Consider the following 72089-nt stretch of genomic DNA (forward strand, 5'->3'; position numbering starts at 1 on the left):
CGACTTGTCCGAATCTCTAGTTAGGGACCAACTAGTTCGATGCACGAACAGTTCAAGGGTTCAAGAGAAGTTATTGTCCAAAAACCCTACATTGAAAGAAGCTTTGGACATTGTAGAAGGTATGGAGAATACCTCCACATGGGTAAAAGAAATTAGAAAAAATAAAGAGGATGATAGTCACACTGTCAGTGATAGTAAAAAAAAGGTTTCTGACTCTGTACATATGTTGGAAGATGATGATCTACTTTATGAAGATCATAACGAAGTAGCAAAAGTCAATGTGAATTCAAAGAGCAAACCTTTCCAAAAGACGTTTGCTCAGAAAAACACTCTCGATAATCGCCCTTCTTCCTTCAAAGAGTCTACACTTTCTAAAGAACGTGATTCTCGCCAACAACGTCCCATAAGTAATCAAAGGATGCGTTGTTTCAGATGTGGGAGTTTCTCCCACTCCTCTAATTTTCCCCACTGTTTCGCAAGGGATAGCATCTGCAATAATTGTGGTATCAAAGGACATTATGCACGAGTATGTAGGTCTGGAAAGAAGAGAGAGGTTAGTGAGCCAATTTCTGATGTGGTACGCACACTAGTAGTGTCCAATGTTAGTGATGCGATGGTCGACACAGAGCACAATTTTTTGCCAACCTCGGTCTCCAATGTTAATGATGTGATGGTTGACACAGAACGTATCTTTATGCCATATTGTGATGTAAAAATTGACAAATTTGTGTTTAAACTCATGGCAGACTCTGGATCTCCCTTTACATTAATTGGTAACAAAATTTGGGATGAAGTGGTTGGGTTAGAAAATGTTCAATTATTACCTTCTGACATTTCTCCCCTTAGCTACAATAAGTCAAGAATAGAGATCTTAGGATATGTTGTGGCCAACATTTCTTTTAGTGGTATGTGTATATCTGGGAAAGTTTATGTAGCTGTCAGAGGTGATAATCTCCTGGGATGGCGACATCAACATGACTTAGGGATTATTCTTAATCCAGGAGCTGAAGATCCAAAAAATCAAGTCATGTTGATGAAAGATTTTCTTTCCAGTTATCTTCATTCCCAAATAGACCTTGTGTGTGAGTCTAGTAAATACTTTGATGATTATCCCAACGTTTTTTCTGACAAATTAGGATGTTTAAAAGGATTCGAACATAAAATCATTCTTAAGAAATCTGCAAGACCGTGTGTACACAGAGTCAGGAAAGTACCCAACATGATGTTAGAGCCACTAAAACTTGAAATTGAAAAATTGTTAAATTTAGGAGTGATTGAAGAAATTGAATCATCAGAATGGTTGAGTCCAGTGGTTCTAGCACCCAAAGATGGTGGGAAATCAATTAGGATGTGTGTGGATCTTCGCGGGTTGAATGAGTGGATCTGGGTAGACCGTCAGCCTTTGCCAAACATAGCTGAGAGTATCAGCATTTTAAAGGGAGCAAAAATATTTAGCGTTCTTGATCTCTCATCTGCTTACCATCAAGTTGTGCTCCATAAAGACTGCAGGCACTTGACATCATTTGTTACACCTTTAGGTGCTTACCGTTTTTTAAGAATGCCGTTTGGTTTAGCCTCAGCTGCCGCATGTTTCCAAAGAGTGATGAAGATGGTTTTGGGGAGTCTTCCCAATGTAATGTTCTTTCAGGACGATATTTTAGTCCATGGTGTAGACACATGTGAACATGATAAAGTATTGAGATTGGTATTAGGTAAGTTAAACGAGAGTGGGCTCACAGTAAAAAGGGAGAAATGTCGCATTGGCTTAGAATCCGTCACGTATTTGGGACACGTTATCTCGGGGAACGGGATTCAACCCAAATTAGAACTAGCAGAAAGTATAGTTAAAGCACCCACTCCAATAGATAAAGATCAGGTCAAGTCATTTTTAGGGATGGCGGAATTTTATTCCAAATTCGTTAAAGGTTTTGCTAGTCTTGTTGAGCCCATTAGATCCCTTTTGAAGAAAGGTGTACATTTTTCCTGGTCTAATGATTGCGAGAAAGCTTTTGTTATGGTTAAGAAAGAAATAGGTGAGATGCCAACCCTGGGTCATTTTGACGCTAAACTCAAAACCATAGTGACGACCGATGCCAGCCTTAAAGGTTTAGGTGCTGTGCTTTCCCAAGTTGTTAATGGTGAAGAAGTTGTTGTTGCTTTCGCTTCAAGGGCTCTAAAAGAAGCTGAACATAATTATTCTTGTATTGAAAGAGAGGCGTTGGCAGTATATTGGTCTATTTGTCATTTCAAATTTTACTTATGGGGGATACCATTTATAGTTAAATCAGATCACCGTCCTCTAGTTCAAATTTTTTCATGTCATCAGAGTGATCATATGACGCCAAGATTGAAAAGGTGGAGCGAAGGTTTACAAGAATTCAACTTCTCTGTGCAATACATTCCAGGACTAAATAACAAACCAGCTGATTGCTTGTCACGACTTCCCATAGATAGAGATTGTGTCACTGAGGTTACCACGTGTATAAATTGGATTTTGGAGTCTACCATTTCTGAAGAGGAATGGTCACGCAAAGTTGATGAAGATGTTGTTTTTCAATCGCTAAGGAATGTGATTAGGAGTGGCTGGCCAGATCATCATGCTCTAGAGAATGCATTGAAACCATTTTGGTCCGTGAGAGATGATTTAACTTTTTTCCAAGGGAATTTGATGAGAGGTGATAGAGTTGTGCCTCCTAATGAATTGAGAGAGAAGATTGTCAACCTAGCCCATGAGGGACATTTGGGAAGGAATTTAACGAAGGCTCGCATCAGGGAAAGATATTGGTGGCCTGGAATGGATCGCATGGTGGAAACGGTGGTTAAAGATTGCCATCTGTGTGCAGTGAATGACAAATCACGTACTACTACTCACTCACCGTTATCACCTGTGGAAGTTCCAGTAGCTGTTTGGACAAAGTTAGGTCTAGACATAGCCGGCCCTTTTGAACTAATGCCCTCACATGAGAGATATGTTGTTTTACTGGTTGACTACACTTCTAAGTGGGTTGTGTCTAAATGTATGAGTGTAGTTAACTCAAGAACTGTAATTGAATTCCTAAAAGATGTGTTTGGGTCTGAAGGTATTCCCAAAATTTTGCTCACTGACAATGGGGTACAATTTACTTCTGGTGAGATGGACAACTTCTTGAGAAGTCTTGATATTATCCACCAGAAAACAGCTCTTTACTCTCCTCAAGCAAATGGTCTCACGGAGAGGATGAATAGGGTTGTTAAGAGTTGTGCACAAAGGGCTTTAGAATCCAAGATGTCATTCAGCAATGTGTTGAAGGAGACGTGGTGGGCACATCGCACGACTCCCAATGCTGTTATGCAAAGGTCTCCTTTTGAGGCTCTGAGAGGTAGATTAGCTTGTTCAAAGCTAAATCCAACTTGGCTTCCAGAGAAATTAGTTGAGAACAGTGTGGAAAGAGAGGTGAGAAGGAGACTTGTGTTGACAGAATATCAGCAGAAATACAAACAACGCTATGATACTAAGATGGCTGTCAAACACAGGAAATGGAATGTGGGTGACAGTGTTCTTGTGAAAAAACCGAAATTTGGTCACAAAGGTGTTTCTAATTTTATGGGACCTTTCACCATTATTTCCATAAAGAAGAATGTTGTCACTTTAGATAATGGTTGCACATGGAACATGTCTAAACTGGCCAAAAGCAATGATGTCAGGAACCATTACTGTAATGACTCCAAACTTCCTTATGCTCCCAACATTCCCAATGTTCCTCCTTCCACCAGTCACCAGAGGGATACTCCAAAGAGATCTTCTCAACTTCCCAAAAAGTTTAGTGATTATGTGATGCATTAATGTTCACAGTTTCTCTTTGCTCTTTTTCCTCTTATATAAAAGTTTTATGTTTTCATCAATATTCAATTTGTTAATTCATTATGTAAAGGGGATGTGTTATGTTGCTGTGTCTTTAAGGCTGTCATGGACAGTGACATCACACTAAGAATGTTTACATTCCAACTAATGTAAGAGCAGTTTGCTGTGATCTCTACTGTTGATGGTTGTACCATTAAAAGCTCCTTCTACTATATATCTGATTCAGAGCTTTTATCAGTAATCCTCCCCAGTTTCGCGAACACTGTCTCGAAAGAGCATGCGCAGCATTTTGCTGAAGAGTGGGCTCGGGCTCCCGCACCGGCTCTGTACCGTAACCAATGTGGTTGGGATAAATTGTCGCCTTGCCACGAAATTCCGTTGCGGTCTCAGCCGCAGCCTCAACCTCAATATCCCATTTGGCGTGAAGCTAAATCTTCCGTCGCGGAAATCCTTGAACAATTGGAATATCAGGGAGTTATTGAAACGTGTGTGTCACTGATGAATAATCCCCTTTTTACTGTGAACAAACCTGACGGATCATATCGTTTGGTTTTGGATTACCGGCATTTAAACTCGCATTGCCGTAACTGTGCAGTACAGAATACTCACGGCTCTGCCCTTGTGGATAGTCTCGTGCGTAAGCGTTTCAAGACAACGCTTGATATATCCAACGGTTTTTATGCCCACAGATTGGACAGCTTTAGCTCCCAATGGACCAGTTTTACGAGCGCTGGAGTCCAAAAACAATTCCGGCGTCTTCCAATGGGCTATAAGAATAGTCCCGGTATATTTACCGCTCGCATTGTCTCTATTCTGGAGGCACTCGACCCGGATGCTTGTTCGTATGTGGGTGACATATATCTCACAGACGACGATATTTGGGAGCATCTGTGTCGTGTAAATTCTGTTATTTGTAACTTCGCTGACATGGGTTACAAATTTAACTTTGCAAAATCGCACATTGCTGAACACACAGTGTTGTTTTTGGGCTATGAGCTCAACAATGAAGGTAGAGGTTTGGCTCCTCACTTCTTAGAGAAGTGCGCACAGTTGCGCGCTCCTACAACACTGAAAAAAATTACAGTCCTTGCTGGGTTTCTTAAATTTCGGGAGAACATACATTCCGGAATATGCCCAGCGTATCAAGCCATTGTATGCTTTGATACAACCAACTTTTTCAAAATCATGCTGGCTGCCTGAGCATTCTGCCATTTTGCAATCCTTGCAGGCTGATTTGCTCGCTTCTAAATTCTTACTGACTCGTGATAACCATACCAACCTGGTGATAAGAATAATACCAGGGACAGTGGGTTTCACGTACCTCACTTTTAATGAAGGAGACACAGTACCTATTGCTTACAAGTCACACTTGTACACTTCGGCTGAGATGCGGTTTTCCACTGTGGAAAAGGTTTTAACAGCTGTACAGATGGCTATTCTTAAGGAACGGGCTCTGTCACAAGAGAAACGCATGTTGGTTGTAACACCCTGTCCTCACTTGGAGGCAGTCACGAAAGCCAGTGTACCGAATTCAAAAGCTTTGCACCCTCGGTGGATTCAGTGGGCTGCGTCCTTGACGTCCACGGATGTCACGTTTATCTTTGACGCCTCGTTGCGGTCGCAGGAGTACTTGCAGTATGAGTTCGTTCATCCTGCTCCTCTAGCTATGCGACCTTTGGAGGACTTCCATTGCATCATTTACACTGATGGTTCGGCGCAGGTTGCGCATGGCTCTAAACATGCCTACGTTTCCGCATGCGCCATTGTGGTCGGTGCTATGTTGAACGATGAGTTCATATCCAGGGAGGTGCACACATTGCCTCTTGGAGATTGCACCGCACAATTGGCAGAGCTTCGTGCTCTTTTACTAGCGTTGGAGTACGCGGATCCTAGTGTTACTACTCTGATTGTAAGTGATTCTTTTTACTGTGTCCAGTCTTACAATGAAAACTTGTTCTTTTGGATTCAGAATGATTTTCGTGATTCCAAGGGTAGCACAATAAAACATAAATTGATCTGGGTTCGAGTGGCGGAACTTAAGGTTAAGTTACCGCTCGTTTATGTAATTCATACTCTTGGCCATCAGCGTCTTGGGGTTCACGCTGTCGGTAACTCGCTTGCAGATGAAGCGGCGAAATCAGCAGTATCTACATACTTAGTTGCAGCAGTTACTAGGTCCAAAACTAAGATTGATAGCGACATCTTAGCAGCAGTTGCTGCCTGTGAGAAGGGAGGTAAACATCCTTCGGGATTCCCTTCGAAGTACAAATACCACTTAAGTCCCGAAAAGGTTCCTTTTGTGACAATTCCAGAAGTTGGTGAACGTCTGATTCCCAACTCGGATCGCAGGGCTGACTTGATTACAGCGGCGCATGAAGGTGTGGCGTCTGCGCATGCAGGTGTCTCGGCCACTGTAATTCAATTACAACAACGTTTCTGGTGGCGGGGACTGTACAAACAGACGCGTGATTATGTCCTTCTTTGTGACATATGCCAGCAGATTAAACCTTCAACTGCTACGCGTCCGCCACAGACACAGTTGTACATTTCTAATAAACCACTGGGTTGTGTTTATTTAGATCACTGCGGTCCTTTTTCCTCTGATACTGCGTATAAGTACATCTTAGTAGCAGTTGACTCATGCACACGCTTTGTGTGGGTATGGCCCCATCGCAGCGCTGATTCACGGACTGTCATTAGAGATTTGCGTGTCTTTATAGGGATTTTTGCCTGTGGTACCTTCCATTCGGATCAGGGTCCGGCTTTCGCCTCAAAGGCGTATAAGGATGCCATGACTTCGTTGGGGGTCCAAGTCAAGTTTTCGTCTCCCTACAGACCTGAGGGTAACAGTGTAGTGGAGCGAATGAACCGTGATTTAAAGCAATCATGGACAGCTCGAGTTATAGGCACTGGCAGAAACTGGCTGACCCACCTCAATGGCGTGCAGCGTGCGCTTAATAATCTCCCTAGAAGGTCTCTGGGTGGGCGGACCCCATACGAAATGCTCTTTGGCATCAAGATGTACGTCCCTGACCTTGACGTTCTAGACTGTGTGGTTCGCGCCACTTCCTTTGACGCAGATGAACATTGCAATGTTTTACAGAATCTACAAAAGACCAGAGACAGTCTTGCAAAGGAACATTTGCCCTCCACATCGGATGATGCGTTGCAGATCCCGGTAGTCGGCTGACTACCCCAAGTTGGAGAACTGGTTCGAGAGAAGATCGATAACAAGAAAGAATTTGGTCCTTCCTATCGAGCTCCGGTTCCGGTCCTTGGAGTGAAGGGCACCAGAACAGTCATTTTACCACCACTTCCTGGTCGTAAGGAAAACAGGTTTATTTCAATTGACAATGTCAAGATACACAGAGTGGCCGATTCTTCTTAGTATGACACCGGCTGTTTCATGTCCTTCCATTGTGAGAAATTCAGTTATGCCCACTGCTTCTGTTATTGAGCCTGAAGTGGCCATTGAGTTACCTGCTGTTTCCAGTCCTTTGTTAAATACTTTACCCAGAACTAACAATGATGAGATAGAATATACCTACCCCACTGATTTGTCCATGCCAGACCTGGGAGCACGTTTAGCCACGGAATCCAGATTTTCATTTGACTCTGTTTCCCTTGCCTCGAAGAAACCCTCTCGTATTGCAGTTTATGCCAGCCTGTTTAAAAAACATTTTTTGGTTCCCCCTTGGACATACATTTGGCTGGTCCTTTTTTCGGTTTACCTCTTTATGTCAATTGGTTTTGTGTTTTATTTTTTTCGACTGATCAATGGACACTATGTCGAGGAAAGAACGTGCATTACACATCTAAATGGAACTTTGGCCCCACTGTCTTTGTCTCATTCTACTCACAGATTGAAAAGAGACTTGACTTTGGTTAACATCACAGCATGGCCTGTCCTTGATGGAATAGTGTGGGATGCGGTTCGATTTCAAATTCATGGCCCAACGGAAGTCGTTAACGTTCCTAATGTACTTAGAGTAAATATGGGGGATGTAGTGCAACAAAACATTCGTTCTGATGACTGGGATGTTAATACAGTTGAAAGTTTGTTTTCTGATTTGCAATATTATGCTGCCTTTGATGCTGAGGATTTATATTTGGAATCTGCTAATTATGGTGATTTATTTTGCTACCAACATTATGGCAACCACTTCTTACATAAAACATCATCACGAAGGGATACTGTTAATTTTACACAGTGGGAACATTGCCCAGCGCCTGCTCTAGGCAGTTCAGGAACTTTTCTGAAAAAGTATACTTATTTCACTGACTTTAACCAGTCCAATCCCGAGTCCTTTTATTTTAAATTTATTAAAATGCCGAATTCCAAGGTTAGACTTACCGATACTAAATTGTTGTATTCGAAGGCCTTCCTTGATCAATTAGTTATTGGAGGCTACGATGTATGGAAGGAAACAATAGACCTTAAATCAGTCTGGGGTTCAAGAGCCTGGCAGGTACAAGGCATAGAGGCTTTGCACCGTGCATGTCTCATCCCGAATAATATGTTGTTTTTAAATGAAACCATTTCCCAGACCACATGCTTTGGATTGGCTACTTCAAAAAAATTAAACACCCCTTCTGTCCCGGATTTGGAGGAATATGATGGTTGGAGTAATTTTACTCAGTTATCCATTAGAGAATTACAGGCCCTACTCCTCAATTCTTCCTTTAACATTTCCAGTTTGGATCCAAATGGTTGGTTGCTTTGGCACCGTGGTGCTGATTCTTGTCAGCATCGATTCTTAGGTTTATCTGACGGTTTTAAAACTGTTAGGTCTGATCACCGTTTTGACTTAGTCCACACTGTAACAACTTATTCTGTAGGCAAATTGTGTCAAAATTGGCTGAAACATTCTACTTTACCTGCAGTTAAAAGTCACCTTTCTAAACTGAATGAAGACGTGGATTTAAATGATTTCATTAAAGGTCCGGCTAGTGGCAGGTCAAAAAGGTGGATATATGCAGTTTACAATGAAATTTGGAAAACATCACAGATTGAGGCTGCTACACGCCTTAGGGCCATTGATCAGGCTAATTTGGAGAAAGTGCTTGCAGTTGTTGACAATAGTATTAACGTGCTTTCTTCCCGTATTTACACTTTAGATAATATTGTGTCGTCCGTTGTGGATATTGTGCATGATGAAGTGTCAGTATTGTACCATGGTCAGAATCAGTTACGGTCGATCATGCAATTTGCGTGGACCCTTCAGACTCTGAAAAATAATAAGGTTCCCTGGACGTACATGAACGTTTCTTCACTCTTTGCCCCGTTTAATTTGACTGACAAACAACGCTTGCTTTCAATGCGTGATGCTACCTTTAGTATGTTACATATTGAGAGGTTAGAATCTTTGCCTTTTTCCGTGGCAGAGGCCACTGCTGCAACGTGGCTTATCCACGGTTTAATAACGCTGCCTTTTGCTTTATATAAATTTTCAAATTGTATGAAATATGTACCAATTGGTCGTTATGAACCATTGGGTAGTGGTTTTCTTCATGAAGTCTGGTCCCTTCCATACACATACAGGTGTTTCAAAGATGGTCAAGAAGTTTATCTAAATGGGGAGGAGTGTACTGAGACACCAGATCATTCATTGATGTGTAGACACATACAATTACACGGTTCATGCAACCAACACCGACCGAATTTGGCTTGTGTTTTGCAAGGCACACCGGTTCCTGCTATCATCCCCACATTTACCTTATTAGGTAATGGTAGTTATTTACTTTTAAATAATGAAGAGTGTTGCGGGTTAATAAAGGGTGTACCTTATATTGTAACAGTAAGAAAACGTGTTATTTGCTGTAGGAATGTTCTGTATCCTCCCACACATGAACATAGGGAGTCCTCCATCTGGCCTCAGATACCAACCTTGAGAGCAGAATTCAGCGGCATGGCAAGAATAAGGGCTCTTTTGTCCCAGAAGGAGGTGGCCTTGAGTTCGGCTCGTGAAACTTTCGTTCTTCACATAGCGAACACCCGTACAGAGGTTCAGGCCCTTTTAAATACTGATTTGCCTTTACATTTTGGCGCGATGGTTCGTACTATCTTTAACGCTTCCTCCACAAAGGGCCTGGCACATTTTTTTAAAACTGTTAGCAGTGGTCTCGTGACTTCCTTTGAAACAATTTTTGGAGTCATCCCTGCTTTCTTTCATTCTATTTTTTCATCTTTGTTTGGTGGATTCCCAGTTTTACTTGCATTAGCAGCGGGCGCTCTAGTGGTTTTCTGTATCTTTAAATATGGATGTCCTTCCTGTACAAGGCACCGCCCGGCAGCTGCTGACGCTGTTCCGCAATCGCATGCTTGACTATTATGGCACGCTGCCGTTAGCGATATTGAGCACGGCATATGGATTATTTTTTCGATTCTCCTACTTCACCTGTGTCCAGCCTGTATTTCACTGCCTGGCCTGTGATTTCGATTGGGCCATTGATTTGTGTCTCTGCGGACCGGTTTCTTCTGACGTCGACTTTAATCAGCTGATGAGTCCTATCATTACTCACGAGTTGGTTTGTCCTGGCGAGAGGATTATGGCCTTAGCAGTTATGCATGGACTAATTGGTCCCTGGAATATACTGGCGGCAGCACAGGATTTCTTGGAACTGAGCTTTCTTGAAAACCCACCGAGCTGTCCTATGATGGTGATAGAGGATCCGGTGCTGGGAGAACACGTATGTTCTTTTCCACTTTTAAATTGGATGGCTGAACTGTTTTCGGATGAAGACGGTGATTTCCTGTTGGAGGCTGTTGCTGCTTATTTTGCATACACAGTTATGTCCTAGACACTTCCGTATATTGACGTGCTGAAGTGCTAGCATGTCATTGACACTTATTGACTTATCTGTCGCAGTTTTTTATTATTCCCTTGCCTATTGGCTTGAGCCACTATTGTTTTTTTGGCTATTTTTTTAGCATTAGATTTTATTACAAATTTTGCAATTTTTTAATGTTTAGTTTGAGAACCATGCTCATATAATGTTGCACTCTGCTCTCATGTGATGGCACTTCTGTTATCTTATTTAGTCCGTTCCCGGATCATGGGGGGGTGTCATGTAGCTACTGAATATCTTTATATCGTTTTAAGTTAGCATAGGCTCATTAGAGGTTTAAACGGCATTTTTCCTTTTTGCAACCTCTGCACACGACACTTAATTGTTGATTTAGCTTTCACCCTAGTAGTTCGTTGTGGTTTACATGAGAATAATATGTTATTACTCTGATATCAGCTTTGCTTAATAAACTATGTCTGTACAGAGAGTGCTGAAGTTTCAGGAACAACACGATACAGATTTGTTATGAGGTCTGATCTTCACGGCTTCATAGACATAACATAAGTGCAGCTTCTGCCAACTTTGGGCTTGAGGCTGGTTTTATATTGCTTTGCTTGAGGCACAATAACACACTTGATGCGGTTCACATGAAGAGAGAGCTGGTGTATGCTGATGTGATTCCTTCATGCTAGGACACTAAGGTATGGGCCCGCCCTAATACAACCCAAAGAGACCTTCTTAGCTAATAATATAATATGTGTGTTAGGGAGGGTGAGATATAAGTATTGTTAACTCTTATTCATTTACAGCATATTATCATGCTGTCACCGTTCGCTGTTTATGGACTAGTAACTATGCTGGTAACTTTGCTATTGATAATATGTTCACTTGTATTATCTAAGATACTGCGCCTGAGAAGACGGCATTAGTAAATAAACATTTCAAATGCACATGTGTTCTTCTTTACTCCATGTTCTGGTTTGTAATGATAGTATAACGAAAGAGTGTTCATGAGTTCCACGTATCCTGAGGTACTGTAAGTTCATGTTCTGGTTTGTCTAAACATTGGGAGTTTGTTATGACCAATGAGACACTGTAGCTAGCTCGGTAAGGGGTTTGTTGGGTACTTAGGTGAATTTTGGGTCACCCTAATTCTCCGAGGTTCCAATCCTCTGTGCACAGTTCTGTGTGAGAACAGAAACCCTGCGACAACCTGGTCCTAATCTCTGAACAGTCCAACTTGGATTTCTACATGTCCTTAGCTTTCACATTTTTGGGTGCAACATTAGCAATTATTTATATACTGTCTATCGCCGATAATCCCTGTTCTATTTTCTTCTCTAATTCAGTTCCCCTGTGTACAACCCAATATGTGGTCTAATAAAAACGTAGAAAATGTGAAAAAATTAAGAAAAATGGTGAGTAGGTATGGAGTACTTCACGGAAGTAACACCATGGGAGTCCACTGATAGGTTCTTACCAGTGGTCTCAGGTTCTCATCATCAGTACTACCATACCATAACAAAAAACGTGCAAAAGTTGTAAACGAATGATAAAGCCAGTGGTGAAATGTAAGATAGTTGTGACGTGGGCACTATGATGTATCTCCCTAGTGCTCTCTGTGTCTGACCCCTGACTAATAAAGTGGATCCTGGTGCTTCGGAACCACCTCATTAAGTTAAAAAACGAGCTAAAGAGCCACTACCTATCCTTCTTTATTGTATGCCGTGGGTCTGCTCCCAATAAAAGACACTCTGTTGTCTTCTATCTCCATAGAGGGCCAACATGTTTCATTGCCTATTGAATTTTTGGCAATTTCTTCAGGGCGAGGGTCAGTTTTCACCACACTGCAGACACTTCATACATGAATGGTTACCACTTCACTGCCCCATTGGGCATACCGGTGATCCCCTTTCAGTTTAGGTATTTATCTGGTCACACTCCATTGGTATGTCCCCTGGACTGCTTGACGTTAGCTGGGTCTGTGAGAGTGCTCTGCTTTTTCTCATCAGCTCTGTGCCGGCCGCACCTGCTAAAAAAGATTTTTCATCTTCAATGTAGGGGCAGACCGCAAGCAATGCGGCATTAGATAGCAGTCTCATAGTGCACAGAGTTCTAATACCCACAAAAATAGGTTCTAGAAATGGGCATAGAATACAGAAAGACTTTGCAGAAAAGGAAATCTTGCTATAACTGAATAACACCTTGGGGGCATTTTGGCAGAGACTGTTCATAAGGCAGATGTGTATGTAGAGATACCCTCCTGAAGGAGCTTATCCATCTTTCTGGTGATGTCAGTAATAGCAATGCTGTCAAATTTGTCCTTCTTTGTTGGAGACAAACTGCTCCATTTGGTCTGGTGGATCAGTGAACTAATGCATCCACTGTTGGGGCCTGTGTTTGACCTCGTGGTCATAGGTTCTTATCTTGGCACGTCCACTTAGCTTTTCATCCTTCTGAGGTTGACAAAATGAGTACCATGGATTTGGGTAACAATAAACATCCCTTATTCAGCACTTAAATACCCTTCTGGGTTAATGTGCGCCTTACAAATACACATATTATGGTATTAGATCATTCATTCCATAAAAGATCCTCAGGGGGATATTCTCAACAATCGGCAAAAACGAGTGCTATCCTCAGTAAGTGTGCGTTTTCTCATCGCCGTGTACAGTGTGAAATTATTGTCGTGTTAGCGGTGTATTCACAACACGGCGCTAATAAGCGATAGTTTCAGGGAACGGCGATGAAAACTGCTACTGACATCAGTGAGAAAGCGATAGGAAATACGGCATTAGCAGGCAAAAACTACCAATAGGCCCATTAGCGCCAAAAAAACTCAAGTTAGCCAGCCCAACATGAGTTTTTGTTGGTCTCTAATGCAAAAACAGCCTATTAGTCAACATCCAATAGAAAATAGGTATAAAAAACAAAGAAAATGCATAATGGAGCAGCCTGGGCCAAGTGCAGCACACATCAACAACCCCTGCAAGCATCCCAACATCCAGGATGACCAGGATTGGATGCCATGCTGGACCTGCATCTGTAGCCTGGATGCCTTGCTGGACCTGCGTCTGGAGCCTGGATGCCTTGCTGGACCTGGGTCTGGAGCCTGGATACCTTGCTGGACCTGTGTCTGGAGCCTGGAGTGGGATGCGGAGGAACTGTGGAGTCGATTGAGGCGTGGCGGTAGCCATTGAGGCACGACGAACGCCCGTACCTGGTGGTGAAGTCTGGCAGGTTGCATGGAGACACTTTGCTGACCTGTGTGAGAAGACCGCCGCGTGCACCTTGGAGCTGTTAATTGTAGAGGCACTCCTGCTCTCCAACGTATGCATCACATACTATAATCCACCACTACACTGGGGTGCATTGAGGGGATAACCGACCATGGGTACTGCCCCTCTGCATCACAGGATGGATGATGTTGGGCTGGCCGGACGCTGTGCAGGGCGAGGCCCCTGAGCTGCACCAAACTTGTGTGGCGGGAGCACTGCAACTTCACACCTAATGGGGCCCTGCTGCATCACCTGCATCAGGAGGTTCAACATCGGACTTGGCGGCGACTTCTGTACCCAGGCTTGTGAAACCCTCCTGGCTGATGCACCTGCTGGCTGAGTCACAGTTTTGGAGAGAGTGCAGCGGATTGAGCCACGGTGTCAATGTTCAGGTAAGGAGAAGGTGGGACCCGTAGTGCAGGATGCCTGGGGTCAAGTCGCCCAGGCCTAGCACACGTAGATGACGCATCCCAGTTCCAGCTCATCCGCTTTAGCTGAAGAGCGTCGCCCCACAGCTTTCAAGCAGTGCAGAGGAGAAACAATCATCACATGATGATAACTTACTGATGTAACTGTACTATGTTTCCTTTGCAGATGGGAGGGTGGGTAGGACTGCACCAAGCACGGGGCAAGGAATGGGCGAATTGGCATGCCCACTCAAGTGTGCGATGACTGTTTGGCCCACTCAGGCCGCCCAAAGCAGTCATGCGCACTTCCCTGTTCGTAATGCAGGCTACATGGAGAATATGCCCACCCCTCCAGCCCTTGGCTGCATGCCTTGTCCCGTTGCCAATTACCAATCCCACCGCTGCATTGCAGCGTTGTGATTGGTTCAGGGGAGGGATGCTGGCTGCCTACTTCCTGTTCCTGGAAGTAGATGCAACAGAGCAGGAGCAACAAAAACAGGGGCCCATGCTTCAAGGTAAGACTTCCCTTATTTAAATATTTACAATACCCGCTCACACAGACATCCCAGCATCCACGCCACATCCAGTGTTCTTTCCAGGGTTTACCACTTCACATCTGTCCAGCCCCCACCAGCACTTCTCAATGGCTGCCGCTGTGCACCCATGCACAGCATCGCATTCCATTCCAATGCATATTAATACTAGGCACAGTGCAACAGTAGAGTAGGTGTTACGTAGCGGAGACATTAAAATCACTATTCCAACGTCAGTGAGTGCAGCCCAAAACTCACCTTTGCACCCCACACCCAACGTGAATCCTGGAATTCCTTTTTGAGCCCCCATAACACACTGAAAAATAAAATTTGACCCAAATGCACACCCCAATTTTCATATTTAACCCAAAACACACCACAATTTTCATATTTTACCCCAAAAGACACCACAATTTTCATATTTTACAACCGAAACCCATAGCCACCCGAAAAACTTTAAATTGCCCCCTTACTGACCTCACAATGCGTTGTAATCAAAAGGGTTTAAGAGCACCTGCGTTGTTGAAGTTGCATTGTTAACGATGTACTGCCTGCATTGTAATGGTCGTCTCCTGTGCCAAAGGCAACTCTTAGGCTACGCTGTTTGCATCCATATGCCCCTGGACCGCGCTCAGCACCAAGTAGCCTTCCTCTTGGACACTCCACCACTAAGGCACCAGCACCCTTCTCGCCATCAACCCTGGATGCCACCTCGACTGCCAGGACCAACCACGGCTCAGGACCTGACATCGCAGTCGCCATCACTGACGGCTGCCGAATCACCCACAAGGAGCATCCCGACCATCAAGGAGGAGGCATTGCCAACACATACAGAAGCACATTCCGACTGACCAAGCACTCTAATGAACCTGGGGTGACCATAGACCACCTCAACTCCCAGATCTGGACCAAGCCCAAGCATATCCTCTTCTGTACCCTCATTTGCAGGTCCCCCGGGCCAGGGCCCCTCATTCTCCAATACCATTGTAGACCTCATTGAATACCAGGGTCTCCCGTCCACTGACGACATCCTAGTTGGTGAACTCAAGTTTCACATGGACAACCCCAGTGACCAGGACGGTAAACATCGTTTACAACGCGGTGTTTACACCGCAGTGCCTTTACAACGATGCCATTACAACGCAAGTCGTTACTACAACTTGCGCTGGATGGCGCTGGATGGCGCTGGATGGCGCTGTTGGGCAAGGAATGTTCCCCACACTGGTTTTGACTTTTATACGTGATTTGTTATGCGGTGCACCTTCATTTGCCCTTGTTCCATCTTATCCTATTGAAATAAACCTTCTTGCCCTACTTTAGGATACCACTGTGTGACGGTACAGATTATTACGCAGAGCCTCATTCAATTCGACTATTCAGTTCAGCTTCTATTTTTGCAAGTATTCGGTAAGCACTCTCAGTTTATGGTTCTTTTTCTTTATTTTGTTTTATGTTATCAGTCTCATACTTTCTCTTATGTATGCCCCTTTTTGTTTAAAAAGTGTTAGCAACAGTCTCTCCTCATTTGAAATGTTGGACTTATTTAAATACCTTTGCTCCGTGTGAACCACAATCTAGTTTCTTAAAAAAAATATATATATATACAGTCACCATACTTCTTTTGTCAAATACCATACTTTATGGTTCATATTGCATCATTTAGAGTTGTCCTCTCAGTCAATAAGATGCTGTAAATAGTATGTATATTAGTGTGTGTCACAACAGAAATCTGTTTTTTTTTTAAAAACATGTTTTGCACATTGTGTGGCAATGATTGTACCATTGGATATATGATTACAGTCTGTGTCATACTGAATTTTAAATCACTTTGTGTCGTGTTAGTTATTGTTCTTTGGGTTATTCATGTGTAGTCTCTGTTAATATTTATGTTTCTATTTGTCACGTTGAGTGTATATTTTTGTATATATATGTTTGTAATCTTTACAGCCCTGACGAAGTTCCCAAAGGCAAAAAGAGGAACGAAACGCGTTGGCTGTGCCTATGCTGCATGAAAAAGTATTTTCTGAATAAAGAAGAATTTACGTAAAAATTATTACTGATACTGACTTTATTCAAGTGCACCTTCCATTCTGTTTTGGTATTCTAAGGGCTCGGATGTCGTCGGTGGCAGCGATGAGGGTGGTCTCGGTGCTGTGGTTGGCTCTGAAACTGGACTGCGAGGGGTCGAGGGATCCATTCGTCTCGAGGAAGGTGGCAAGCTGTCTGTTGGCGATCTTCTCGATGACTTTGGCAGGAAAAGGGAAGAGCGAGATGGGGCGGAAGTTTTTGAGGTCGGTGGGGTCCGCTGTTGGTTTCTTCAGTAGGGCGATGAGCTCGGCATGCTTCCAGCTCTCCGGGAAGGTGGCGGTGTCGAAGGAGGTGTTGATGACGTCTCGGAGTTGGGGTGCGATGGTGGAGTCGGCCTTGTTGAAGACGTGGTGGGGGCAGGGGTCAGTCGGAGATTTGGAGTGGATGGTGTTCATCGTGCGGGATGTGTCTTCGGTGGTCATTGCGGTCCAGGTGCAGAGGGTCGTGGTGGGGTGCTTTGGTTCGACGGTTGGGTGCGAGGATGGTGTGCCGAAGCAGTTGTGGATGTCGGCAATCTTGCGGTGGAAGGACGAGGCGAGGAAGTCGCAGAGATCTTGTGAGGGGGTGATGTCGTTGTTGCCGGTGCTGGGGTTGGAGAACTCCTTGACGATGTTGAAAAGTTCCTTGCTGTCGTGGGCGTTGTTGTCCAGTCGATCCTTCAGTAATTTCTTCTTGGTGGTGCGGATGAGCTGGTGGTGCTTGCGGGTCGCGTGTTTGAGGGCGGTCATGTTGTCGGTGTCCGGTCGAGGAGCCAGGCTTTCTCGAAGGTGCGGCAGGTCTTTTTGGAGTCCTTGAGTTCGTCGGTGAACCAGGGGGCCTTCTTGCTTCTGGGTTTGCTGGGAGGGTTCTTCAGTGGTGCGAGGTTGTCGGCGCAGGCTGTTAGCCACTGCGTGAAGTTGCGGGCTGCTTCGTTGGGGTCCGGTGTGCTGGCAGGTGGGTTCTGGCTGAGGGAGGTGGTGAGCTGGTTGGCGGTGATCTTGTTCCAGTTTCTGTGAGGAACCTGTTGCGGGTGGTGGTGGGTAGTGGTTTTTCTGAAGCTGAAGTGGACGCAGCTGTGGTCGGTCCAGTGAAGTTCGGTGGAGTGGCTGAAGGCGATGGGCTTGCTGGATGAGAAGACGGGGTCAAGCGTGTGGCCTGCGTAGTGGGTGGGGGTGTTGACCAGTTGCTTGAGTCCGAGGTTTGTGAGGTTGTCCAGCAGGGCGGCGGTGTTGCGGTCCTTGTTGTTCTCCAGGTGGAAGTTGAGGTCCCCTAGGAGGATGTAGTCGGCAGAGGGGAGGGCGTGTGGGCTGATGAAGTCCGTGATGTCTTCGCCGAATTATGCGCGTGGTCTCGAGGTCTGTAGATGAGGGTGCCTCTGAGGGTCGTCTTTGGGTCGGTGTGAATCTGGAAGTGGAGGTGTTCAGCGGCGGTGAAGGTGTCATCGGCGTCGGTCGTGATGCGGATGGTGTTCTTGTGGACGATGGCGATGCCTCCTCCGGTCTGGTTGACGCATTCCCTCCTGATGATCTTGTATCCATCCGGGATGGCGATGGCGATGTCGGGGGCCGAGGAGGCGTTCATCCATGTTTCAGTGAGGAACGCGACGTCTGGTGATGTTGTGTCGAGCAGGTTCCAGAGTTCGACGGCGTGTCTGTGGACGGAGCGGGTGTTGAGCAGGATGCACTTGAGAATGCTGCTGGGGTTTGGCTCTGCGGGCGCGGTGCATGTTCGGAGGCAGGTGAACTTGCAGGTTGTGCAGGTGAAGGGCCCGTGGAAGCGTTTCGGGGCAGCTCCGCAGCAGGCGGGGTTCCGGCCGGTATTGAGTGCGTTGAGGGCGGCGTCGTCGTAGGTCAGTCGGGTCGTCTTGCATCGGTGGGGGCCAGGGGTCCTGGCGCTGGGCGTGGTCCAGGCGCGGACGGGCGCAGACGGGCTTACCTTTGGCGCGCCTTTGGCGCACAATCGGCACGACCGCTGCGCGTGTCCGCTGCGCGTCCGCGCGGTCGCCATTTATGGCGAAGTGGGAGGGAGGAAGGAGCAGCAGGGAGGCGGGAGCGGGGAGGGCACAGAAGGAAAAGGGGGCGTGGCCGCTAGCACGGCGGTGGGAAGCGGGGAGCGGGGCGGGCCAGCACAGGGGAGCAGAGAGACAGCACAGGCAGTAACAAAATTAAGAACAGCAGAGGGAAACAAAATAAAGATAACAAGATGCAAGGAGACAAAAAAGGAAACTAATTATTATCTACAGTGCACGCAAATACGGCGGGGGGCGGGGCCGGCGAGGCAGGCTCAACGAGGCTGCGGCAGCAGCGAGGCGAGGTAGCACACACAACAGCTGGCGGCCGTGCGGCGCGGGGGTGTCCTGAGAAAATGTTCCCTACTGTTGCCCTGACTGGAGTGGGAATAGTACATTTTATACCTCGGCTATCCAACACTTTCCCTACTGTAGCTCTGACTGGAGTGTGAATAGTAAGTTTTACCCCTCCGCTATCCAACACTTTTCATACTGATGCACTCACTGTAGTAGTAAATTTAAGTTTACAGATTTTTAAATAGTTTGAGTTTTAATTTATAATTAGTATGTATGTGTCTTTTTTTAATTATGTTTTGTGTTATATATGTTAAAATCTATATTAGGTCTACTTTATTTTTTAATTAATGTTAATATTTAATATATTTAACATTTTTTCGTATATTTATATATAAATCGATATTTTGTACAACTATATTTTTAACATCGGTATTTTTTTCTCAATATTTTTGTACTTACCGTTTAATTATATGGAGTCGATATTTTTGCATTCTATATTTTTTCATCTATATTTTTTACATGTATATTTTTACATCGATATTCTGTCAGTGAACCCTCGAAATGCGTCTGAATGCTACACCTCCCCAGGGAAGGTAGAGGGAGGTGCAATGGGGGGAAATGTATTCATTTCTCCTCATTGTTTTCCTCTTTCTATGTGTGCTACATTCTACTGCACACATAAAATGAGGAAATCACCTCTTGTCACACATAGTAGTTCGAAAACGCCATTTCAGATTGTTTATGTGCAGGAAGATATACCTTCCTGCACATAAATACTCATCCCCGTGACGCAGTCACCCTTGCTCCATGGTGTAAGGGTGCCTGCGTCGGGGCATGGCAGCCCATTGTGCGCCAGCACAGGGGGGAGGACAGGAATGCAACATATTATTTTAAATATGTTGCATCCCTCTTCTTTGAAAGTGCCGCAGCGTGGCACAGCTAAAGGGCTTGCGGTGCCACACTGCGTAACTCTCTTGTAGATGAGGCTTTTTTTTCTGAATGCTGCACTGGCTGGGCTAGCTTGAAAATGCTCTTCAAGGTTCGAATTCTGAAATTCCTTCTAATAAATATTTGAGTATTAGCATGAATTCCACGAAAGTTAGTATAACATAAAAAACAGAATTACTGCTCCCTGATTTGACGACCACTCATTTCACCATGTAAAGCCTGATGGTAAATGTCCTTAGATACTTGCCAAGAATTCAGAAATTACTTACATAATGCATTAACACTAGTTTCACTGGTAAATCTACCTTACGTTTAGAATAGTTGGAATAACACACTCATTTCGAATTCCAGTTACCTTTCACTGCAGTATAATTGTTTCTGAGAATAAAATTACTGGTGAGGGAACATTGTATCAGGCAGGATGATGGTCTAAATGTTAAAGTAAGATGAAGCAAAGGACAGATGGATGATTTTTTTTCCTAGGTATATCCACTTTTAGAAACTATAGTCCTGTGTAGTGGGGATAAAATTTAAATAAAGTCATGTTATTAACATTCAATAAAATGTTTATTAAGACAAAGGCCTAGAAAATCTACCAACAATGCAGACGTCCTATTTGGGGTCTTCTTACCTGACAAGAAAAGATTAACAGTCAAGGGTGCCTGGGGCCATAGACCCAGCAACAGGCAGCAGAGCAGCAGCTTCTATCTCAGTGATACATATGACCAGCGCGGGCCCATGCAAGTAAGAACCCTCGGGCCCGGTGGAGGGATATTGACAGACGACGAAGAGTGAAAAAAACATTTTTCTTTAACTTTCCCTCGTGGTTCTCTATCGATTGCAGACTGGCGGAAAAGCTGCGGACGCACTTTGCATCCACCGCGATACCTCCTGCCATTATAATATGGGGGGAGTAAATCAGGTCACGATCAACCCCTTACAGTGGAGGCTAAAGTGTTTAACATGTGAATTGAAATGACAAATCATACTTATTTTGCTGTATTAGAACTTTAGTGTTGTCAAATTTATAAGCATAAGATAAAAATAAGTTATCAGGTGCTCTGTATTACACCCCCTGGATTTGGCCTTAGTTTGGAGAGTCTTTGAATCATAACTATCAGAACAGAGGTCAGGATGAGTTGCTGCACACCAACCCCAATAGGTGATTAGACAGGATTCCGTGAGCAGAGCACGGGAGTGACCTTCAACCCAGCATTAATTACCATTCCTGGGCAATGGGTATTAAAAAAGGCAATAGCTAAGCAACTATTTCTTGCTAAGGAAAGTATGTTGTGTGATCTATCTTATGAAACTTGGGGACATGTTTACGAGGGCCGTGTGTCATGCTTGCACCACGCAACGTGGTGCATACATGACACAAGCCCTAAGTTATATTTGAGATGACACGCAAAGCTGCTTTGCATGGCTTCACAAATGTGGAGTAACGCAATGCAGCACAAATCGCTGCATTGCCTTACTCTGCTGAAGGGAATTGTTCCATGGACTTTGTGGTGGGTGTTCCCATGCAACTCCCATGGTTTTTGACAAATTCCCAGATTTACAAGGACTTGTAAACGTGGGAATGCGTTAAACTCTCATGCCTCTCAGGCAAGACATAACGAGGAGAAATATCTCTATTTGTCCTCAGTTTTTTCTTCATTCTGCTTCACACATCGAAAGAGGAAAGCAACTCTATGGATTGTGTTTGTGTATGAAGGTGCATGTTCCTGCACAAAAACAACCCTGCCTGTAACACAGGCATCCTATCACCATGGTGCAAGGGTGCCTATGTGGGCACTAGGTTGGTGAAATGGCACCAGCGCAGGAGGAAAGGACAGGAATGCACTGCATGCAATAAATGCAGTGCATTCCTGGCTTTTCGCCGCAAGGTAACTTGCTGTGCTCCCCCACGCCACTATTCTGGTAAATATGCCCCTTGATTTATGGTATTTCTATTTCCTGCTTCTGTTAAATTTTAGCATAGCGCTTTGAAGTAACAGTAGGGTATTAGTATGCCAGGAACGTACTAACCATTTTAGGACAGATCATATTATATTTGCTGCCCATGTCAAGTACTGATGTTTTTATTTTCTTTATTTTCTCATTTTGAATGGTTGCCATTCCTATTTTATGCACTAGACTTGGGTTTTAGAAAATAAACATTTAAAAGTTTTACCCTGTGTTTCTTAGTGCTATTTTTTATGTGTGTCTTTAATTAGTGAAATAGGGCTTGGAGTTCTGCTTTGTTCCCAACTCACCTAGTGGGACTAATCCTGACCAGAAAACACCTCCCATGCAGTATTGCTTAGGCCCGCATGGTTCTCCAGTGTCCGTTCTGGAGGGCCAAATCCATGCCAGATTTTTTAAATATATACATTTATCTAATGTGGATATGATAAAAATCTTGGAGTGAAATTTCCCTTCAGCTTTGTTGTATATGCTAAAAATCTGGCCTGGATCTGGCCATTCAGTACCAACATTTGAGAGATTTGTAATTCGTGATAGTGCATTGACCTAAGTCCTTGCACCAGGGGGTTTAGAATTCCGACCCTATGGCTCTGTGGGACCCCCGCACTGTAGGAACCTCAGTGACTTGCAGTTTTTTTTATAATGTACAGCAGGTGGGGTACAGTATCCTATATATAATGTCTCCTCGGAAACTCAAAAAGAACCCATTTGAATTCGAATCTAGTCACCTCTGGGCCGCCCACCTATTGAAAACCTATTGGTAACAGAGAGAGCTGTGAACGAAGAAAACATTTCAGTGACTGGGAGACCTAGGAACAGATCATTGAATGTTTATTTATATGAAATGTGATTTTCTCGTTAAATGTGCCACCCACGTGTCCTTATCAACGCCACATGCAATCCATTGTAACTATACATATGCCGGCAGAAGGAGCCCTGCATTGTGCACGTGCGCCTCATTAAACACGTTGCTGCTGTAGCGCTCTCGCCAGGCATAGGCCTCGGTTGTTGTTGGTTCTGACAAGCTGTGTTATAGGTTGTGTCAAAGACGATCTATGGGGAAATTGTGAGCGTCTAGAGGTCATGGAGTTAAACTGTTCCCCAGGCTGGCTGGGCTCGGCGGCGTTTATCGGTGCCCAGCGCTGTCCTATAGAAACAATGGTTTCTATTCCATGAGAAAGATTTCACTTTTAGCAGCTTCCTGCAAGCCAGTGTTTTCAGCGCCAGTCAGGGCATCTGCAGAAAGTTGGCAGAGGACGCCGGCAGACCACGGGAAATGCCAAGTCAACATGATTTATTTGATATTATCACTTTTTCGAGAACTGTGTGCTGAGACTCCGAGAAGATAAGAAGGACGGAATTTCTTAGCAACAAAACATGATGTCCTTTTTGCACCTAGAACGGATTTTAATATAAGAAGCTGCATCGGACACTAATATTACATGTTGTTTTTAGTCCCAGACTTTCCCAAAAATGGCTCGAGGCATAAATTGTATTGTACTTGAATGTCATAAAAAGGAAACCTCTAATAGAGAGATGATAAGTGCACATTGTTTTTCTCCCTCTTTTAAACTAATCTCATTTCACAGTGAGGGAAGTACTTCACTGCCACTCCGGCCTGCATCTGGAAGGAGAACAAACACTGAACTCCGAGTACAGTATGTAGCCATGTTTATGATGACGTGTGTCGTCCTGCGCCAAATTGCTTGGCTGCAAATATAACACATGCTTTGACAAATTCAATAGGTGTGGAATGTTTTCATAAAATACAGTGCTTTTTTTTTGTTGTCATTTTTGTTGTATTTTTGAGTATGAGAGAATATGAAAATGAGACAATTACTTGAGAAAGCAAATCGATGGTGTGTTCATTAATGGATAGAGAGGATAATTGTGTTTATAGATGGCTACATGGATAAATTAATGAACAAAAAAATAGAGTGGTGAGTAAGTGAGTGCCTGAAATGTTGACTTTGTAATTCACGAGTCACAGTATGGATGAATTAGTTAATCAAAATTGTTACACATGTTTAATTAGACTCAGGCACGACTTGCCACTAACCTTGTAAAGACCTCATTGTGAGTAGTCCGAAAAAGGTGGTCCCGATGTTCTTCACCTTCAGAGTTTCTGAAATTCGTGGCAAGGGTGAAATCTTGGCTATTGCAAGTTGGATGCCGGGGGGAGGGAGTTTGGAAATGAGTAATTACCGGAAGACTCCTTAATTTCTGGGTCCAATTCCCTTGTTAATTCCTTATTTTCCCTCAGACTGTTCACACAGATATGTCAGCTGCTGAATGCAGCTAAAGTCTCTGAGTGAATTTAAAGATAGCTGTGGTATTCCCTTAGATCTCATAATGTGGTGTTACCATTTCCTTAGGCATTAAGAGGCCACTCGTAATGAGGGCCAAGAAGCAAGGAGCTTTTCCTCTCAAATATTCTTTCACGTGCTAGCCACAGATGTAGTTGTATGTAAAGGGTAGTGCCCATTCATGGATGCCCCTAATGTGCTAAGAATTGACACCAGCGTGTTAGGACCATCATTATGTCAGATCTCTGTGTTACCATACTGCGCCTGTCAGTTCAAAAAAACAATGTTACCACTTAGTAACTAGGAATACTACTTTAGTTAATTATTCATGAACCCTACTAACAAGTTCTAATGCCAATATTCAATACATGTGTTAATTGAGGACATAATAATTTTGATTTGTAAGAATCCCACAATATTTACAACATATAGTCATATTCACAATCTGTCTAGTAACAGCTCACAAATGGATGCCAGTAAATACATTTTAAAAAATGTAACCCTGGAGACGTTTTTAACCCTGGAGACGTTTATTTTACTTGTCAAAAACTTAAGTTGACAGAAACTGGATTAGGCTATTCAGTGATCCAGGATCTCACCCACACTGAAACAAGAAGTAAAATGTATGTGTTACTGTCTCGACACGAACGTATCCACGAACTCACAGATTGAATATACTACCAAATCGGCACAATCCGCACTTAACTCTCTAAATGCCTTAATGCCCTTTTAAATAAACTGTTTTAGGAGCCGTTATACAAGCTATTCATTGTGAGCTCCAAAATTAACTAGAGAAGTGCCTTGGCAATAGAAGTTACAAAGACATCACTAGCACCCCTAAAGCCATCCTCCACTCGGCTACATGGCTAACAATGAACTCCAGGAACATTGACCACATATTGAAAGAACTCCACTGGCTTTGACTTGAGGCACGGATTAAATTCAAACTTGCTTGTCAACCTTCCAAGGCTCCTAAATTTGGCCTGGCATCCTGGCAGAGAACGAATGATAGGCTCCCTGACTCTAATTTCTTCTCACCATCATGATCCCCTCACATATTTCAAAATTGCCTGTGTTGATGAATTGTTAATGTGTTAATTGCAATTGTTTAAAGTATATTAATCTATACATGAAAGGTTTAACTCCTGCCTGTGCAGGTAACATTTCAATTGCACTGTGAAGTACTCTACCATCTAATATGAGTAAAGCAGCACTGTTAGACTTGACAGTGTTGGAAATGGCCCTTTTCGCAGGCTTATCCCCAAACTTTTTGCTTCTTTCTCCTTTATTTTTTCTGACCTGTGGTTTTTGGCTATAGGACTCTGGGCATTTTACCACTGCAGATCAGTGCTAAAGTGCATATACTCTCCTTGTAAACTGTTATTGTGATTGGTTATCCATGATTGGCTCTATGCTTTACCAGTAGGTCCCTAGTAAAGTGCACTGAGTGTGCCGGGGCTGGTAATCCAAATGCTACTAGTGGGCTTGCAGCACTGATTGTGCCATCCACATGAGTAGCGCTGAGAAGAGGTCTCAGGCCTGCCACCGTAGTGCCTATGCACAGTTTGCTAATTGCCATGTCGACCTTACCAGTGCACCTGTAGTGTAGTTCCTATCTTCCCAATAGGCTCTGCGCATTGGAATAATACCTACAGCAGTAAAGGCCTAGGCCAGACGTTAACTAGGTCTACTACTGTCGATACTAGACTTAAGTTTTGGGTTTGCCAGCGTAGCTCAGAGTTCGCTAGAAACTTTCTCGAATGTTCAGGAAAGAATTAACTCCCCTGATTAGACAAGAAGGGATTTAGTTTCTGACAACCATAGAACATGACAACTTTGCTCTCCCCTAATCAAGAGTGTATCTCCAGAGTCGTGTGAGCACAAGGCAATTATTTTACTCAGTCAGTACGTGCATTCTTAGTCTCATCAGATTGTAGAGAAAAGGAAGAGACGGGCGTGTTCAATAAAAAGGTGTTATTTATTGATCAGTCTCTTTTCTCGTACAAGAGAAATGGATCGATATTATTGCAATACTTATAGTTAAGTAAAGTGTATACATTAAAAGCAATAGTATAAAGTAATACTGTAAAAACATTGATATGGTTTCTGAGCCATATGATGTTTAAAATGATTAAAATATATTTACATACACATATACATTTGACTAAACGTACTCAACTGGTGTTTCTAAATACGCCTACCCCGTGTACCTGACCTAAGTCTAATGCGTGGGCGGGAATAGAAAGTTACAGTTTAAGTTAAGTTTGTTTTTGCCAAGTGAATAACTAAAGAATTCTCTGTGAGGGGTTATTCAGTTCTGTACCTGGAAGTTAGGATGAATGAGGAATGGTATCTCTTTCTCTGCTCTCGATATTCCAGGCTGCCTGCGAGGGCTGCCCAGAAACGCCGGTGCTGGATTCTCGGCAGGAGAAAGCAGCGCGTCTCTCAGCGCGTCAGGAAGGCGGGGCTGCTGCCAGCAGGGTCTGCTCTGCTTCTGGGCTTCGGCAAGTATGGCTGCTCCGTCTCGTCACCACGCGTGTGTTTGCATAGGGCAAGATCGGCAATATTTATACCTTAAAGGTGCCGAGATTGACGTAAGGATGGACATAGATACGTCAATAAAGATGTCATACGACTTGCTCGTTAGCACATTCTTTTACTGAAGTTCTCTGTGAAATCAAAACAATGGCCGCACGGATTTTCCAGGTTGTCATAGGTTTGATTTGTTATGAGAACGTCGTATGCCTTATCAGGGGCTGGAGGAATGTCGCTTGTCTAATTAGATCTCAAGCGTTATGACCTAATCAGATAACACGTTCCTGTGCCGTAGTGTGACTGCGTCAGATAACGGTATCTGCATCATGGGGGCTTTTCTTGCCTCATGGGCTGACTGTTAGTTAACTTGATAGTTAGTTTAACCAGAATAGGGTCAGGAATAGGGGGATCGATTCAGAACCTATAGGAATACATGACACCCACTCCACGCTAACTATGGTCATATTTACTAATCTATGCATAGTATAACATAGTACAACATACTATAGAGTATAGTGTATACCTCACCACCCCAAAATACATAAATGCATTTTGAAATTTTCAAATATACTGAAAAATTGCAGTCATATATATTGTATGCACTTAAGCTATGAATTAAACGCTAAAGTAAACACGCATTTGTAGACATTAATGCTTATTCGGTATATGAGAAATACACATGAAATGGCTCTTAATATGGCTATACAGAAAGAAAGTTCGAGACCATTTCATCACATAATAAAATATTTGTGAACATACCATCGGGCAACTAAAGTTCATAAAGTATCTAAAAATAGAAATCTTAGTTCTCTAGGAATAGTTTCTTACTTTAAGCAGAAGATAAGTGTCCCGAAAATTTTGTAAAAAATAATTTGGGGCTGTTAAAAAATTGCTGTCCGTGAACTGGTGGGAAAAATTGTTCATGTGACTTTATTTTTAAAGTTGAAGGCCGAATTCAGGGAACGCCGTGTGCGAGCTTGCTCAAAAGTCTCTATTTCTGTTCTGGAGAGAACATCATATCATTAAGGCTTTCGAAAAAACTGTCAACAGCTTCATGGGAAAGTTCCACTAAGTCGGAAATAGGTGTAACCATGCACTCGTGCGCATGATTGTCTCCATTGACATTCTGATTCGCATTGCTGACAGAAGGTCGTACCTGATCGATGCCGCTTTCATCTTGAACTTCACTACTCTTCAATCGTAGTGGTGAAGATTCCACGAATGCCGTCATCAGGATTGGCAGCCTTTGAGGGCAGCACAAAGCGTGAACCTTGGTAGGAACCAACAATGTATCTGCATCCACTGGCGCATCCGATTGTAGCGTCAGACAGGTGTCTAACACGCATTCTTCTCCGCATAGCAGACATCTCAATACAGGTAAAACACATCTTTGCCACATTGGTCGAAATGATAGAAACCAAGTCATGTTCAGGTCTCTAAGCCGGGAGAGTCCCAGGATTTTTGATATCCGGTCTTGGTATCCAATGGCTAGGATTGTTTCTTCCATTGTCGCGAGAGTTTGATCTGTGACATGGGTTGCCATAACGAAAAATAAGGACTAAGAATAGGATTCCTGCAATTAGTCCCAGGATCAGGGGAAGTCCGCCAAAAATCGAATGGACGAAATCTGGAAAAATACCCAGTTTGGCTTTGAATGGTGTTAATGCCATCGAAAATACTGTCTTAAATACCTATGAGACCCCAGTGGTATCAGAAATATTTAAGATTTCGCTCAGGATTTCCGCGAAATGTACGGGGGAATTAGTTGATAATAATGTATGTATCTCTGCAGTCGTCCTTGCGACTTGTAGATCATACGTTTCTTTTGATGACGAGAGCCTTGTAGGCGTCTGAAGAAGCACTGTTTTCATTCTGCTTAAAGTATCTATTCGAATAGAAGTAATTTTCAAATTGGGCCATGCCCTTGCCTCCCTGTCTGGAAAGGAGCTGGGGAACAAAGAACGTCCACAGCACTTGACCTTCGCAGTCGTAGTGACTAGATAAGGAGTCCCGGGCATAAGACTACAACATTTGCGGTCTACAATAAGAATGTAACTCCCATTATAGAGTCTTTGAAAGAATGGTTCTATTTCAGTTGCAGGTGCGCCTTGCTGGTGACATGAAAGGTTGTATGAATTCCCTTCACAGGCTCCATGCAAACTAATTCCGTTACACAGAAGCGTGCCGCTTAGTGACATAGCACAATTGTTGCCACTAAGAAACACTTTCTGTCCTTTATTACTGACACATGCATGTGAATAGGGCAGGTTCCAAGTTGTTTTAAGGTACCCCTTTCCCAATTTCTCGTACATGCCAGCCTGTATATATTTTTGGCAGTATTGAAACCTGAAGGTTGAGATTGGAATATTTATGATTCCGTGGATTATCCATTCACTGACAGGTCGTTCTGACATTGTCATTGGTAATCTTTCTAGTTTTTCAATGCTCAAGATTGTATAATCAGCACCCTTTTGCGCCATACCGATTTGTCTATCAGTAAGGTTAAAGATTTGGAATAGTGACGTTGTGATGATTAAACGCCAAGGCACATAGCCTGAACGCAGATTTTGTAACGTCCAGCCAAGCTGTACAATAGAACGCAATTGTGACTGACCATGTTGTAATAACAGTAAGTCTTGCGATAATATATCGATTGCTGAAGACACAATACTGTCCAATGAAAAAATTCTGGAGGACAGAGTCATTAACCCATTGTCCACTACAGAAAGTGATTTTTCCAAATTAATACGGTCAATTTCCCGTATTCTCTCTGCTGTTTCAATTTGATTAACCTTCCAGGCCTCATTGTATGCTGCATATACAGAGGCTGCTATGAAACGCTTCTGACGCTGTTTGCGTGGTCCCAAAGTGAAATCACGCAAGTCAGCACCATCAGTAAGTAAAGTTAGGTGTTGCTTAATTTCAGGCAGTGTGGAAGTTTGTAGCCATTGAAGGCATAATTTGCCCACACTGTAGGTTGTTATTATCCCTGGGTGATGTCTTTGGGGATATCTAGGGTCTGGCCTGGTCATTTTGAACCCCTGTGTTTTATTCAGGAATCTGTCTTGACAGTTATTTGTATCTGTGGGCCAGATCAACCATTGTTTCCAATCAGGATGTGTTCTGTTTTGGTTTAATATATGGTTTACGTCTATCTCTCCATCCGTATCAGAGCTATTGCTAAACATTGTTGGCTTTGGAATAGACGGTTTATTTAAATCTTTGATTTTGGCTAGGCCAAGACAGGTGGTTTGTTGAACAGTGTCATTTAAAAATATCATTTGTTCTGGGATCATGCAGGCTCTAAACAAAGCTTCTAAACCCTGTACTTGCCATTCTTTTGTACCCCAAACACTTTTCAAATCAACATTTTTGTCCCAATAATCAAATCCAAAAGTATTCATTTCTTCGAAGAATGAATCTGAATATATCAACTTTGTGTTGGTTATCATGGTTTTCATCCCTGTCTTGTTTGACAATTTAAAATAAAATGTTTCAGCATTACTTGTGTTAAAACCTGAAAAATATGAATATTTGTCGTAAACGGTTCTTGAGCTCCCTTTTGGAGGTGTTGCACAATGTTCCCATTGATTATAATTTAAAACATTTCTAGTTTGTGCAGATTTATGTAAAAAATGGTTACCATAGTGGTTATAGCAATACATACTATCATAATTTGTAGAACCTTGCAAATAATCATGTTTTGTAAATTTAGCAGACATTACTAAGTCAGACATCATGTTATTAATGCTTTCGAAGTCCCAATCATCAGCAAATGAGTTTGGTTTTGCAAAGTCACTCAAGGAGATCTTGATTTGGTGTGGATATTTCAGGATCTCGACCGGACCATAAATTTCATAGTCAGTGTTGTCCCAGGCTACCCCACCAGGTATAGGATTGGCTGTGAAGTTGGCTGAAGAAAGTTCTCTTTTCTCGACGTGTGAAGATGTGTGTGGTTTGAGGACCAAGTTGATGTTCTGACTTGCTGTGTCCATTTTAGCATATTTTCCCTCAATGAAGCGTCCCAAAGTTAATACCATGATGAGCCAAAGTATGAGGATAAATGCACCAAAACCCACCCAAAATTCAATCCATGGAGAAATCAGATATGTTTCTTTCAGTTGGTTCAAAAGTTCCTTAGCTTTGTCTTTAAAGGATTTTGATGATGGCTGTGTCTTTGATTCTCTGAGGCTTTCAGAGGAATCATCGAAGTTGATGAAGTAGCCGGATGCAGTTCTGTCAATTGTTCCAATTGGTTCAGGATTTTTGTTTCTTGCATTTTCACTTGGTACTTCATTGTAGATTGGTGTGTCTCTGCTAAATGTTTTTATTTGGGTTTTCAGAGGTCTGAGTTCTATTGCATTGTTGCATAGTCCTTGTTGTTCTTCTGTAGGCGTTTCGAATGTGATGAGCCTCTTTGTTAGGACCTCTGTACTGGTAGCAAACCTTGGTGTTCTGCTACTTATTCGGAGTCCACTTGGCCTACTGTTTGTTATCGGCCACATGTTGTGGTTTTACCAGGTCGATGGATACAACTCGGTTCTCCTTTTTACCAGCAAGTGGCGGTAGTACAACTGATCTTGTCCCGTTGACAGACAAGACAGGAACTGCTTTTCTGTAAGAAGGCCCAAATTCCTTCTTTACCGCGATCTTCTCCCTGACTAGATCCCCGACTTTTGGAATCCAGACAGGTCTTGCTGGGACAGGTGGTGATTCTTCAGTGGTTGTTGGCTGTTGTTTCAACTGTATGTTGCTCAGGTCTTTTCTTGTTTTGTTTAAGTCCTGCAAAATAGCCAAACGGTCTTTGACATCAAAGCTTTTTTCTTTAACCACTGAAGTCTGACTGTCGAGGTCAGAGATAATCATTCTAGTTCCAAATAATAATTCGTACGGACTGAATCCCTTCAGAGAATTTCTTGGCAAGTTATTTAGACTACGTTGGACACTTATTAGATGTTTGACCCACCCAGCTCCCGAACCTAATATCCTTTCCATTATAGATTGCTTTCTGCCTTGGTTTTTTCTTTACACCATCCCGTACCCTCAGGAAGGAAGTGAGAAGATTCCCGCTGGGCTGTGCTCATTTGGCCATGTTTCCCCCCCGGCCGGAGGGCTAGAGTGAAGACAATGGTCAAACGTAACATGCTCTTAGCGTATATGCCATTTAGACTCGCAAATCTTTGTATAACAGTCCGGACGTCAGCCGAGTGCTGAGGATCGACATTATAAGTGGAAACTAGCCTGTATATGTTAATCGCAAGCCCTGCTTTTTACTGGTGATATTATCTGCCTTGATACGACGAGGTATTAAACTGTTTCTCTCCCCACTGCGATCTCTGTTGCAGTTTGGGCAGTTTTTTACAAACATGGTGTGATGCAGGCTCATGCCTGGCCACCAGTACCGTGATTGTAATTCTTCCAGAGAATCTTTTAATTTAGGGTGTCTGAGACCCTCGCCCATATGTGCGTCTGCGATTAACAAGTTTCTCCTGTCCATGTTTGGAATCACTCTATCCCCCACTCCAGGGATTCGAGCAAAAGGGACGGAGTTTGCATCGATTATGTATGTATAATTGAGTGGATAGTTGATCGGTAACGCTGAGCAGTCGCCTTTTGATGACGTTTTCACCGCCAGCACTGTTTCACCGTCAATGTATTTTAATGTACGCTTTTTTCGAACTACGGGAGCCGATTTAGTGGCTGCCGCTGCGGCTGTTTCAGCCAATGAATTCCCTACAACGTGAACGCCATCACGCTGATGACTCAGTGAGTGTGTCACGTGAGTCTTTGGTAGTTCTTTTTGTAAAAGAGCTATTTGTTCCCAGAGCAGTTTCTGCTTTATTGGTGCATCTGTGTCATCTTTGTAACCGTTTTGAATCCATGCCTGCAAATCGCTGTTATATGATTTGACGCAGTAATATGAATCTGACACTATAAGTGTCGGGAATACGCGATCCGCATTATCTAGCGCCATTTTCAATGCTATTATTTCAGTTTGTTGTTCTGAATTAGTTTCTACTGAGTGTGATTTTGTTAATAGAGGTTTTAGTTTACCTCCGCGCCACACTTCTTTTGTAATCTCACATGTGGGGTTGTATGCTTGTTCTCCCCAAACGGAGGGTTGAGCATGTCCGTCTGTATAGATTACACAGGCGTAATGTCGTAGAGGCAGAATGTCGATTGGCAGAGGATACGTCTTTTCATACTTTAGATTTTTTAATTCTTCTAGTTCTGGATCAAAGTAGTAGTATACTTTGTCCGTTGTGATTGAATTCACCCATTGTATCCATTCCGGAATCAATGTTGTTGTTGGTAAATTACACGGTGTTGTTAGTGCCTCAAAGGCTGATTCTGCTGTTCTGACTGTGATATGTCTACCGTCAGCTTTGTCTTTTTCTCTAGCTATTGCGGTTTGAACTGCACGAATGATTTTTCCTGTATTACTGAATTTCTGTTCAGCTTCTGTGTACAAGTGTGATTTGAATGCAATTGGTACCTTTTCTCCCTCATTAGAGGTCAGGTATGTGAATCCGCATCTCCCTGGGATGACTCGAATCACAAGATTGCGTGTGTTATCACGTGTTTCTAATTTTGTTTTAATTAGCATGTCTGTTTGTAAGGATCTCAAAATTTCTGTGTGTGTTTGAGTCCAATTGGATCTTTTAAAGTCTGGTTTAATTAGATCATAAAGGGGTTTGACCCTTTCTGCGTAATTTGCAATGTATGTTCTTCCGAAATTTAGGAAGCCTAGAATTGACTGTAGGTTTTTTAGTGTTTTAGGAGCTTGGATTACGGCACATTTCTCTAGGAAATTGTCAGCCAGGCTTTTGCCTTCACTTGATAATTCATATCCTAAGAATAGGACTGTCAGATGGGCAATTCTGGATTTTTTAAAGTTGAATTTGTAACCCTCTGCTGCGAACCCAAGTATTATGGTGTTCACTCTTTTCAAGTGAGTCTCCAAGTCATCATCTGTTAAGTAAATGTCATCGACATAAGATAATGCTTCATTATCATATAGTTGTAGTAATTCTGTTACTCTCGCTGAGAATACCCCCGGGCTGTTCTTGTACCCCTGGGCTAACCGACAGAATTGTTTTTGAGTGCCATTTACCGAGAATGCAGTTAAATATCTGCTCTCTGGTGCTATGTTTTGATAAAAGAATCCATTGGAGATGTCCAAGGTTGTTTTGTATTTTTTGCGCACTATGTTATTCATTAGTGCAGCACTGTGTGAGTTTTGCACTGCAAATGTTTTGCAACATGTGTTAAGGTGTCGGTAATCCAAAACTAGACGATATGAATTGTCTGGTTTGGAGACCGGAAACAAAGGATTGTTCATTTGTGAGGTGCAAGTTTCAATCACCCCCTGGTATTCTAGCTGATCTAGTATTTCATTTACCTGTTTTTTAGCTTCTTGCTTAATTGGGTACTGCCTTTGTGCAGTAGGTTGTGATTTTAACTGGATTTTGTGAGGAGGGGAGTCCTCATCCCATCCTACATGATTTTTATATAAAGCAGGTGCTAGAGCCACTGCCCACTTTCTGGCAAGTGTATATTTTTTATGAATCGGGATTTGATTCGAGAAGGCAGGCATAATTATTTCTTCGCCATGAGGGCACTCCCTAACAAACTCTGGTGGCCAGTCTTTTTCAGCTAGAAGGATATCATAGCCCTTGGAGAGATTATCCCAAAATAGTCCCCTTATTTTCCTAGTCTTATCTCCCTCTATACGTAATGTTATCTCGTATATCTTGTGGGGTTTGCTAACTCTGGTGTCTGCAGTTTCCACTTGAAGATATTCATTCGTGTCCACTGTCTCCAGATGAATCATAAGGACTTTGCGAGCTATGCTCACTTCTGCTGCGCTGTCTAGCATTGTCTGAGCCCACTCTCCGTTTTTCAGTTGTGTCCTCAGTATTCTCGGCATTGTTAACTACCTTGATACTGGCTACCTTCTTTTTTGGAAATTGTAATTTCTTTTTTAGCTGAGCAGGTTCCTTGTCTTTGGACTTGGCGTGCTCTTCTCTTTGTTCTGATCGTCCTCTTCTTTCCGATTTCTGCGAGGAATTCTGAAAAGATTGAGAGGGACGTGTATCAATGTCTTGATATCTATCAGGTTTTTTAATATTATCCCTATTTCTAAGGTTATATCTTTTCCCAGAGGGGTCACTCTGGGGTGACCTGTGTCTCTGGTTCGGAGATTTCTCCCTTCGCCTAGGAGACCTTCCTCGGGACTGGAATTTCTTTTCTTTTGGATTGGATTGTTTGTTTCCATCCCAGTTCTTTTTTGGTGAATTATTAAAAAATATTTTTTCTGGACTTTCAGTCAGTTGCGGTTTTACTGGTATTCCACCTAAACTATCTCTACCTAGTTCCTCATAGGATTTTTCTATGATTCTGGCAATTTCAGCTGGTTGGTCTGCTATATCTGTCTCTTTTAACCTTTGGCGGATCGCCACGTTTGCTGCTTCACCTTTTATATTGGCTAATAATATAGCCGAGACCTGCTTGAAGTCTTTCAGTAATTTCATACCAAGAGTTAAAGCTGGTTCTGGACCGTATTCATCTTGAATTTGTTTTAGCACATCTGGTATTACCGAAATGGATGGAACACCGTGCGTTTTTGTGTAGATTGAAGCAAAGACTGTACCCCAAGTGTCACAGTCCTCTATGTGTGGTGCGATTCCCATTGGGAGACATATAGTCAGAATCCTGTGTTTTTCTAGCGGGGTGGTGTCAGGAAACACCGCCTCTATTTGGGTGATTTTCTGTGCCAACCAGAATGGTATCTGTTCCCGTTTAGCCGGAACTTTACCTAGGCAGGATTGGATGTTCTGTGGTGTAATTTTATTTGTGTTCCCCTGGTGAGGGGTCAGCTGTGGAAGTTTAATCGCTGGCTGAATTGTTGAAGTCCGCATTACATACTGGACTAATTGTCTATGAATTTTTAGTAATTGTTTTAGCTGTATTAACAGCTCTCCTGTTGACATCCCTTCGATGTCTGGGTGTGGTGTGTATCCGGCTAAGACCGGCCACATTGCTCCTGGTCTACCTAAAGGACCGAGCCTTGTAATGTGATTGTTATGTATTAGGGCGCCATCAAATAAGAGCAAATGCTCTTGGAATTTGAGTGGTACTTCCACCTCCTCGAAAGGAGTGTAAATGTCAGGTGGTACCTCTATTTTGTAATAGTGGAAGTACTTTGTTACAGCATTTGCTGCTGGAAAATGTATCCATGTATAGTATACCTCTGTCTGCCGATATTCGTGTGCCTCAATTACGAATATGACTGTGCCACCTCTAGGTGTCAGTCCATTCTCTATAAGTTTTAAGGTTATAGATTTCCTTTTGCTGACCGGAATGAGTATTATATCCGCGTCTGCATCCTGTAGTGCAGTATCTGCTGCTGCTATTTCAGCTGCTAATCTAACTGCCTCTCTTTCTTCATCACTGTCTCCCATTTTACCGACAGGATGGTATTATGTTTGTTTGCAGATCAGGTTTCTTATGGAAACAGAGATTAGATGCACAATATTTTGGAACAGTGTATCCTTCAACGTTGACTGTACCAAGAACCATACATAGGAGTTCCCTCCTGCGAGGTTTTGGAGGATATTACCTTTCACCCACTCCAGACGTCTTTGGAGTATTTGGGAAAAGGGGTCTGAGTGAGAAAGCACGACTGAGTTACTCTAAATGTCTTACGTTAGTTTTATCGCCCTTTCCAAACGCGTTGGGCGCCATGTAGTGTAGTTCCTATCTTCCCAATAGGCTCTGCGCATTGGAATAATACCTACAGCAGTAAAGGCCTAGGCCAGACGTTAACTAGGTCTACTACTGTCGATACTAGACTTAAGTTTTGGGTTTGCCAGCGTAGCTCAGAGTTCGCTAGAAACTTTCTCGAATGTTCAGGAAAGAATTAACTCCCCTGATTAGACAAGAAGGGATTTAGTTTCTGACAACCATAGAACATGACAACTTTGCTCTCCCCTAATCAAGAGTGTATCTCCAGAGTCGTGTGAGCACAAGGCAATTATTTTACTCAGTCAGTACGTGCATTCTTAGTCTCATCAGATTGTAGAGAAAAGGAAGAGACGGGCGTGTTCAATAAAAAGGTGTTATTTATTGATCAGTCTCTTTTCTCGTACAAGAGAAATGGATCGATATTATTGCAATACTTATAGTTAAGTAAAGTGTATACATTAAAAGCAATAGTATAAAGTAATACTGTAAAAACATTGATATGGTTTCTGAGCCATATGATGTTTAAAATGATTAAAATATATTTACATACACATATACATTTGACTAAACGTACTCAACTGGTGTTTCTAAATACGCCTACCCCGTGTACCTGACCTAAGTCTAATGCGTGGGCGGGAATAGAAAGTTACAGTTTAAGTTAAGTTTGTTTTTGCCAAGTGAATAACTAAAGAATTCTCTGTGAGGGGTTATTCAGTTCTGTACCTGGAAGTTAGGATGAATGAGGAATGGTATCTCTTTCTCTGCTCTCGATATTCCAGGCTGCCTGCGAGGGCTGCCCAGAAACGCCGGTGCTGGATTCTCGGCAGGAGAAAGCAGCGCGTCTCTCAGCGCGTCAGGAAGGCGGGGCTGCTGCCAGCGGGGTCTGCTCTGCTTCTGGGCTTCGGCAAGTATGGCTGCTCCGTCTCGTCACCACGCGTGTGTTTGCATAGGGCAAGATCGGCAATATTTATACCTTAAAGGTGCCGAGATTGACGTAAGGATGGACATAGATACGTCAATAAAGATGTCATAAGACTTGCTCGTTAGCACATTCTTTTACTGAAGTTCTCTGTGAAATCAAAACAATGGCCGCACGGATTTTCCAGGTTGTCATAGGTTTGATTTGTTATGAGAACGTCGTATGCCTTATCAGGGGCTGGAGGAATGTCGCTTGTCTAATTAGATCTCAAGCGTTATGACCTAATCAGATAACACGTTCCTGTGCCGTAGTGTGACTGCGTCAGATAACGGTATCTGCATCATGGGGGCTTTTCTTGCCTCATGGGCTGACTGTTAGTTAACTTGATAGTTAGTTTAACCAGAATAGGGTCAGGAATAGGGGGATCGATTCAGAACCTATAGGAATACATGACACACCCACTAGCCATGCCTAACCCTTTCCTTTTCTTACACATTGGACACCCCTATGGTAGGCCCAAGGTACCCCCCCCCCCCGGGCAGGGTGCAGTGTATGTGAAAGGTAAGACATGTACTCGTGTGGGTAACATGTCCTGATAGTGAAATATTGCCAATTTCGTTTTTCACTATTGAAAGGCTATCTTGCCCATAGGGCAGAATGGGAATGCTGTGTAACATGTTTACCTGCATATCTTGCAACCCAAAAAATTGATGGACGGAATGTTGAACATTGTCAAACATTCACATGTCTGAACTGGGGTGGTGTGGTGAGCTAAATAACAATGGATTAAACCAGATCTGTGACTGGGTGTGAATGTTTGACACTGTTCAACATTCCGTCCATAATCTTTTTGAGTTACCTTTTCACCCTAAGTGGGAAGGGTATGCCCAGACATGGGTCCTGTGCTCACTACGCCACTGGAGTCAAGCTATCCTGGGTAATGAGGGCTGAAAGCCCGAAACCGGTCCTAGGATGCTTGATTCCGGTCCAGGGAAGACATGGCCTGGCAGTTCAATCTGGGGCTGGGGTGGCTCCTGGAGTCTGGGTGAGTCAGCACTAGGCTGAATAGAACTATCTGCAGTTGGAGTGGTGTGAGGAGTAGCACCTGGGCCTGAATAGAGCTGTGCCTGCCTTCCACAATGCTGGCTCCACCTCCTGTGGTGCGGCGTCTGATGACCCTGGCCCACACTGACAAAGGAAGAAGTTGTGCACTGGCAAAGTGCGGCCAAAACTGGTTTTGACTGGGTCCAGGACCCATCACACATAGAGAACAAAGATTTTTGGGGTATAAATATGAGAGCTGAAACCCCCGAAAATTAGACTAATTTGAGATCAAGAAGAATCCCTGCCAAAGAAGATCAGCTGAAGAGACTGAGGAGAAGTACTGCCCTTGCTGTGTGTCTAGGATTGGCCTGCAGTTTGATGTTTCTTCTGAGGAGAGGACTAAAGGACTTTGCTGTGTGCTGTGTCCCCTGCTTGAAGAAGGACTTTGTTGTGTGCTGTGTCCATCTGAAGAAAAGTCTCAAAGGGCCTGAGAAGCGCTGGCCTCCTGTTTCTGAAGTCCTAGGCACAAAATGACTTCACCCCTAGCTTCCCTGAACTTCCTTTCTGGGACTTCCAGTTTGCCAGGAGGGCCTGTAACTGTGTATGAGGCCTTTTAGCTGTGGGGAGCTGGAAGCGCGATGCAACGAGAGACAACCGTGACGCTGCCACAGCAGCCACTGTCACATCACCGGAGAAGCATGTTGCAGGGGCGTCGCGTCACTGAGGATGCGAGCTGCTGCTGATTGTCGCCGTAACACAGAAGAAGCGTGTTGCTGCCACTGAGGGTGTCATCGCATCACCGGAGAAGAGTGTTGCAGGGCTTGTCATGGCTCAGAGACCCACCTGGTTCACCGCATGGCAGTTGGGTCAGCACTCATCACCTCTACGTTGTCGCATCGCAGTAAAGAAGCCATTTTCTCACTTCGCATCGAAGCACCATCTTGTCGCATCGGAACCAGAGCGCAGGAAGAATCACGCATCGCCTTCTCTGCTTCCCTTTTGTTTCTTTTGCGTTACGAATCCCAGGTACTTTATGAGCATTTAATCATATACAAGTTTATTTTTGAAATAACCTTTTCAAAGACATTCTACTGAGTTTTTGTATGTTAGATTTTTGTCATTTGATTGTGTTTAGTTTAGATAAACATATTTTATTATTTTAAACTGGTGTGGTGTCCATTTGTGGTGTTTTCACTGTTTTATTGTGAGTGTTGGTACAAATACTTTACACATTGCCAAGCTACAAAGGGGGTTTGCAGGGGTTATCTAAAGTGTGTATTCCCCTTACCCTGACTAGAAACAAGGGTCCCTATTTAGACAAAGGTACCTATCTCTGACAACTAGAGACCCCCATTTCTAACATACAGCCTTAGGGTGGTCTTCCCCCAAACATTTTGCTTGGTAGCCTCCAGTTTTGCTGAATTTATATTGTTGGACTTAGGACCCGAGCACTTTACCACTGCCAACCAGTGCTAAAACTTGGTTTCATTGACTTAGGCACAATTTACATATTTAAATTCTCTAAAAAGTCCCTACTAGAGTGCATTACCTTTACACAGGACCTCTAAATTAAATGCTACTAGTAGGCCTTTAGCACTGATTGTGCCATCCACACAAGTAGCACCCTAAACATGTCTCATGCATGCCACTGCAGAACCTGTGTTTGCAGTTTACACTGCTATAGCAACATGGCATTTAAAACCCCTTACCAAGCCCTAAAGTTCCCTTTTACTACATAGAAGCCACTTCTAAGGTAGGCCCTAGGATGCCCATAGGGCAGAGTGCTGTGTAATCACAAGGTAGGACATGTACTTGTACTGTTTTGCATGTCCTGTTATTGAAAAAAAAATGTTATTCACTACTCTGATGCCTACACCTCTCATAGATCAACATTGGGAATTCCTTACTGCACTTATGAGCTGTAATTCCTGATTGAGTGGATCTGTCATGTTTCACGTCACGTCTTCTCTTAGACCTTTGTGCCTGCAGCCTGTCTCCAATAAATGTTTGGGGTAGGTCACAGATGGACTTTGTGTATTTCCTCTAGACAGCTACATACAAAGGGAGCTTAAGTATGACTGAATGGCCATTCACATCATGAGGGGCCATCATGGGCAGGAATAGGCATTGCCTTGTCCCCACACAACGTGCTGCATACCCCCTTGGAGTGAGTCTGGAGCCAGAGGTGGGAGTGAGGGCATCTGTGCACTTCAAGCCTCTCTTTGAAGTCAGCTACACTTCAAAGGCTCAACTGGGTATAAGTTCTGGGTCGCCGACTGTGAAGTACTCTGCCAGTAGGAAGAACTCCTGTGCTGCTAAACAGACTGACATTTTGCTGGTCTCTTGCTCTGGAAGAACCACTTTTCTGCTGTGTATTTGTTTTCCCTGCTGCCTGCTACAGCACTACTGGACTATCTTACTTGAACCCAGAGTACTCTCCAAGGGCATGCTGGCTTGCATCCTGTTCTAAGACTTAGGGATATCAAACTCTTACACACTCTTACCGGGTGCTTGCTCCAGTGGAACTGATGCATTCTCTGCTGCATGAAGTAAAATTGATGCATCAATACCTTTGTGGGAACAGAACTGGCGCATCGCACTTATAACCAATACATCACCATCGGAACCGGTCCATCGCAAACAGATAACCCCATAGGCGTTTACTGCTTCTAAGAGCTGTTTTTCATTTTTAATCGTTACAAAATCACTCTTGACTTCTACTTATTGCATTTTTGCCATGTAGGTATTGTTTTATTTATAAAATCATAAACTATTCATCTAAACTGTTGTGAACTCTTTTTGTGGTGTTTTTCATTATGTTATTATTTGAGGTGTTACACATATCCTCCACACCTTGCCTCTTAAGTTATGCCTGCCTGCTCTGTGCCAACCTACCAGAGGGTAAGCACAGGTTCCAAACAGAAACCCAATTTCTAAAATTGGTGATCACCGGTGGGTTAGGGCTTGTGTTTGTGGAGTGCCATACAGTGACTTGCGTACACTACTACTCCATATCTATATGAATTTGAATCAATTCTCCATGATTGACATTGTTTTATTTTTCCAAAGTTTTCCCCATTCCCATTTTTTAAGTATGTCTGTTATTTTTAGCTGTGTTTACCAAAGGGAGTGCTAATAAAGCAGAGCTCAAAACAGCTTTGAGAGCATGGGCAGAAGCCTTCCAGACCCACATAGATAAAGAGGAGGAAGGGTTAGAAATTGAGGAAGAGTTGGACCAAGACTTGTCTGAGGATCTTGACATGTGACCTGTTGGGGAAGGAGGTAACATTCTCGCAAGTCCATCCACATGCAGGGAGCAGTGTGTTATCTAGGAACTCATACCCGGAAGAGCTGGAGGAGAAAACGGAGGAGAGAAAGTTCAAATTAGAGCTTGCCAAAACAATGGAGAAGGAAAAAACTTTGGAGGGAAAGATGCTAGCCATGGAGGGAAAAAGAATGGCCCATGAGCGAAGTCTTAGAGAGCTGGTAATTGGTGGCAGTGTACCTGCAGTGTCTGCTGGAGAAAGGTGAGTTCACATTCCAAAGGATTTAGTACCCAGTTTTTTGTGGGGATGACATTGACACATGCTTATCCTTCTATGAGGTGTCTCTAAGGGTGCACAAGGGTTCTGAGGAGACTTGGGGGGTAGCTTGTGGAGATACACACGCACGGTGGGGAGGGACACACTCCTGCCACTAGAGGTAGGGGATCAAATACAGTACACCCCCAAAAAAGGCCATTCTTGTTCGTAAATATGGGATAACCCCTGAGAGGTTTAGACAGAGGTTCAGAAGCAGCCACAATTTACTGCACAAACATGGGGGGACTTTCTTCACTGAAGGCCTGCATGAGGGGAAACAAGGCTGAGGACTATTCTGGGCTGTATAACTTGATTTAGAAGGAGCACATACTAGATATATGGTTTCCAGAACTGCGACAGCACCTGGTTGATAGCAAGCTAATTGACCCCAGCAAACTTGCTGTGGAGGTGGAGATCTTGATCTAGAAGCCATCTTCCAAAGTAGGCATCTGGGGGGGGACATCCAAAAGGGTAGGCGCGGAACCACCACATGAGGGAATAATGAAGAATATATTTATGAGCTTTACGTGAAACAAAGTAAAGATAGAAAAGTTCTAAGTGATGAAGGATGGGACGCAATACTAAATTCGATGTGTATGAAAATAATAGAGGGGAAAAATCATAATGTTAAACATATATAATACCGTTCTCTAAAAATACCAAGGATGAAACAAAAATACAAATTTATGATTCACAGTATTTACGCTAGGGGCTGCCAAGGTGGTTATTTACGCTGGGGGCTGCCAAGGTGGTCGTAAGCAACCAATCTTGGATGCTCTCGATGCACTCCTGAGCAGCTTCAATGGAGATAATTTGATCTTGGTTGCAGGGGACCTGAATTGTTCTTTCAAACCCATTCATAGCTTAGGTGAGGATTTGGGCGCGGAGGTGGACACTGTTTGGAATATCCCAAGTTTGTCAATTAATAAAGGTGTAAAGGGTACAGAGGCAGCTTTACTCTGGTTGGGATTTTGCCTGGAGTGGGGCCTGCGGGCTGTGAATGGGCGTACAACATCTGACAAATCAGGACAGTCAACTTTTGATAATGGGGCAAGTGTGAGTAGGATCGACTATATACTGGCCAAATTAGAACTTTGGTCTTTCGTTAATGATATGGAGGTTCTGGCTCGTCCAGAGAGCGACCACAACCCCCTTTCACTAGGACTTAGGCTACCAGGTGCTGGGATTATACCCGAGGAACCATTCTGTGCAACGTCTGATGTCGTTTTAAGTAACAACAGAAGACGGGTTAAATGGTCGAGGGTTATTGCTGACCCATCTTTAATCAAAAATATAGAAGAAACTGTTGCAAATACTCTAGGCGCTATGGTTGCAAACCCCCTGCCTCTGGTGAATAGCTCGCTGATTATTGATCATCACGAACAATGTTTTGTGGGATTGAAAACTCTGCTAACTAGGCCCCTAAGGGCAAAACAAAATGACCATCATAAAAGGTGGTACACCCAAAGTTGTAGAGAAGCTCATAGCGACCTAATTAAGGCTGTTAAATTAAGGGATAGCACTGAAATTAAAAAAGCAAGGTTTCTATACAAAAAAATCTTATGGGCAGCGAAGAAAGAATGGGAAGATGGTTATTGGTTAGAGCTCCTCTTGGCATGTTATTCTTCCAATCAGAACAAGTTCTGGGAGACAGTTAAGTGGGGCAGAAGTTCCGAATCTCATAGGCCTGAGAACAATGTTTCTCAAGAGGATTGGGTGAGTTTTTTCTCCGCGCAATTTAAAGATACAAGAACAATTATAGAAAATCAGCAGGAGTATTTGGGGGCCTCTCACACTAATGCTGGAGTTGAACTTATATTCTCTCCAACTGATGTGAGAAATGCCCTAGCTGATGTACAGTCGGGAAAAGCACCCGGTTTAGGTGCGATCCCCGCAGACCTTTTTAAATTAAATCCCGATATTTGGGTCCCGTATATCACAGTGTTGGCTAACGCAATTGCAGATGGGGCCAGGGTCCCCGACTCCTGGAAAGGGGCTGAGATTTTACCTGTGTTCAAAAAGGGTGACCGGTCTTCCCCAGGGAACTATCGACCTATTAGTTTGATAGACTCATTGCAAAAAATCTTTTCAAGGATGGTACTTGCACGAATTTAAGGGTGGATGGAGGTAGAAGAAATACTGTCCCCCATGCAAGCTGGTTTTAGACAGGGAACCAGTACTTTAGATCAGGTCTTCAGGCTAAACATGCTGTACTGGAAGGTGGTAACCCTGGGAGGAGGGGCCATTTATGCCGCATTTGTGGACTTAAAGTCGGCATTCGACTTGGTCCCGAGAGAGAAGCTGTGGGACTCTCTTAGACAGATGGGCCTCCCCCATGAACTTTTGAATGTTGTGATAAGATTGCATGACGCCAACTATGCCAAAGTGAGGTGGGGCGGACAGGGTCAGGTGACCGAAAGGTTCCCGGTCACACGCGGGGTGCGACAGGGTTGTGTGTTGGCCCCGACCCTCTTCCTCCTATTTATAAATCAGGTGGTGGGGTTCTTTTCCAACATACATACTGATGCGCCATCATTGGGTGGGTCGAAATATCCAATGCTAATCTTTGCTGATGATACCCTGCTCCTTTCAAAATCCCGTAGTGGGCTGCAAACAGCATTAAACACGTTTGCAGAATTTTGCACGGTAAACGACCTACAGATCAATGTAGATAAAACTAAATTCATGGTTTTTAGCAATAAAAAACCAATTAGAAGTAACGTTAGCTTGGATGGTGTATCGATAGAACAGGTAAACGTAATGACCTATCTGGGTGTGACCCTGGACCACCAGTTAAGTTGGGCCCCCCAGATCGAGGCTCTAACACTTAAGTTCTCACGTTTGACGGGTAGTTTACTGCAGGAGCAGAAGAAGTCTTTGACGAAACGAGTTGCCCCGGTACTGAAAATTTATGAGGCAAAGATAAACGCAGCAACATTGTATGGTGCGGATATTTGGGGTTTTAAGAATCTATCCCACCTGGTCATATCTCAAAATAAATTTTTGCGTAATTTGGTTGGCCTTCCCCAATCAACGCCTACCAAACCGTTGTTGTTAGACCTTGGGTGTAAACCACTAAATGAGATGGCCAGGTTTCGTCTGGTGGCGTTCTGGCGCCGGATTTGGACAACTCCAGAACTCAGCCTCTTCGCCAAGGAGTTAGATGAGGTTAAAACACTGTGGGGAGCCTCCAAAATCCCATGGCTAAAGGAAGTAAAGTTAATTTTGCGAGAGATGGGCCTTGAGCAGCTGTGGATAAATCCGATGATGTCCGTCTTTCCATCAAAACAAGACTTTAAAGACCTATTTTGGGCCTCAGTTAAGTTGACCGCAGTGAATCAATCAGAACAGATTAACCTAACTGGAAAGTTTTTATCCCATAAACTGTTACCCTTCCTAGAGCCATATTGGGATGTGATTTGTAAATATTTGGATCGCAAACTTTATCATCAATTTCGTGTCGGATCACTTCCGATTAACTCCTTTAAGGCAAAATGGAAAACTAATTGTAACATTTGTTGTCCTTGGTGCCCAGATCAACTTGAGAGTATTGGTCATTTCTTTTTTGTATGTCCTGCCTATCGCTCGCCTCGACTTAAGTGGCTCCAACCTGTTTGTAGGAGGCTAGATTGTAAGGGGCACTTGGCCGCCCTGAGTTCGCTTAGTATTAACCAGTCTGAGTTTGTGGTGGTTGGCGTTGTCAAGTTCTTGGGATGGGCTTGGATCATCCGTAGCAGACACCCAAATATCCTATCTTGATTTTAAGAATGCTTTTCTAATCTAGATGTTTTAATGAGTATGTCTGATGATCACTTTTACGGGAAGTTATTATCTATTAATTAACTGCTTAATACTCTTTTAACAATTTAACAATTGTTTAATAGTGCTTTTCCCCTTTTCTTAAAAATCATTGTAATGTTTTTTATGTCTTTTATTAATTTTATTTCGAAATAAAGACTTACTGAAACTGAAACTGGATTCACAGTATCAGTATTTGAGGATTTTTCCACAAAAAAGTCCACTTAAAGCTAGGGAGTTATGAAAATTAGGTGAATTTTCCACAGTTTCATCTCGGAAGTAAGGGTGACAAAATGGTGGGTTAGCATAGTATCAAAGATCTGTCCATTTGAAAACCTTAAATGCCCTCAAATTCTACATGATGTGGCTTTTAATGAACATTTCATGTGGTGATAGTAAATATTATGCAAATATATTTCTATCATATAAACACACGCAATTGTAATTCAATAAATGGATGAATTAAGTGTCTTTCCAGGGTGAGAATGAAAGTGCAATGCATATCTCGTTTTTGGTGTGAAATGCAAGGGGTTTTTCATCCTAGAAATATAATTCTAGGTGGAGAAATTAAATGTAATGGGCTAATGTTATTATATATGTGCCTGTTATATGTTAACTACTGGAAAAATGTATAGCAGAGATTCCAGTTATTACTTGCACACCAAGGTCTTATGCAGAATGTGGTTGAAATCTCATTTGCTGTGTTGTCCTTGGGTGCACTGTACGGTGTGGGTTATTCCTACGGAGATGTTTCATAGTGGGTAAGTCTTACAATCTGACAACCAGACCCATGTAAATATGAATTATCTAATGTTTAATCTCTGTGATGTTGGGGTTTAGGGACTTCAGGTCCTCCCCCTAAACCAAGTCAGTTTTTGCATTCCCGACACTAATAGATTTTTGATGTACCTCTGGTGGTGGCATGTGCTGTAGTCCTTTGTTAACCATATGAAGTAGGAGCAAGAGATCAATTTGTGTTGGCTCAATGAAATGCTCTACTCTTAGATGTTGCACTACTTGTGATTGAACTAAGATCAGGCACAACCAATAATTTCCTCAACTGGCTACCTGCTTTTTATTACCCACTGTTTCCTACTTTTAGGAGTATTATGAATTCTGAAATTTGCAGGATATTTTGTATTGAATCTAATGTAGCTGTGTATCAAGAGGTTGATTCATGACAAAATTAGAGTCTTGTGAGATGATTGCATTGGGGGCCCTACAATAAAATAACTGGTTTGTTGTTTCAGCTGTATTTAATGGCTCTCCACCAATGGTGAGAAGGAGGTTGTTGGATTCCCTTGTAGAAAGATAGATGGTTGATGGATGGATGGATGGATGGATGGAAAGATAGATAGATAGATAGATAGATAGATAGATAGATAGATAGATAGATAGATAGACAGACAGACAGACAGACAGACAGACAGACAGACAGACAGACAGACAGACAGACAGACAGGCAGGCAGAGGTAAAAGGCATTTATGCAGAATCTTGATTTTGATCTCAGACCCTGATTAAAGTAAGCAGTGACAGACAGTGATTGTTCCATGTCCTTTACAGTTCCTTTCTCAACAACAACACATTTGCAGATAAAGGCAATACCTATTTTAATTGTTCACCACTTGATCTTATCCCATCAGTTAGTTTTCACTCAAAAAATGAGAGGTAATGTGTAAGGTTGAATTGGTTTAAATATTGGTATTCAATTCCAATACATTTATTCCATACGGGTTGATTTTACCTTTTAATGGCAAGTAGTGAACATTGACCAGAAACAAACTCACGATAGATATCACCCTGAGGGTGTGAAGGAGAATGCAGTTAGGAATACAAGGCTTTAACTGAGTTGGATTCCAGAGACGTGTACTATGTTGCTGCGTGCATTTAGTAAAATAAATGTTAAGCCAAAGTGTATTTGCTTAAAAATGTCAAAAGTTGAACAGAGAATTTATGAACTTTGGACACTGGTTCAGTATACTTGGGCTCTGAAGGACCCAGAAGGTACACAACAATTTGAGTACATTTTCAGACCAATCAAACTCAATTACCTGAATTTGTTTTACTCCTCAGTTGGTGCATGCAAATTCATCTGCAGGCGTGCATTGCAAGACCATGAAAGAGATTTATACCTGCATTTTGTATTTAGTATGGTTGAAAATAATCATAGAAGATGAAGGATTATATGATGTAATAGCTTTAATATTAGCATCAGGAAAAGGGGAATAATGGGGGGATGGGCTTATGCCCATGTTGTATTTAAAACTCGGAAACACTTAAGACCTGATCCACAAAGGTAAACTTACACTTTTGTGTGGAGTCTCTGCACTTAAAAAGTAGTGGACACTCCGCACTCATAAAGATAGAACTCATAAATCCCTCTGTGAAAAGCAAACAATCATAAACTTACAAAAAGTGTAAGTTTACCTTTGTGAATTAGGCCCATAGGTTCAGGTTCAACTCAGCCTTTAAGCGTGTACAGGTAATTGGCTTACTGTCTTATTACGGAGGCTTAGGCAAATGATTCCTGTTCCATCCTTGGTGTGGTTTACCCCAAAACCTTTTGTCTTCACTCCTCATGTTTTGCTGAATTCATTTAAATTGGTGTTAGGACTCTGTGCACTTTACCACTGCTAAACAGTCCTAAAGTGCTTGTGATCACACCCATAACATAATAAAATTGGCTTACATCCAATTTGCACAATTACATTTCATATAGGCCCCTACTACAGTGGTAATATATGTGCCCAGGGTATGTAAAGTAAATGCTACTAGTGGACCTCCAGCACTTATTGTCCTACCCACTCAAGTAACATTTAAAGTTGTCTCAAACCTGCCATTTTACCATATTGTGCAGTTTGAAACTGCCAGTTCGCACAATAAACCTCATGCCAGGCCTAAAACGTCCTTTTTAATATATATTTGTAACCACTAGGGTAGTCTCTAGACAGCCTATAGGGTAGGGTGCATTGTATTTAAAAAGTTGGACTTGTACTTTTAATTTGTGTCTGTCCGGATAGTGAAAAATGACTACATTTGCTGTTCACTACTGTAAGGCCAACATCTCCTAAAGGATAACATTGGGTTACCATATTAACCAATAGGTGATAATATTTGCTTGGGAACAAGTGGAAATGTCATGTTTGATCCCCAGAGAATTATAATTTTAAATTCTTCTTTTATGGTAAAGTCAAATTTTATGTCATAATTCTGAAAACTTCACTTTAAGAAAGATATTGTTTTCGTGTCCTAACCATTTGGTGCCTGTATCCTAGGTCACATGACTAGTTGTAGTTGGAAATTGGCATTTGTGTATTCCTCCCTGACAGTTATTCAAAAGGATAATCTGTGTTGGCAGGATGGGCCGTCTTGTCAGAATGGGAGAGGCGGAGCTTTCACCTTTAAAGTTTGTACTACAATAGGGGTTGCCTCCTGCACTAACAAGGAGCTTCAAACTAGCATTTTGTCACCCCAGACATCTTGAGGCCTGGTCAAGGAATGGAAGAAAATTCCAGACCCAGATGTAGGGGGAAGTGTAGATGTTTCTCCCACTTCAAAGCTGGCACCACATATTAATATTGGACTTTGAGACCCACTCTTCAGAACACTCCTGGACATGTAGATACTACAGAAGAAGGACTGCCAGTGGACTGCCCTTCTGCTAGAGGCGTACCCTGCTATTTGAGAAGGAAGACTGGACCTGCTCTCTTCTCTTCATCCCAGGCTTCATGGGTGATTCCAAGGGTCTGTTGTCTGTCTGCCTGTCTGAGCAATAGGGCCTCACAACAACTGCCCAGCTAACCTACTCAAATTGGATCTGCCTGAGCCCTGCTGGTGTCTGCTTGAGTGAGTCTCTAATTCAAAAGAGGTGCCTCCCCAGATCCTGCGTCCTTGGTTGGCATCAGAGTACACTCCTCTGCTGACGAAGGAGAAATCCTGAAACTGTATCCTCTGGGCAAGGGCAGACAAGCCTATTTGTGCCAATTCTTGCTCCCCGTTGCAACTGCCAAGGTGAAGCTCATGTGGACTTGACTCTTCACACTACAGTGACCACCAGAAATGACTGGCAAAGCAAGATCTGCACTTTGTGCTACAGCATCAACAGTCCATGCTAGCTGCCAATGCGAAGCTTCAGCAACAACCATCTGCTTGGTCTGACAGGATTCTCGTGCTACAGTTGGGTGGTCCTCGACAATCAGCCTACTCTTCATGCAAAAGTGACGACCATCCACAATGGTCTCCCTGCTTCTTGTGGCTTCCTCCACCACGGACTGGTCTCTTAGCACCGGACTTTGAGACAGTACCTTTTGCAGTGGGACTAACCTGGACCCTTTCCCCGGCCCACGATCCAACTTGGTTGGTCTGCCTGAACTTGTGACTTATCCCTGGTCTAGCACAACCAGAAGGCTGTGAGTTGCGCTTTGTACTTTTAGGTGCTATAGTTACCGGAAAACCTAACAATTGGTGTGGGATTTTACTGTTGCTATGTTTTTAGTTTATTACTGTTTGTGTGCTGCATAAATACTTTACAAATTGCCTCTAAGTTAAGCCTGACTGCTTTTTTGCCAAGTCACCTAAGGGTTAAGCTCAGGTTAATTTTGGGATTTTTGTGGTTCTCCCTGACAGGGCTTGCAGTTGTTGCTTGAGTCAGGTTAAATCCCCCTCTACCACAAACCTAATATTTCACTGTTTCTAACTGGATTTAGCCATGTTTGCTATTATGAATTCTGTAACCTCACTCTTCTCAGGATGATGCTTTCCTTTCAATTTGTTCCTTCTGGCTTTGCAATGGCCATACAAAATGTAAGAACTTGTGATAGGCAGTATTTAAAACATGTAGCCTGAAACCTCAGGATGGGAACGTTCTCTAAGGGATTAGAGAGAGGGCTTCTGCATTTCACCATCTTTGTGTGTGTTACCCTGGAAGAATGATGTCTCGTGTGCAGAAGTCTCATCAGGTGTTTTTAAGAACATGGATGTATATGTTCTAAAAAGTGGGAGGAGTCTAGCAGAAAACATAGTGCATTCTCTACCAAGAAGAGAAGGTCATTTGATGTTCAGACCTGCCGCTATGCTGTGCAATTAAGTATCGAAAAATGTAAAAAAAAGAAACTATACACATTGACATAGTTTTTCTTCCTTTTTACGAGTATAGGGTGCCTTTTAGTTTAATAATGTTGGAGTCCATGTGTTTCTAATGTATTTAGTGGTGAAACAGAAACACAATTCATATGTATAATAACAGCGTTAAGGACCGTGCAACAAAAATAAGTAGAAAACATAAACGGTGGTTCCTGTGCCTGAATTTTCTCAAGAAATGTTAAGAATTATGAAGTGTAAACATTTTCTTTAAAAATTAAGGCTGTGCTAGAAATTCCAATTGACCTGTTATCCGTGGTTTCTGGAATCAAAATGGAAAATTGGTGATTTTTTGACCTTCTTCCATGCAAGTCTAGAGAAAAAAGCAAGGGCCATTGCATTGGCTAAACAGAAATATTAACAGAAATAAGTGGACGTCAGACATTAGACCAAAGGTCTTTAACTGTTGGGGAACCCCCACCACTAGGGTGACCAACTGGCATAGATGCAAATTCAGGACGATGAGTGTAAAAAATCAAGACAAAAGGTCAGAATTTAGGACAACAATTCAAGACTGAAGGTCAAAAATAAGGACAAAACTTTAGGACAAAAGGTACGTTTTAAAGACACATCAGAGGAGATCGCTAAAAAATATATAAGTAAATAGACAACCAACATAAGTGCAAGCCAAAATAGGTTTATAATAGGTATTAGGTAAACAAAGGCTATAACTTGTACAAATGTGTGGCCGATTGCATATGCTTGTTTTTTAAAAGTAATTGGACAATGATACTTCAATCTAATTTGTTTCATTTTTTTCCTTGCCCCCAGAACCACCCCATGCCTTAATTGCCCAGGCAGTCCCATTGTCATTCCGTATGCCACAATCAGCCGGCAGACAGAAGGACAATGGGTCCTCACAGTCTGGGAGAGTCTGGGGAGGGGCTGCTCTTGAGCACAGAGGAGTGGGAGGCGGCCCCAGGAGGGATTTCTCAGAAATATGAGGCATTTCAAAGGTAAGCAGTGCAGGACGCTGTAAACCCCCAAATTACGGACAAAAGGTCGTCCATAGGAGGGATCGTCAAGGACAACAGATGTGAATACCAATTAATGGACCACCAATTAAATTGACGGATGGTTGGTCACCCTACCCGCCACCTGGGTTCTTTAATTGTCCTCAGGTGGAGGGTCAAGCTCCAGCCAAGGGAAGGTTTTATTACACCCTCGGTGAAGAGAAACAAAAAGTGGTCCGTTTTAGTGAATGAAAAGGGAGTGGCAGTGAACATTCTTTTTGTCACAAATATCCTGGGTAGGAGTAGGTGTCAAAGTAGATGGAAGGGAGCTCCAAATACCCCTCAAAGTATTTCCCCTTGTTTCTGATCAATGATAAGGGTGTGGATATTTCCACACTTTTGGAGAGAACGGGTACCAATAGAATGCTGGCAATCATGTATTTGATTGTAGTTTTAAAATCGGTAACTGAAAATAACTGCAATATTTGTAAATACGTTGAGAGTTGGTAATTGTATTGGATAACTGTAAGAACATATGCTTCTCATTTTGTGGGCCTAATTCTTTTTTAGGTTTATAAGAGGGGGTCTATACATTACATATGAGAAGCACTAAATTGTACCTATAGTCAGTTGTAAGATCCTTTACCAGTGGTTACCCAATGAGCCATATGACAAAAAATGTAGCAACTAGATCTAGTAGAAACCATTTATAATTGATCATATGGAAAATTGTACCAGGGAAGTTGAAGAAATATAATTAATGAACAATTACAAATAAAGAGTTTCAGTAAAATAAGTTGTGTGGCCCATGCTATGCTGCCTAGCAGGGGATGGTACCTATAGGCAGGCCAATGAAATGTCTAAAATGTACAAAACCCATGGTAGGCATGAACTGAAGTTAACAGATGCATTGCATGGGGTATGCCCCAATAGACTGATGTAATATGCATTAAGCAAATGAGACTTTTGGACATTTGCCAAAATGTTAATGCAAGGCAGTTGCTAAATAGATTAAATGACTGGATTGAGGGTGCAGAGATCCAAACCCCCTATCAATCTGGATTCAGACCTAAAGTCATCTCTACAGACCAAGTACTGTGGCTGCTCTTATAATTTGGAAATACACTAGGCTTGAGGATGGGCATTTGTACATAGCCTTTGTCGACCTTAAGCAGGCTTTAACTTGGTCCCCAGGGAGCTCCTAAACTAAAAGTCTGAGGTACCTGACACCCTGCTTGGCCAACTAGTAAAACTCCATCAAGATAACTATACCCAAGTGAGATGGGGTCCTCAGACACAGCTAACAGACCGGATCCCAATGAACAGAGTGGTGAGACATTGGTGTGTGCATGCCACAACTGTTTTTTCATTATTCATCAATGATGATATCGTGGCCCTCCATAAAAGGAAATAGAGATGCCTCCAAATTAGAATGGGATAGCGTCCCTGTTTTTTTATTCGCTGACAACACTCTCGTAGTCTCACAGACCCCTATGGGATTACCATAACTTTTTGACAATTGGAATTCTTTTTGTGGGGCTAGTAGTCTGGGGATTAACATGTCAAAATCTAATTTATGGTGGTCAGATCCCATAGATCATTTAAAAAAACCTTAGCCTCGGGTAATGAGAAATTGGGACAGGTTTTTAGATTCAAATACTAGGTCATTATGCTATATGGTAGGGCTTCCAGGTCCTCTCACGTTCAGAAGAGAAGGGCAGTGATCCAACAACAGGCATCAATTGTTTTATAAAAAAAAATCAAGGGAAAATCTCAGGAGCCCTACTCCGCGGCCATAGAATTATGTAAATCAAAAGCCCAATCAGCTGCTTAACATGGGGCAATCCTTTTGGGGCTGCCTGAATAAAGACTCACTCACTATCAGAGAAATACATTTGTGCGATCGCTCCTTCATCTCGCCAAGAGCACCCCCTGAATACCTATGTTACTTGACGTGGCACTCAAACAGGTGGAATACATTGCCATGTTCATTCCGGGTATGAAAAACTGAGCCTTGGATCTTTTTGGTCGGACCCTACATCGATGACGCATGCCTCAAAGAAACAACTAAAAGCCTACTATACGCTTATATCCAAACTAATCTCCTCTTCCATTCCTTCACCTAAAGGAGACTTACAAATACATCTCATCCTTCTTAAAGAGACTCCCTCATACAATGCATCATTAGATTTTCCCCCACAGTAACTGGCAAACGCTTTATATTTGAAGTTTTGTTTAAATCCGTGTGGAAGGCTGGCAGGAGCACAGGCCCTATTGACCTTTGCACACTGTGCTCCTTGACAGCAAAGGAAGTATAAGCTTGTTTTTCTGTCCTGCACACAAACAAACGAGAAATAATTTGATTTTCCAACTTTGTAACCATGTAGCCATTAGGAGTCCCATTGACTCCTTAAGAGTACTAAAGAGTGATTCATCTATTCACACAGTGGCTACCTTAAGCAAGTCATTGTTTTTAGTTTGGCTGTTAAGGAAAGAAAAAGGGCAAAAATGTTAGGGTTGAGCAGGAGGATTGGTAAAGCACGCTGGGTTATATCAAGCATTTGCGTTCCCCTCTCTGAATGTTTGCTCAATTAAGAAAAGAAAGAACTGTACAGTTTTTCAGAAAACATGTGCTAGGGACTGATGCACTTTTTTAATTGACAATATATTCTGAGCTTTGGAGTCCAGTCTTTCGTTTTTATAAAAAAAAATGTATTAAGCCAGTAGACACTTACAAACATGACAGGAAATGAAAAGCATATACATTCAAAAGAGAAAAAGACACGAAAGAAAAAGCAGTGTAAATAAAATATACATACACCTCTATATAGCATCATACACCAATATAATACTAGATATACTGTTATAATGTACTATTATAACCCTCATATGTATCAGTCTATTTGACAACCCTTCCGGGGGTGCGTGACCACCTACAGATTATTTACACAATACTTACATCCATATTCCAGCTTGACTTGCTAAGAATCCGACATACTTGCCATAGGGCAACAAAGAGTGGATATTTGCAAATTAAAGGAAAAAGAATAAGGTATTTTCCTGCTGTGCAGGGTTTAACTAGTTTCTTGTACTGCCGGTGACAGAAAATCTGTTAAAGCCCACCAGATCATCTCACCGAGTTTGCGTTTCCGTGGACTTTTAATGGCGTATAAACTAGTCTCAAGTTTACAGATAGCAAAAAGCCTGCCTCTCCACATCTCAAATGTAGGGGGCTCTTTCTGACGCCACACTGAGGCTATGCACAGTCTTGCTACTGCGACTGTAATATATATTAAATGTCTATATGCATACATTCCTTGTGTGGGTGTTTCATCCTTTATAATCCCCCAACAGCATAACTAATTGGGTTATCTCAATCTGTGCACCTGTCACCTCAGTTAAAAATACCTGCATCCTATCTATCAGTGATTTCAAGTCTGGACATGTAGCAAACATGTGAACTATGTCTGCCTGTTCCTCCCCACATCAAGTGCATTTGTCTTCATTTGCAACGCCCCAAAGTTCAATTTTAGCAGGTGTATGGTATAGATTGAACATAGTTTTATATTGCTGCGTTTTCAAATTTGAGGATATTAAAAGTTTTTCAGCTAGGTAGATGGATTCTTGTAGAATATTCCCTTCTGCCAACACTCTCGTATTCCATTTAACATTCTGTGCCTCCACATCAACTTTTTGTAGATCAATAAGTGCCTGATATATATAATAACAATTTTGTCCCAAGCCATCACAGTTTCTAAAAGCTTACTTATTTCGGCTAAGCATACGATATCCCTCCCCCTACACAAATAATCCCGAATCTGCAGGTATTTAAAAAAATCTGATTTAGGGAGATCATATTTACTCATCAATGAAGCATATGTTTTAACACCCTGGTTGTCTACCAGCAGGCCCAAGGTTGTAATACCTTTGCTTCTCCATCTATTCATGATACTATCCAAACAAATTGGTGGGAGCAGTGCTACTGCATCCGTAGGTGTGTAATAGTTTATTTCGCCAATATTTAGCTGTGTCCAGTCTTTCATAATCATCTACAACCACCTTGCGGAAAAACACCTATCAAATAGTAGCCTTGTTTTATAGTAATTGTATAGCGTTATGACACTAGATAGTTTATATCAGCTTTTACTCTATGTTTATCTGATTTTAAGATACCTTCAGTATAATTTATTATTTCCATTAATTGGAGGATGGGTGTAAAATGAATACGAAATATTATAACTGTTTAAGTGTACGGTCCAAAAGTTGGAATTTATATGAAATTAAATGTTTTAATATGTTTATTTATTATGGAATTATACGTTTCTGAAATAAACATTTACTTACTAGTGCATTAGGTTTTATATTTGTAAGAAAACTGACTTTTGGTCCCTCAGACCTGGCCTGGCCTGGACCTAACATTTGCACAGAGGGAATGAGTGCACACTATGACTGTATTGTCATTAGGTGCTTAAGGAACAGATAACATTTGTAGATTAGTATGTATTATGAAATACTATAATCACTTAGATAAAAGTAAGTGATGTTATCAAATTATTTTTTTGGGGGAAATTGCAAAATATTATCTGGGGCAATGTATAAACTGAATCGTTGCTTGGAAAGCTTCAGACAGTACTGAAGGGAGAGGAACTACTGCCGAATGTCTTTTGTATACATTATCATATTGTACAGGAAGAAGGTGGAAGGATCAAAAATATTTAGGGATGTGATAAAAAGCAAATCCAAGTAGGTCTGACACCAGACAAACCAATCCAAAGGAGACCGCAGTGGTAGGCAAGTTTCAATTTCTAAACATCCAAAGACATATACCAGGGAGACTCCGGGGACACCATTCCAGAGCATGCCATTGCAAAATGTCCAGATTAGCACCATTTTCTTGGAGGCCATGCCAGACCACAACTTGTCTGAGAACCAACCAAACAGAAAATACAAGGTCTATCCCGAGTCCCTGGGAAATAAGAACTCTCTTACGACTGCCAGATTAACTACACAGAAACAATACTTAGTAATAAAAACTCTTGAAAAAATACTCAGGCCAGCTTGCCAGAGGGGCCAAAATACACATTGACTGTCTGTATACCTATGATTATGTATTACAATGAAGGAAATAAATCAATTACCATTTGAATGCACTAAACATATGTGTTTCTTGGTTATACTGAGCCTATGTGATTCTAAATAAATGTACATAGAATTTTTGTGATGTAATTTAAGGGTAGAGTGGTAGGCCCAAAACCTTCTGCATACACTTTCTCACCTACAGACAGGCTCAAAACATTATTATAGGTAGCCTGTTGTGGGGCCCTAGTAGTCCTATACTGGGTGTATTAGAAACCCTTCAGTATAGAGGCTACGGCCGGACGGGGTTGAAAAAGAAGCACGATGGTGCTCCACTCAGAAGGGTGGCGGCAACTTGCTTGTGAGCCTACCCTCGCTTCAAATCCCCGTGAGCCAGGGTAGGCTCACAAGCAAGTTGCCGCCACCCTTCTGAGTGGAGCAACATCGTGCTCCTTTTTCAACCCCGGCCGTAGCCTCTATGATGAAGGGTTTCCAAAAAACCCAGTATAGGACTACTAGGGCCCCACAACAGGCTACCTATAATAATTTTTTGAGCCTGTCTGTAGTTGTGCACCACACTTCACATAGGTCCTGAAGAAGTGCCACCCGATTCTTTCCGAACACCCTGGCACGAAACATGTCGACCCCACTTTAGAGACTGCCCACCTGGAACATTGCATTCCCATTGGGCGTCCATTCTTTTTAACTAGGCAGGATCTACATCAACCATTAAAGTTATTGAGTATAGGACTGACCTATTTCAAACCACTACCCACATGCACACAACCCCCCACGGACCCCACACCCGCACACACCCAACGCCTTACTTTAAAAGATCTCTGACAAAGAGCCCCGTAAACGGTGGGCCCGTCGAGCATTGCAGCGTCGCCCCGACGAGGAGCAAGGCCCAATGATGAAGCATGACACCTTTCAGGATGTGTGAGGGCAACGTGACAAATGCTTAGTCTTTTCCCCTTTTACCTTCAACCCCCCCTTTAGGAACTGCACCCCCTTTTTTGCTTCACGTTCTCCTCGGAGCCAAGTGTGCAGGACCTGCTTAAAAATCGGCTCCCGGTGCCACCCCTCTCTCTTTCAAGTACACTTTCTCACCACCCACAATTATACATGCAAATAGAGGTTTGGCAGAATCTGGGGCACCATGGTTGTTTGGCCTACTTATATCAGTATCCCCTGCTCCCTTGCATCATGAGTAAATCATTTTCTGTCCCTCGCCTGGACCAGAGCTGGAAATTGCACAGAGTGAATGAGTGCACATAATAATCAGTATTATGAATGAATGAATTACGCATTTCTAGTGCACAGCTACTCAAAAAGAGTGTCCCGGCTCTGTACACTATGTCCAAAGGTGAGAAAGCAGAGGTAGAAGCCTATACTGCTTGCTAAACTCTGAATATAAATGTGTTCAATTCCCTTTAAAATGTTGCTTCTTCGGGTGTCTGTCTGAGGTAATCCGGGAGTTTATTACACAGATTCGCTGCTACAACTGTGAAGGAAGCACCTCCCCTCCACTGTTTCAAAAAGCGAGGGGACACAATAAAGCCAGCTGAGCTTGACCACAGCAATCTCACTGGGCAATACCCTTGATACAATCCTTTAGGTTCCTGGGTCTCTTATTGTAGAAGGCTTGATGCATTAATGTCAGAGCTTTATACCTAATCCGCTGATGAACTGGCAGCCAGTAAAGTTTGCCTCTATACGCTGAGACCGACACAAATTTCAGAATTTTGTATAATAACCGGACTGCCATATTCTGCATGACCTGTAGGCGCTGGATCAGATATTCCGGAAGACCAAGATATTGGACATTAGCATAGTCCAACCTGTATAAAATCAGTGCTTTAACCACTGTGATTTGGGCCTCATGAGGAAAAAAAAAAGAAAAGTCCTCAGCATGCGGAAAATCCAGAAACAGGATTTCCCCACTGCTGACACCTGTGCTCCAAATGCATGCTGGGTATCAAACAGCACACCCAGATTTCTTGCCACCGAAGTTGGTGGGGTGGCGGGATAACACTTTAAGGCCAGGCGCTGACCCATCCAGAAAATGGGTCCCGTCCAAATAATAAGACTTCCGTCTTATCAGAGTAACACTTCAATCTACTAGTCCTCAGCCAATCTAACAGCGTCATCATACAGTTGGCAAAGGCAACCTTCGCCCTCTCAAGCTCCCCATCGTACGTAAACAGGAGCTGAGTATCATGCACATAAGAGATAATCTTGATAATATAGGAGTCCAACAAATGAGCCAAGGAAGCCATAAATATTAAAGAGTGTAGGGCTGAGAGAGGAGCCTGCTGCACCCAATTTAAACTCTTTACCTTCCAATGCATATGGTTTGATCCAAACCACCTGCTCGCAACCTCTAAGGAAAGAGTGCAACCAGCCCAGTGCAGAGCCCGCTACTCCCAGATTTTTTAACCTGTACAGCAGGATGTGATGATCCACAGTATCAAAAGCTGCTGACAGGTCCAGCAGCACCAGAACCACCTTTTATCAGTAGGTGGCTAATGAAAATAGGCTATTATTAGTTTAGAATGTGTTACAAAATACGATACAAATTTATATAGAACTAATTGAGGAGAGGAGTTGGCCTAACGGTTAAGGCGCTCGACCTCGTACCTGGGGATCTGGGTTCGAGTCTCTGTAACGACGCCAAAACCTCCTGTGATTCTGGGCGAATCACTTAATCTCCCCGTGCCTGAAAATGAAAGTGTGTGTCCTCATGTAAAAAAAATTTAAACTGCTATGTAAAGCGCTTTGATACCTGATTCGGTTCGGGTGTAGTTCGCGCTATATAAAACTCTACAAAAAAAAAAATTGCTGGTATCAAATCATTTTTTTGGGGGGGAAATTGCAAAATTATTACTGATAAAGATTCATAAAGTACTGAGAGGAGGGGAACATGAGCCTGACATTGTTTTTGTATAAACTAATATGTTGTTCAGGATCAAGGCCAAAGGAGAAAAATGGTGGGATGTCAAATAATCTCTTAGCCTATGACTTTAGAAAACTTTGCATATACCCTGTTTAGGTTTGTGGGTACTTGGGAGAATGTGGATTATTAGTTGGGGTGATTGGTAGTCCACCTCTTGTAATAAGGTCACTATTCTTCTTATGGCCAGTAAATGTTTCAGTATTTTAAACCTGAGCTCAGCCACTGGCCCCCATGGCACAGATTAGAAAAACAGGCTTAACTTGAAGTATATAACCAGCTAAAAAGTCACAAACACAACAAAATAACAATCCAACTATAATTAATAAAAATAGAGAATACTTTAATAAAAAACTTAACACAAAAATGGCACAAGTCTAACAAGGTAAACAAGAGATATGAATTTTAAAAATTGTAAATTAAAATAGAAGAAAAATTGTTAAAACCTATCTTTGGTAATCTGGTTGTACTTGACTGCAATGTGCACGGGTTGTATATAGAATTGAGCTCCAACCCGGTTGGAATTCTACCTCTGAAATGGAAGCCAAAAGTCCTCAGCAGGGCAAGGCAGCAGGCTATGGCCAGGAAGTGCTCCATGAGGACAAATAGCTTTTGCACAAGATTCTAGTGGGGCAATTGACTTTTGGCTGGAAAGTTTCAAGCAGGAAAAATTCAAAATTCCTGCCCAAGGGAGGTCTCTTTCTGACTGAAACATTTTGGTGCCTTCGTCTGGTGAAGATTTCTACGTTTGAACGTCCAGAAGTTACTGTTGTTATAGGCTGTTAGGAGGAGTGCCCTTTGATACAGGCAAGGGTCCTAGGAACAGCACTTTGGCTCAGTAGAAGCCAAAAGGAGCATCCAGTTCAGATCCCGGTCAGCTTGGCTATTCAGAAAAAAATGGTATCTAACACCTTGTTGTGTTCCTACAGCCTAAAAGAAGGTCAGACAACTGACCCTTTGAGTCCACTTCTTTATCCTTCGGTGAGATAGGACTAGGCCTAGCCATTCAGGTTTTCTCACAGTTCTTAATAGCAGTTTCGGCCCTTCTTCTGTCTTCCACAGGACCAGCAGTGTACTGAGAAGGATGTTCAGTGGTGTTGCATTTATTAGATCTGCAATAAAATTGCTACACCTGAACAATCATGGAAATAATCCTTCTGAAAAAGGCTGAGATAAGTGGATGTGTTCTAGAAGAGAACTTTGCGCACGAGGTATGCATGTGCCCTGTAGAAACAAATGTCAAAATCCACATATCTTCCACACAGTCAAGAGCATGTATCTTGGAGCAAAAGTACGTATCGAAATCTTCAACTGCATAAATGTCCATATAAAACTCTCCATACTTTTCTGAATCAACAGATACCTATGGAATTTTATGACGTAAATCTTAAATTCGTATATATTTCTAAATATTCAAAACATTTTTGTTTGTAATGTGTGATGCTGCATCAATCATTCATTGCTAGATGTTTCACTACAACAGCACAACTTCAATACTTTCCTCTCCTATGCGAAATCCCACCACTGCATGTATGATATATTATATTCCCCTCCAATGGTATGGTATGACTGTTTAAATGTCACTTATACTTACAAAAAGAACCAAGTGATAACCCTATATATGAAATAATTCTGCTGAATGTCTGCTATGTATTTCAGCGAGGCTTCCTAGCTGAAACATGTTTGGCAAGACCTTGGTCAATGTGCTGTTGGATTCAACCAGCAGTTCTTTGAGAAGGGCCATGAAGTCCGAACCAGTGCGGGGTTGCTTGCATTCACATCTAGAGGGACCCTGGTCTGGAAGTTTAGTTTGGTAGGTTGAATGGTTTCTATTAGAGCTAGAGCGACTCTGGTTCGTATATGGTATGTCTGTGTCTGGAGGCGAAAAGTGTGCAAAATATAGAAATGCGACCCAATTGCCATTGGCTGCGTTTAATTAAAGTGTTCTACTATCACTTTTTGTTTTGTATTCTATTTACTTAAAATGCAAGTGCACAGCTTTCAGATAATTTTACTGAAAGGCACTATAGTGATGTTGCATTTAAAAGTCAAGATACAATCATTTACGTTAAGAATATGCATCTTTAGGTGATGTAGAGGAAAGATAGGAAGTAAAGGGAAGCCAAAGAAGATCAGATTTAATTTTTAGGGATACAGAGGAGGAGGAAGTGATAGCAATCCTGTGTTCATCACATATGAAATTCCACCATGAAACTACAGACAGTTTGGAATTATCTTTCCAGCAGGATAAAATTACTTTAAAAGCAACAACCTGTTTGACCCTTCTCCCTTTCTATCCCTCTTTCTTACTTTCTTTTCTCTTTCTGACTTTTCTCTTCTTTTCCTTGACCCTTTTTTCTCCTTCACTTCTCCTGTCTCATATGCCTTATGTTTTATATCGTTATGATTTCCATGTATACTATTGTAAGGCTTTATACTATGTTCATTTTAAAACCAAATAAAAATGTCTTAAACAAAAAAAAAAAAAAAAAGAATATGCATCTTCATATATTGCCAACTGTAAAGTAAACATGTTCTGAAAATGCATGTTGTGCCCTAAATGTCTCGGGACAAAATCTTCCACAGTGATTCCAAAAGCTGGCAAATATCTAAAATCTTTTTGTCCTTGGAATGATTTACAGAATCTGGAGTGCAAATATGCTCTCGGGATTATGAAGAATGCCATGACATGAAGCATATTTCAAATTGTCAATTAGACAGCTTCACTGAATCTGCCACAGATACACAGAGGACATGTTTATCTGCAAAAAGAGGATTACAAGTGACTGTCCCCAATGACATTTCAGATATGCACTGAGCTGCACAACATATCTACAATTCAAGGCACTAGCACATCTATAAGCAAACAACATCTATGATCCCTATCAAGTTTCTACACAGACTTTGGCTGAAAATAGGATTGTGTATAACTTTGTAGATTGATGACACTGTCTCCATTAGGTACAACAGTGATTATTCTTAAACTGTGTTTCTTACCATGAATGAAATATTTTCATTCATTTGAGATTCTTATTGTATTCTTTATCGCCTAATTTATGAGGCACATCCAAAGATACAAATGTGTTTGAATTGCAGTGGATTCTTGATAATAATCATTTTATCAATATATATATAAATACATACATAAATCAGCAGCACATATAAATAAAAAAAAATGTCCCAATTGCATTGAAATGTATAGGAATGCTGATTGAATATGGCCATCTTCAGTGGCATTGTTTTATGAGAAAACTGAAGATTAACTAACAGCCACCAAGATGTGCAAGCCCTTCTAAATCATTTGGAAATTAGGAAATCGCAAAACGGCATGTATTAAAGTTGTTTTGAACACTTGCTGTGATTCCCTGTGGGTCACAAATGACCTACCTCATGAATATTAAAGAGGTAGGCTGCAACTTGTGACTCATTAGGAATCACAAAACTCACAGGGATGGTGGCCTAATGAGGTCAGCGGACCACCATATCTGTGATTGCTTTTAAATACATTTATTTATTTTGTAAAGCAGCCCATTTTCCTTAAAGGAAAACGGTCTGCTTTACAAAAAGAAAATTGAAAAGTTTCCCTTACATTTTTTAAGAGCAGGCATAAAATTGCCTGCGCTTAAAAATTGTGATTCTGTAACAGGTTAACTTAAAAAGGCTTGATACATGTGGCCCTTGGTCTTTACTAATATAATTAATTTTTAACCCAGGTAACTACTAAACATTTCTAGTTTACAAAGTGGTCATTCAGTCACAGTCCCACTGTCACACAGAACACACAAGGGAATGAGCTAGTTACAGGGTCGACAAAAATTATTTTTAAATGATTACCCCATATTTTTTACTTGCTTCTAGTCTCCATTTTTGATGGAATTAAGATTGTAAAGTTGTAGTTGTAGCATCCACTCCAGCTCTGGAGCAAGTAAATGACTACGCCACACAAGGAGCTCTGTATTACACGTCCATGTTCTTCAGAATGAAACCTTTAACTGCACGCACTGCGTCATAGACTTTATTGACCACACGAAGACTCACCCAAATAGCTCCACACAGATTATGTACCTTTGTGAGGAGTCTGCCTAGGACCACAAGGGTCCTACTGCACATGATCACGCAACACTGCATCTCCTACTTTGTTAAATAAAAAATACAGAACAAATATATACATTAGAATTCCTCAATGAGTCATCGAGGTGCTCATACTAATCTTCTAGAACAAGTCCTACGAGGTGAAGGAGTTGCACTGTCAGAGGTGAAGATGTTGCACTGTAATGTGGCATCATAGATATAGACTCAGATGCCTGAATTTTGCACTCAGGTGGCCTTGCTTCACTTGTGAGGTCAGTAGCAGATGAACATCGAGGTAGGTGTTTGAGATGGGACAAGGTTCTCATAATGGACTTTCTGGGATATTGAGCGATCACCATATGTCCTTTACTTGCCACCACTCTCAATGGATCAGCATCAAATGCAGCGTCAGTCTTGCATTTCTGTTTTTGTTTGACTAGGACTCAGTCTCCTTCTTCAAAAACCATATCCCTAGCACATCTACGCTTAACTGCATAGGCCTTCATATTTCTTTTGCAATAAGTCTCTGTGAAACAAATCTCAACAGCGTCTAGCACTCAGCTTGTGGTCCATTGAGGGAGCTATGTTCCAATGTCTCCCCCAAATTGCAAGGTGGCAGGGCTTTCATCTGTTGTAGAATGGGGAGTTGATCACAAGGCACAAAGGGCTGGACACAAAGTTGATTGGAAATTAATTTCTTCAAGCGCAGAGCGCTGAACCACTTTCTTCAGTGTTCCCATAAATCGATCGCTCAACAGCGCCATTTGACTGTGGCCAGAGAGGCATGCCTTTCTGATGTTCAAATGACAAAGTAAGCACTTTAAACTCTCTGATTTAAAATAGCTTGGCAGAGCAGTCAGGATTTTCCCAGAGGCAATCTGTAAATCTTTTGCACAAAACACTCACACAGCAGCGACCCACTAAGCACACCACAAAAGAAACTCCACACAAGGTTATATAAAAATAACCTTTGTATTATCATAAAAACACATTAGAACACCATCAGATATATACACTGTGCCACAAGGCACTTGTTATAAGGATGCAGGGATTACATAAATCAGCAGGCCAATCGGGTCACTGTCATAATCAGCACATAAACCACAGTTAGTGAGAACAACCAGTAACTACTGGTCAGAGTGCACTTAGTACAAAGCATCAGGCACAAAACAAATAAAAGCACTTACCATAGCATTTTGTACCTACACATAATTAACAGTGCACCATGGAAACATTTGTAGTGTGCTGATGTGATAACCACATCTTTGTGAACCCCCCGCATGAGCTAAGACTTCCTTTGAGTCAAATTGTCCCCTACAGTGAGAGGCAGCTTCCCACAGACCCGTGGTGCAGCCGCCAAGATACATGTGGTGGGGGCCCATTTTGGCTCACCCCCCAATGGCCACAGGGTCAAGAGGAAGCCACTAGCAATGTACACAATTGGCAGCTTTTGCAATTCTTTGAGGTGCAGCTACTGGCACCAATACGTGGGAGACCTCTCACAGTGCCCAAAGTAAGTGTACATAAAGGAGGGAGACATCCGCACTGCCCCATACTGCAGGAACCCTCCTCTCTCCAAAGGCTGGTCTCTGTGGCCTCTCACTTGCCTGAGGCACCTCCTCTCTTCACAAGGGCAGGCTCACTACTTGCCCTCCTAAGAGGGAAAACAGCGCTGGTACTGGCAGCCATACCGAGGTCTGGTGCTCCGTAGTAGGCGACCCGGGCCGGCTTCTCAGTCCTCCCTTTCGGTGTGACTCTTCACTGAGGGCGGTTTTCAATCATGGAGCAAAGCCTCCGTCAGCTTCCCATCTCCACTGGATGGCTCAAGCCATGAGCCCAGCCCACAACCAGGCAACAGCCACCTGACTTCCGATTTCAACAACCACGCCATCCGCACATCAACGTGGGATGGCGGTCGATGCCCTGCACCTCAAGACTCCATTGAGGTAAAACGAGTGTCCTGCCCCGCTCCTACATGAATCCACCGCGCTTCTCCACTTCCCCACACTACTTACCCTGCACCTTTTCCCCCAGTTTAGGTAGTAATATCCACCGCCGCATCAGAGTGTGTACGCCGCTCCCCAAAAACACCTAGCAATCAACATACCAAGCGGCTGCAAACAAGGACCCCCTAAAAATTTCTTCCTAGGATCTAATCAGGCGCCTAAGATAATCCCCCTCACATGTCTCTGTGTAGCAACAAATTCACTAGCTAACGGTAACCGCGCTCAATCTCTGTTTTTTGTCAACAAGTAAACACCGACTTGATATGGTAATGGTTGCAAACCCTAGGTTACTTGCCACAATCACCCACACTCACTTCACTTCTGCACAAATAGTGATCACCATGACCTACGCGTTTTCTGCCCATCATCCTGACTTATCCACTTGAGACGCTCACTCATTGTTATAGACACACCACGAGTCCCACGGTATACAATCCTTTGGCACCACAAGAACACTAGCACAAATTGGTTTTGATATCACCAACTGCTTCACAAACGCCGCTGTCTTTCTGAATCTGATAGAACTTTCACGAGATGTCTTATATTAATTCAGAGCACTGAATACGAAATTCTGCACCTGGTCGTTTGTAATTATGAGCCTGTTTCAGTGGTTATAATGTGTCAAACGAGTGCTCACATGCCGCAAAGTGCCACAGTGATCATGCTGAATCACTGTTTTTGTGACTCCCCTTTTCTCCCTTTATCCATACAGGTGGCAACTATTAACTCCAGGCAATTATATTGTCAGTCCTGATGATGATCCCCCTCTTTAGGAGCTAGGGATCGAAACGTCGACTTTTTTCAAACAAAGCCAAAAGCTGACCATTGTGTACATTAATTCTTTGTTGCTTTGTTGGATAGAGCTTGCTGTATTATTGTGTAAATTAAGTGCAAGCCGCCGTTTGCTCCAAGTTATTTCCTGTTTATTGTTTGTCCCACAGAATTCATCTCCCTCACTACCTTCCCCTTCCTACATACTTGGTACAGGATTGTGCCTTGCTGTATTTTGTTCGTTCTTGATTTTTCCTTATTTCTTAAATCTATTGAATAAACTTCCTTGTCCGGCTGGACATGTGAAAAATCCATATAGTACTTATCTAAGTCTATATAATTTCCTTCTCTACCCCTTACATACTGAGGACCATTGTTTTTTATAATATTGTCAAATACCCACGGTCCTTAGTTACCACTTGAGTTCACTTGTTGACTTTCTCTGCAGGAATTACCACTGAAGCACACCTCAGGGAAATACCCAATGCATTCCAATGATTGGGCAGAAACCAAATAGGCAGTTTGTCACTACCAGGACATGTCACACAATTAAGGCACATGTCCTACCTTTTACCTATACCACACCCTTCCCATAGGGCTAGCTAGGGCCTACCTTAGGGGTGACCAATATGTAGTAAAAGTGGAGCCACAATTGTGGCAGCTACTTTATGTGCCACGTCACAACGGCAGTAAACTGTGCGTGCAGGCCCTGCAGTGGCAGAGGCCTGAAACAGGTTTGAAAGGGCATTTTGGTGGGTAGCGCAAGCAGCGCTGCAAGCCCACCAGTAGCATTTAATTTACTGCCCTGAGTATATGAGATACCACTGTACAATGGACTGATAGTTAAGTTACATATGCCAAACAGGTGTAGCCCAATCTTACCAAGTTTACCATAGAGTGCACATGCACTTTAGCACTGATCAGCAGTGATAAAGTGTCCAGAATCCTAAAACCACCAACAACAGGTCAGACATAAATACAGGAGGAAGGCAACAATTTCTGTGATGAGGGATAAATGTATCAAACTGGAGAAATTACGAATCTCCGAAAACTCAAAGTGGTGGGATGGAGCTACCCTGGAAAAATTTATAAGACTTAAGAGAATTCCGAGGGGACTCCGTTCACAAATACTCCTTACATATGATGATCTGGATGAGGATCTCCTACTATCGTGGGAGAAGGAATTGACCTCCAACTCAAATAACCTCATGAATATTCTTATTGAAAATGCCTCACGCAAAGTTAAATAATTACAAGGCCAGATTGCTCAAGTGGAATTGGAAATCAAAGAGCTAGACCTTAAAGAAGCTACTGAGAAAAACTATGTAATACTAAATGATGTGCTTAACAAACATCAAGCAGACATCAAGCAGCGCAAAGCCCGTAAAATTAAAAGGGATGAAATTGACTACGCCCTAGGGAGAATCTTCACCTTTGCCAAGAAATCTGACCACTTAATAGAAAAAGGTGTCAAACAGGGAGGTACTCCAGTGCAAAACACCACACCGGTCAACTCCAATTCCACTTCACTTGAAACCCTACCAAGCGATAGTGATACAGAGGGGGCATCAATGAATAGTAATCAAGACTCAAGTTTTTTAAAGGAGGTCAAAATGATAAAACGAGGAAACAGAGAGCTCCCAAAACGAAAAGGAAAATATACCAGGAAAAGTAGGAGGGGAAAGAGACGGGGGAACAGATCAGGACAGACTGGGAATGAGGCTCTGGTCCTGGAAGAAATAGGACAGGATAATGATAACTTAAAAGGGGTTGAAGTCATTAATCTTAGTGACCAAATACTCAACAGTGACATGATTTCTGTGTTGGAAAGGGGTCTGGGGTTTTGCCCCAAAGAACAAGGTGATTTATACAATGCAATGATTGATCTGTTCAAATGTACGAGGAAATTAAAACTGAAAAAACACTTTAATTGCAATCCTAAGCCAAATAAAAGTATGAACATTGAGATGTGTGATATGCCTGATGATATTGTCACTATTCAAGACATTAGAGAAACTGAATTGTTGTTATCGACTGCTGATGATGATAGAGATCACATGACGAATGAAGAGCTATTATGGGAATATGATATTGAAATAGACACCACCATCTCTAGTGGATTGAAAAATAAATCCAGATGGACACCCACACTACCATGTGGTAATAGTGTAGACATGTTCCATAAACTAGTAACGGAGGACTTATATAATCATGTCCAACATGAGACTAAACACCGGTCAAGACCAACGGATAACCTGACTTTTAAGGAAAGGAAGGCACTCAGAGATCTAAGTCTATTACCAATGTTACCATCAAGGAAGCTGACAAGGGTGGTAATATTGTGGTAATGAACACATGTGATTACAATGCAGAAATCCCGTCACAACTGGAAGACCAAACCTACTATGAAAAAGTTAAAGGGAATACAATTGGACCTCTTACACTCCTTATTAATACACAATTTAGAGATTGGGTTAGTGACGGACTGATTAATCAGGAAGAATATTTATACCTGAAGGTTGACAAGCCCAGATTTCCATGCATCTATGCATTACCTAAGATCCACAAAAATGCACAAACACCACCCGGGAGACCCATAATCACCAGCATAGGAGGTCCTACGGAAAAACTATCACAATACATTGACACATTCTTACAGCCCCTAGTACGCAATCTACCGGCGTACATCAGGGATACGAAGCAAATCCTCAGTATTCTATCGGATGTGACATGGGAGGACAACATTATATTAGCAACATTGGATGTCACATCCCTATACACTAACATTAGGACTGACCTGGGCATCAAGGCAACTAGGAAATTTCTCAGCAAAAGACCAGCATCCCAATTGGGCACACACTGAAATGATTATCAAAATGATACAACTAATTTTGGAAAACAATGTATTTTCTCCAGGTTTTCCCCTTCCTATGCCAACCTTTTCATATGTGGTTTTGGGGAGAGGTGGATCTGGGGCTCAGGTGGCACTCCCTGGAACGCATCAATCATATATTGGGGTCGTTACATCGATGACTGCATTATGATATGGTCTGGTGATATGAATAAGCTTACCCAATTCTGTGAATACCTTAACTCCAATACAATGGGGATCCAATTTACCTACACTCTTAGCACAGAGACAATTGAATTCTTAGATTTGACACTTTTCATTGACGATGGTAAGATACAGAGTAAATTACATCGCAAACCAACATCCTGTAATGCGGTATTACATGCTGGAAGATCCCACCCGAAACATCAAATAGAGTCAATTCCATTTGGTGAACTCACGCGTGCTAGGAGAAATTGCAGTAAGGATGGTGATTTTATGGCATGTAAAAACAACATAAAACTAAGATTTAAGGCGTGGGGTTACAGCACTCATATAATCACTGAGGCTGAGCGTTAAATCACCACCTTAACAAGAAATGATACACTAAAAGAGAAAAATGTCAGAAGTAGCAAACCTGCACAGGTTAGACTGATCACCAACTACAACCATGCGGCAGTAAGACTCAGAAATAGCATGAGAAAACATTGGAAGTTACTATGTAACGACAAAACACTGAATAAATACATTTCCACACAACCACAAATAACTTACAGACGGGACAAAAACATCAAATCCCTGATCAGTCCAAGTTACCCAAAAATGGTAGAGAAGACGCATGACTGGCTCACACAAAGAAGCATTGGTTTCTTTAGATGTGGATCCTGCAAAATATGCCCATTGGCCATGAATAATACCAAGATATTCCATAGTCATATGGGAAAGGAGTTCAAAATCAGAAAAATGATGAACTTTAACAGTCGCTTTGTAATCTACATGATCAAGTGCAAATGTGATAGTTTATACATTGGAAGTACAATCAGACCATTAAAAGAGAGGATTTAGGAGCATCTGAGGGCAATCAGGCATAATGACACAAGATATGTAACGGCATCACATGTTAACACCTGTAAAAAACAGGATGCCAATAAAACTATTTGGTTTTGTGGCATAGACCAGATTAAAGGTGATCCAAGAGGGGGCAATCAAGAACTACATCTGAGACGTAGGGAAGCCCTCTGGATTCTCAAAATGCAGGCGGTTGAACATGGGATGAACTCGGACCATGAACACCACTATTTTCTTGGTGAATAAACATGCAACTTAATATGTGGGGATCCTGACCTACTATAACAGTTCCGAATGACAACTAGCCTCCACCTAGGTTGTCCGAATGACATTTTCAATTTAGTATACGTACATAAAACTCACAATGAATATTATTTCCAGTTATACATAATGAGGTACGCATGTAAATATTGACTGAGACGTGAATCAATCATAATCTGCAATGTAATGAACAAAAATATGCTGAGAATGAAAATTATGCTTCCATATATTCTGTGCTCCGATAGATTGGAATTAGACACTGTGGACTAATTAGAATCACCAGCTTTTTAATGTTGTCATATCTTTACATATTAATAGAGTTCAAGAATAATCATAAGGACCATTGACTTAATACTATGGTATTGTATATAATGATATATTTGAAGAATATACAATGCCTATGTTTGCTGCCGCTACATGTGCTTTTTTCCTAGCTCTCCTAAATTCGGATCAATTAGGACAGAAGGAAAATCTTATTCCTTATGACCATCGCATGGCACTTGCCCTCTTTCTGACCCCCCACTGTTCGTCACGTGATATATTTACTGTTATGAGCACCGCAAACATGTGGATGAACACCTAATATGACGCACCTCTCGGATGCGATCGATTTATATATGATGCACTCATAGATGTGTCTCTTCCATCGTCGGATACTCCGCTCGCAAAGAGTTATTTTCAGCAATATGCTGGACATTTAACTTGCCGGACGGGAAGTTTTGATATTTAAACCGGGACCGCACAAATAATAGATACACATAGCCCATAAGTGTTAGCTTATGAGATTTGGATACCTTGGGTTCGATTTAAACTGTATGATTGGTTTAACTCCCTTGTTTGATTTAAAAATAGCGCACACTATATTCACTCAACATGGCGCCGACATTTGCGGGT

This window comes from Lissotriton helveticus, chromosome 2_1, assembly GCF_964261635.1.
Source record: "Lissotriton helveticus chromosome 2_1, aLisHel1.1, whole genome shotgun sequence".
NCBI lineage: Eukaryota > Metazoa > Chordata > Amphibia > Caudata > Salamandridae > Lissotriton > Lissotriton helveticus.